General features: G+C 34.6%; 2 protein-coding genes across 2 annotated transcripts; one reads left to right on the top strand and one right to left on the bottom strand.

The window, feature by feature from the left end:
• Nucleotides 1–1291: 1291 nt before the first annotated feature.
• LOC132547869 (telomeric repeat-binding factor 2-interacting protein 1-like) lies at nt 1292–17799 on the top strand. The gene is made up of 12 exons (XM_060211676.1): nt 1292–1408; nt 3831–3877; nt 4655–4759; nt 6917–7024; nt 7680–7797; nt 8094–8220; nt 9918–10366; nt 11061–11175; nt 14228–14302; nt 14749–14864; nt 16044–16158; nt 17362–17799. The coding sequence occupies exons 1-12, from the start codon at nt 1292–1294 to the stop codon at nt 17496–17498; spliced, it is 1629 nt and encodes a 542-aa protein (XP_060067659.1). The 3' UTR covers nt 17499–17799.
• Nucleotides 17800–35601: 17802 nt separating this feature from the next.
• On the bottom strand, nt 35602–63915 carry LOC132547882 (circadian locomoter output cycles protein kaput-like). Its single transcript, XM_060211688.1, has 15 exons — nt 63836–63915; nt 54591–54635; nt 53350–53498; nt 51397–51488; nt 49888–49977; nt 48664–48775; nt 47704–47811; nt 46873–47047; nt 46201–46307; nt 45435–45582; nt 44331–44458; nt 40434–40681; nt 39332–39418; nt 37978–38185; nt 35602–35792 (listed from the first exon to the last, which is right to left on the bottom strand). The coding sequence occupies exons 1-15, from the start codon at nt 63913–63915 to the stop codon at nt 35602–35604; spliced, it is 1968 nt and encodes a 655-aa protein (XP_060067671.1).
• Between the last annotated feature and the right edge of the window lie 992 nt (nt 63916–64907).

Here is a 64907-nt window from a genome sequence, read left to right on the forward strand (position 1 = left end):
TACCAATACAAGGTATTTATTGATTGTACACTGAACAGCGTACATCGAGTTTATCCGCCTAACCAATATATAATCAAAGTACTGAAAGTACTGAAAGGCTAAACGTTTTGAAAAATGTTCACAAATAACCGCTAAGCTATATTACTTTCCCCATACTCCTACACTTTAGAATCCAAAAATTACTAAAATAAGAGAACCAGAGGCTATTTTTCTTACTCTTAAGCGATTTTATATCTTCTTAAATTCTTATTTCAAATTTGACGACAATAATGTGAACAAATCAAAATAGGTAAAAAAAAAATAACAAAATATACACAACCATATATTTATCGCCAACAAGCCAAATGATAAATAGCTCTATGATGAAGTTGACTAAATAAAACCTTTGAAATATCTAAAATGTTGCAATTACTATCCTATCAATATGAGGATTTAGACAAATCGAAAGGACTTTATACCTACTTCTCTATTTTAAATGTATTGCAAAGTAATAGTCCTTACTTATCATAATAAAAGACAAAGAATATAAGTTATAACAGAGTCAACATCATGATCAGTACAGTATTAAAAATACATTATTCATAAATCATGAGCACCAAATGTACCTTGCCTACGAAGCGCAAACTTTTTATCTTCAAAAACTTGAAAAAGTGTCATGGCGGTGGGTGTGAAAAACCTGAAAAAGTGTCATATCGGCGGGTGTGCGCGTGAGACGAACAGTCCAATTCGGTGACGTCTAATGAGGTAAAGTGATGTTATGTATTAAGACGATCTTTCCACAACGACAAGGATTAAAACAAAACTGATGTTCTGTTTGTAAGTTTTGTTTGTTTATAAGTGCTGTTAGTTGATAATTCAAACCAAGCCCCCAGACTAGCTTCTTATCAATTCAAACGTACAGTGTTCCGTAAGCTTACGTCATGTCGAGAATTCCGTAAAATAAATTGTTCTAAATTTATCAATAGTTCAACCACACTATGATTCTTGTTTGAAATATATAGTAATCGTATTGTTATTAAAAAATAAAGTAATTTTGGATGCTTTTAAAATAGCGATTTTTTAAGATTGCGGCATTATTTACACAGAAAATTGCCGCTAGATGGCTCTAACTCTTTTCGATATTTCAGCCAATGAGAAGGCCAGGTTCGGTAAATTTTGTCTGAAAGGCCGTCGCAATAGGATATGCGTACTGAGTACGTTTAGCCTAATAATCCGGAATTATTTACCGACCCCCACAGCGATATTAGAATTTATTTAAGCGCCTGAATAACGTTGATTACTCTTCAAAAACATGGCGGCAGAAAAGGAATCTTACAGCAAATTTTTGTTCACCGATGACAACGGAGAACCTCTCATATTTTACATGCGACCATGTGCTGCAAAAACAACACTAAAACCTTTGGTAGAGGTAACCATAATTCAAAAATCGTTACCTGTTCTTAATTTTACTACTTGTTACACATAATTTGATGCTGAAATTGTTATCGGCATCAGACATCATTGTAGTTTTATTTTATCTTTTGTTCATATGACTGTTGTATTATGAAAAAAGCAAAGTCTTAAAAAAAGCGGATATATACCTACTGATTTCTGTAATTACCGAAACAGAGGAATCGGGACTGAAAGAAGATATATATACGCTATAATTTAACTAGGCCTGTGTACAGTGTACTGTATCTATTAGCATTTCATTTAGATACATAAAGCCAATAAAAGTAGGAGTCATTCTGGTCTGCATTGAAAACAAAATTGATAGGGTTATTGACAGGTTGATTTTATACTGTATTTGGGTCTTCATTACTGTCTTTTAGTGTCCACGTAGTTGGATTATAACATATACAAGATTGCTCTTCAAGTTTTGGAATATTGTATTAGCATGTGCTGCTCTGGATGGATCTCTTGGCACATGGCAGGAATAGCTCAGTGGCAAGCATCAGATCACAATACATGGAATAGATATGTATGTGCTAAAATGCAGAACAAAGAAGGATGTACAATTACTTATAAAGCAAATTGTAATGAATCAAAAAAAAATGTGATTCAAATATGATTGCCAAGCTATATAAAAGTTTCACAAGATTAAAAAATACCCAAAAGGCTTATGTATGTACAAAAATAGTAAAACCTACCTCTTCACATGGGAAGATGGCTTTATTCAGGGGACACATTGAGCTAATTCTACAAACACTATCAAGATTTGACCAATTGATAAATATATCTAAGACATAAGCATTTACTTGAATTTGAAGAACACTTAACCTCACTGAAATGAAATGCCAGAGCATTTTTTTTATAAAGTAAAATGATACAAGAATTTCAAATATGCAAAAACAGCAAAAAATCTGTCAACTTGACAAAATCATTCAGAATCTACTGAATTTATGATATAACTTTTCCATATGAATAAAAGTATTTACGATCAGACAAAAAAAGACAAGGTATTAAACATAGTCTGTACTCACAAAAGATTCCAGAACTCAAAAGTTGACAGCAGAAAGAAAAAGACAGAACCACCATCATTCAAAACCAAAACAGGTGTTTAAGTTTGTGTGTGGAATGCACAAAATAGATTTCCCCTCTGACCTTTAAAACTGGTTCACATAGCATGAGCGAATTCCAATCCATACCATTTTATAACAAAACAATTGATCAGAATTCAACTAATTCAAACAAACAAAAAATAAACAAAAAAAAATATTAAAAAACAAATACACCAGAATTGGGCACTTCTTCAACATATACATGGTGAAATCCTTCAGTTTTAAACTAACATATTTTCTGCTCTTCTGAGTTTGAATGTGAACTATTCATTAAATGAACTAAAACACATAATCTTGTATCTGTGAATGATATGGTAACTTATCATATTCAAGTAATAATGGAATACAGCATGAGCTACAGCAATGTTTGTGGTACCTTCACACAAGGGAGGTAACTTGAATACCAGTCACCCAGCTGCTTGATTTCTATGAAAATATCAAGAGGTAGTTGTACAGTCTCCACGTTAAGGACCCCATGATTATCACATTTGCGAAGGGATGCAACTCTTGTTTGTACCATTTCCAAGTCATTAAGGAGCTATGTTAGGGGCACAATATGCATTGACTGGTCTAGTTTTTTTATCACAAAATGTCAGCACTTATTTAAGCTGTGGTTTCCGTTGGTGTTTGTGGGGTCTGTCTGTAGCTATGGAACTGCTAAATAATAACTCATTTACTCTGGTATGTAATAAGAGTATACGAAATGGATAGCTTTTAAATAAAGTTGGCAAATAAGAATGTCATACAGAGTTTGTTCAACCTCTGTCAAAGGTGTTAGTGCTTGCTGCATATCATGAAAACAATATACACTTTATATACAGGTAACCAGGGTTTCCTCTGAAGTCAACATTATTACTATACATTAAAGATGGACATATTTCTGATGTAGGATGTCTTTCTGTCAAAATGTCAATTGTTTGGGGAGAGAAGGGATTTGAGCAAGCAAGATAAACAGCTTTTACTTCAACATTGTGATTACATTAGTTTACATAGTATGTCAATGAAAAATCAGAAAAATGCCTTGTAATATTACAGTCAGTACATGCAATAAAGCCACATCATAACTTGGAAATAATCATAGGAGTGAAAAGAGCTTGCATTTTATATTTAAATGAAAGGAAGAGTAAAAGTGTTTCTTAATGTAGAATTTGCTTTATATTTGCTAAAACTTTCAATTTTATGATTCTTAGATTAGTAGAATATGCCCTGTACTTTGTATATTAAAGTATTATGTACATTACAGTTTAATTGATAAAAAGTAGACTTTATTTTATCTTATTGTTCTTACAGAATGGAGGCGGAGGGATGACTGTCAAAGTAACCAAAAAATGCATCAAGTAAGATCTACTTACCCTTTATTTTTCTCTATTTTGTCCTTGATTCTCATTACATGATGAAAATCTAGACATTCCAAATTAAAATGTAAGAAATCCTAAATATTTGGTTATTTTTTATATTTTACTTCTAGCAGAACTAAATTACACTCTCATTGCTGGATAAACTTTCCCCGTAGATGTTTTCAAAGTTTTGAAATTTCATATTCTTTAAAAGTTAAAAGAAAGGAAAAGTAGTTGTATGATATATTTCAATATGCCTTCAACTTCTTATGACTTGAGAAGATTAGAATTTCCTGCAAATTTTGGGAAACACCAGGCTTTGATATTTCGTGTTTTGTACAGCTGTTCTTACGTTCAGTCTGAGAAGAATTATGAAAATATAACCTTTTCAGATATTTGAAGACAAAAACAGCTTTTTTATGGAGGATTTACCTTAAGAAACTTTGAAATCTTAAATACCAAGCATATAAATTAAAAATGAAATTTAAAATTCTTTATGAACTTTAAAAAAAAGTATTTAATTTAATTTTACTGATTCAAACTATTTTTTCATTGGAAGCTTCAATCTAATGGTACATATATTATATACAATGATTTATTCAAAGTCAGTTGTGATCTCCTGTTGTGAGTTTTGAAAAGTTGTGATCTGTGAGTTTTCAATAAGATACCAGGAACATTTCTATACAACAAGAAAGCCATCCCACAAGTAGTAAATACCATATGTATACTTTTGCTATAATTTCTGTGTTCTTTTTTAATGTTTTCACTGTTTTACAGGCTTGCTGTAGAGACAGACCAGATTTCATCAGAAGATTATATATCAACGAAGTATATCCTGGATTGTGTGAAAGATAATAAACTCCTGGCTATAGATAAATACAGGTGTGTGTGTGTAGAATACCATTTATAATCCCTGTAATAAACTCCTGGCTATAGATAAATACAGGTGTGTGTGGAATACCATTTATAATCCCTGTAATAAACTCCTGGCTATAAATACAGTGTGTGTGTGTAGAATACCATTTATAATCCCTGTAATAAACTCCTGGCTATAGATAAATACAGTGTGTGTGTGTGAATACCATTTATAATCCCTGTAATAAACTCCTGGCTATAGATAAATACAGGTGTGTGTGTGTAATCCAGGTGTGTGTGTGTAGAATACCATTTATAATCCCTGTAATAAACTCCTGGCTATAGATAAATACAGGTGTGTGTGTGTAGAATACCATTTATAATCCCTGTAATAAACTCCTGGCTATAGATAAATACAGGTGTGTGTGTGTAGAATACCATTTATAATCCCTGTAATAAACTCCTGGCTATAGATAAATACAGGTGTGTGTGTGTAGAATACCATTTATAATCCCTGTAATAAACTCCTGGCTATAGATAAATACAGGTGTGTGTGTGTAGAATACCAGGTGTGTGTGTTATAATCCCTGTAATAAACTCCTGGCTATAGATAAATACAGGTGTGTGTGTGTAGAATACCATTTATAATCCCTGTAATAAACTCCTGGCTATAGATAAATACAGGTGTGTGTGTAGAATACCATTTATAATCCCTGTAATAAACTCCTGGCTATAGATAAATACAGGTGTGTGTGTAGAATACCATTTATAATCCCTGAATACCATTTATAATCCCTGTAATAAACTCCTAGCTATAGATAAATACAGGTGTGTGTGTGTGTAGAATACCATTTATAATCCCTGTAATAAACTCCTGGCTATAGATAAATACAGGTGTGTGTGTGTGTGTAGAATACCATTTATAATCCCTGTAATAAACTCCTGGCTATAGATAAATACAGGTGTGTGTGTGTAGAATACCATTTATAATCCCTGTAATAAACTCCTGGCTATAGATAAATACAGGTGTGTGTGTGTAGAATACCATTTATAATCCCTGTAATAAACTCCTGGCTATAGATAAATACAGGTGTGTCTGTAGAATACCATTGTAAACCATCATGGTTCATGGTTTTCATCAAATATCTGAGATAGCCTTTCAGAATCATGTGTTGTAAAGGGTCATCTGGAAGTCACATCTGTATTATTTAGAAGATGTCCTGTTAAGTTTGCACCTAATTTTGACCGTATTATTTCTGAAAATTGTATAGATTCCTCTTGGTCCTTAAATGTGCCTGTTTGATTTTGGGACTGATCTGGGTAGTAGAATGACTGACAGGCAGCCATCTTGGATTTCGCTGTGTAAAGTTTGTTATCCCTATTTAGTTGTGCCCATTTGATTTTAGGTCTAATCATAAAGACAAAATGGCCGACAGACGGCCATCTTTTATTTCACCAAGTAAAGTTTGTTGTTGCTATTTCTTGAGAAGTACTCGATGGATCTTTCCCAGATTTCATATGTAAGTTTCCCTTTGTCCCTACTTGTGTCCGTTTGATTTTTGGAATGATCAGAAAAACAAAATGGCTGACAGGCTGCCATCTTTCACTTTGAAACGTTGTTATCACTATTACTAGAGAATAAATGCATAGATTTTTATCCAATTTCAAGTGTAGGGGACCCTTAGTCCTTGATTGCTCCCACTTGATTTTGGGTCTGAGCAGAAAAAGAACATGGCCAACAAGTGGCCATCTTGGATTTTGATTTTGAAAGTTTGTTATTTCTGCTTCTTGAGAAATGCTTCATACTTATATCTCAGATATTATACATAGGTTCCCCTTTGTCCCTAGTTGTGCCTGTTTCAGTTTTGAACTTATCACAAAAATAAAATGGCCGACAGTATCTAGGATTTGGCAGGTAAAGATTATCATTGCTAAGGAATGTTCAAATTTCATATCATTAAGAGCGAAAACAGAGAGAAGCGAAAAGAAAGGAAAATTTCCAACTTTCAAAAAGCAGATATAGATCAAACAATGGTGGGTGCCAAGATCCTTCTGGGATCTCTTGTTAAGGAAATGTATTTTGTAAGAAAGAAATTTTGTCAAATTTTAATAAATTGTATCTAAGTTGAAAGTATAACCAAGGAAATTTTAGTTAAATTTAAAAGATTTTTTTTTTTGTTTCAGATTAAAACCAAAGAAATGCAGTGCTGACCATTCTTTAGATGAGGTAGAAATTTCAGATGACCTCAGTCCTGCTGCCAAAATCCAGAAAACAGGAACACTTCCATTAGGGTAGGAAGAGTCTGTAATTGGCAGATAAGTTAATTACTGCAGAGAAGATCACTCATATTTATTGTAGTATTGTTACCAAGAAATACTCTTCCAATGCTTAATATCACAATAGGGCCGTCAGTGGAGTGTTGGCCTACACAACCTCAGATGTAGATCTAGAGAGTGTAATTTGACCCTCCCTACCTTCGGCAGTTTGTGTTTCATAGGAAGCTGAGAAACAGACATGTCTGTGCTGAAATGGTTGTGTCCTTGGGTAAGACACTTATCCCCAGTTCTCTAGATGACATGTGACAGGCCTCTGTATGTTGTTTAGTGAGGTTGCCAAAAGCTGCTAGAAGAAGATCTGACCTCAGATTTGACCCAGACAGTTCATGGGATGATGAACGCTCAACAAACAAACAATTGTCTGGTCATAAGCCCCTTCTTTCCCCCCTCCCTCCTTCCATTACCTTGATTTAGAGCCAACAAGTTTTGCCCCCTGTAAGTTTTGCAGGATAATTGTGGTATTATTCGAAGTAGAAATCCTTCTTGGATCCAGCTCTGGGCCCTTCAATTAGAATGCAAAAAACACTAATGTCGATCTTTTCATAAAAAAATGATTACTCAAAGGTTGAAATATTTAACTCAAACAAAAACAAAAATTTATTTGTTGTAGACGTCAAAAATATACCTTGCAAGAGGACCTGTCCATTCTGAACTATTTCGAGAAGAACAGGGAATCTATCTCTATGTGGAATGGCCTGAAGGTGTGGCAAACTATGAGTTTACTTCAGGTATGTACAATATTTGCATGTATTGTAAACAAAATGGATGCTGCAATTCTTCATGATTGTTACCACAAGTGATACTTATTCTGGTCATGTACCAGGTCTGCAAAATCTAATGTTCAGAAAATGAAAATTGTTGATTGATGTAGTCAGGTCGAAAAGGCTTCCTCACATCATTCTGCATATTTAAAAAATATAAACAAAAATATTTTCAAATGATTATTAGGTTTGAAAAAATTCAGTCAGTTGGTTTGATAATTTTATAATGGCTGTATATGTACATGTATCGGTTTGAATTCCAGGTTACTGAACACTCAGCTGAGTCCATGAAGGACAGATTTAGGAAGAAAATCCTGCCAAAGTTAGATTCATACAATGTGTCCAGTAATCTCAAGTTTTTATTTACCAAGAAAACAAAATATATCACAGGTATCTACTTTTTGTCAAATTGTAGTTCTGTACCCTAATTTAAACAAAATCCAACCACAGATTTTATCAAGACAGAAAAATGGCAAGAGTATTGTCATTGATCCACCATCATAAGACACTGAGCTGTTAAATTGTTAAATCTCTGATTTTAAATAATAGTTATCTTGGAAATATTTATCATTTTAACTCGCCAGCTTGATAAATTTTGTGAGAACCAAATGATGACTGTTAGAGGATATTGTATTGTTTTACATGAGACAGTATTCTAACTTTTAACAAAGATTAAACGTGTATATTATTTGATCATGAAATATATCAGGCAAAAAGGAATCCTGGTTCTTTGGGTCCGCACTCATCTGTTTTGAAGCTGAAAAAGGCTCCTCATTATATATGTTTTTTCTAGGTTAGAAAAGAAGACTTCTACATCATTCTTTGAAGAATGATCAGCACTAACTAAACATTCTCCAGGAATATGCATTATATTTAACCATAAAACTAAAAGGCCATAAATGTGCAACACAAAGAACTATAATAGATCATTGTTTTTATTGAAGGAGTTGAAATAAAAATAGATGAAGTTTGGTAAAATGACAATTTCATGCTCTCATTTGCTTTTCAACAGTATAATATTAAAAGAAAAACCTCCTTGACATCATAATACAATTTTTCCTTTGTAAAGCCATCAGAGACACTTTGATAATTCAGGAATACGGTACAACACACTGGTGAGGTCATAATGTTGATACATATATATATTATTGAAGGATACATGCTTCTTTGTGAGAATTTATTTCAATACCCAAAAGATTTCTGCACAAGTAACAATTGCATAAATGTTTTATCAGGGGAGATAAATCTAATATATGTAATGATTAAAGTATTTGATGTACCATATACCCTTAAATATATTATTAATTACTTTTGTGGAATTTTTAACAACATTAATTTTGGACAATATTTTGGATACAACCATGTCTATTATCTGGAATATAAGAATATGTTATAACTGATAGACCATTTGTAGCAAACATACACCATAGAGGCCTGCAACAATTTAGTGTCTGGAGTGTTGGCCCTGAAGTAAAGATCTGAAGTGTATGGTTTGTTGCTCTCACTGGTTCAATGGTCCCTACCAATGGCAGTTTGTGTTTCTCAGGACCAGTCTATGTACACATGTACTTGATGCAGTTCTAAATAAGATTCATTTAATTATGGGGCTGCTGCACCTCCTGATCTAGATTTTTATTTTTCTTTCGATCACTTTGGATTTTCCTCATTCACATCTTACGCTTAAAAATTCATGCCCTTAGCATCGCTGACTTGTCGTAGAAGGACAAAACCACTGCATTGTTTGGCTCTACGTTATCTTACATTAAATCATTAAATTCTGCTTTTCATTAAATTGGTCAAAACACTTAATCCTTATCGAACTGGATGGTGTGTGATGGGCCTCCTGTTTGTTGTTCAGTGAGGTAGTTGAGGGACATATTATCTCAAAAGGATCTTGGCTGTTCAAGGGTGATAAACCCAGCAGACAAGTGATTAAACAAAAATATACATACCGATGGACTTACTGCAAAAAACATGTTAACATCAAAAAGTGGAAGATTATATGTGTTTAGTGCTTGAAAATAACTGCCTGTTACTGTTGTTTATGTAGTTGTGTACAGATGTGAAATGCTATTTTCTTTATATAGAATGTTCTCTGAAGCAAGTGGAGAGTGGACACGGAGATTCTTTTGATGAATACTTACTGGATAGTGTAACTACAGAGTCTCCAAAAAAGGGGAGTTACTCTATCCGAGTTGTGTTGAAAGATGTGCTGAAGTCAGATAAAGAAAAATCCTCACCACCAAAGAAAGCTATGTCTGAATTTTTATCACCGAAGGAAAAAAGTGCGAAGGAAAATAGTGTAGAGATAGGAAAAACTAAACAAAAATCGACTCAACTTTCTGATGATTTAAATAAGGGTATGCAGAAAATGGACGAGGAAGTAGGTCAACATGACGGTCCTTCACTGAGGAAAAGGAAAACAAACAATGTCAAACAATGTTTTGACTCATCATCCCAGTCAAGTAAGGAAGCCAGTGATTCCATTACTAGACTGAAGAAGAGACCAAAGACATCTGTTAATCAACCCAGTATGGTAAACTTTCCCTGTTTTATCACAACCAAACAAAATAATGAAAAAAAAATCACAAACTAAAGGGTCTTTTGCAGTTAATTAATGACAAACAATCAGTTTGGTTATTATGATCTATCTTTTAACTAGATAAACAATATTACAATATTTTATTTATTCAAAGTAGATCTGTGTTTAGATAAACAATACTTTATTGATTCAATACTTTATTGATTCAAAGTAGATCTGTGTTTAGATAAACAATACTTTATTGATTCAAAGTAGATCTGTGTTTAGATAAACAATACTTTATTTATTCAAAGTAGATCTGTGTTTAGATAAACAATATTTTATTTATTCAAAGTAGATCTGTGTTTAGATAAACAATACTTTATTGATTCAAAGTAGATCTGTGTTTAGATAAACAATATTTTATTTATTCAAAGTAGATCTGTGTATAGATAAACAATACTTTATTGTTCTATATTATTTTGTTGATAAATAATCTTTTGTTAGAATCAAGCTTTACAAAAGTTAGACATATCTCTGTGTAATCATGGCACCACAGAGATCAACATCCTTTTCCATATATTAAAAAAAAAGTTAGATCTAGCCATAGAATGATGAACGATTAAGTTTGGAAGTAAAGTTAACAGCCATTTGATGGCTGTATTATTAGAGAACCACTGAATTCAGTTTCTTGTGACATGTATTACAGGTTGAAAAACAGAGAGACAAAGGCACTCTAAAGCCGTCTTCAGCAAAATCACCCCTGCCTTTATCAAGGTCCAATGTGAAGAATGCTAATGGACTGCACCATACATCTGATAAAGGTACAGTTATACAGGAGGCACACTGCTACTATAAACTCATTTACATCAAGAATGAGGGGTCAGGGTTACTGTTGTGTCATCATTATTTGTGGTGTTTTTATTTTCATGGAATTTGCACATGCTAATGAAAATCAGCTTTTTGTAAATAACGAAATTTTTGCATGACGTTGATATTCTGTTTTATAGTAGGATTATAAATTTATGATCAGGCTATCCTTGGTTAACATTTTGTGGTACAAGTGTGGACATATATTGATGTGGAACCAAAACTTAAAATAAAAACCTGATCATTGGCAGATCGCATAATATTTGCTGAAAAAGGGAATTTGTCTTTCTCACCTAATTGGTCTTTGAAAAATTTCCACATGTAAGTTTTTGCATTAGAATTTGAAAACTTGATATCAGTATCACAATACTTGTATTACTTCAGGAGAAAGCTCATCAGCAGAGTCAACTTGACTATTTCAATTTTTAGTTTCTTTCCTGTCATAATAGGGAAATTGAAGCTAGACTCTGGTGTTTTTACATTTGTCTGTCCACAATAATTACAAGTAATTATGTTTAGTTTGGTTTCTTAAAAAATGTGAATACTACAGCAGCTCTGATGTTGTAAGTACATGTACTATAAACACAGTATATATTTTCACTCAAAAAAATGTTGACATTTGATTATGTGGATTAGTAATACTCACAAACTCAATAAGACAATATTCCAAACTGTTTATCATTTGGCGGACATATGTTTATTTAGAGTACCATCAAGGAAAATAAACCTACACAACAGTTACTGATTTTGACTGTGGTTTGATCAGCATTTAAAACTCAGGAGAAATGTGTCATTATTGAAGATAAAAACTTGTGTTTTAATTGATAGATTTTTATTTATATTATTCTTGTGTTTTCAGATTCTATTGGTTAAACTATGTATGTAAACAATTAAAAAATGATATCCCATATATTCCTGACTGAAGTATTTTGGGATTCGATCATTTCTGTGGTTCAAAGCAAGGAAGATGAGAAGAATATGATTCTGAGAACTTATTATCCGCCCACCATGAATTTCTGGAAGGAAACATAGGAATGCTTCCATACATATACATATGTAGGAACACAACACTTATCCTTATCTCTAGCAGCTTTTTTTTTCATCATACTTCAAACACTAAGTAATTGACCATTATATCTCAGATGACTTTGAATTTCAGGTTTCTTGGGTTAAGGTTAAGGTCACTGGTACTGTTATTTACTATTTTTAGAAAATCCTTTTCAGCACTCAAGTGGCTTCATTTCTTAAGGGATTTTTATCAAACTTTACTTGCTGACTATCATATCTTGGAAAGTTCAAATTACAGGGTTCAAGGGTCAAGGTCAAAGCCACTTATTTAAGAAAATTATTTTCAGTGTTCTTGCAGCTTCATTTTTAGCCCACCATCTAATAGATGGTGGGTTATTCAAATCGCCCTGCGTCCGTGGTCTGTCCGTCCGTCCGTAAACAATTCTTGTTACAGCTATTTCTGGAAAAGTACTGGATGGATCTTTCTCAAATTCCATATGCAGGTTCCCCTTGGTCCCTAGTTGTGCATTGTACCTTTTTTGAACTGATTCGCATTCAAGATGGCCGACAGGTGGCCATCTTGGATTTTGGAAGTAAAAGTTTGTTACCGCTATTTATGGAAAAGGACTGGATGGATCTTTCTCAAATTTCATATGCAGTTTCCCCTTGGTCCCTAGTTGTGCATTTTACCTTTTCTGGACTGATTCGAATTCAAGATGGCCGACAGGTGGCCATCTTGGATTTTGGAAGTAAAAGTTTGTAATCGCTATTTATGGAAAAGGACTGGATGGATCTTTCTCAAATTTCATATGCAGTTTCCCCTTGGTCCCTAGTTGTGCATTTTACCTTTTCTGGACTGATTCGAATTCAAGATGGCCGACAGGTGGCCATCTTGGATTTTGGAAGTAAAAGTTTGTTACCGCTATTTATGGAAAAGGACTGGATGGATCTTTCTCAAATTTCATATGCAGTTTCCCCTTGGTCCCTAGTTGTGCATTGTACCTTTTCTGGACTGATTCGAATTCAAGATGGCCGACAGGTGGCCATCTTAGGTTTTGGATGTAAAAGTTTGTTACCGCTATTTCTTGGAAAGTACTGGATGGATCTTTCTCAAATTTCATATGCAGGTTCCCCTTGGTCCCTAGTTGTGCATTGTACCTTTTTGGACTGATCCGAAATCAAGATGGCTGACAGGCAGCTATCTTGGATTTTGAGAGTGAAATCTTGTTACTGCTATATCTGAGGAAGTACTGGATGGATCCTTCTGATATTTCATAGATATTGGTTTCCCTTGGTCCCTAGTTGTGCATTGTACCTTTTTTGGACTGATTTGAAATCAAGGTGGCCCACAGGCAGCCATCTTGGATGTTGACAGTAATACAGCACAAGCATATTGTCCATTATCCACCTGTAACTGACTGCTATCTAATAATACTTTGGGATCTTTTTCAAATATTTGCTAATAGGTGCTTAATAAAAATATCTTGTGCCATCATTGAGTACATTCAATGAAGACCAGTTCATGAACATTTACAACACCTGTAACAAACAAAAAAAAATAAACAAATCTTCAAGAACTGAAAACAGATCCTCAGATGGTGGGCGCCAAGATCCCTCTGGGATCTCTTGTTTGAGGCATTTCAATCAATCATTACACACTTATAATGGACTGATATATCTCAGAGAATATGGAGATCCAGGCTTGTAAGGTCAAAGTCACATGCTATTTTTAGAAAACACTTCCCGGCACTCAATGGGCTGAATTCCCTTAGGAATCTATCGTGAAAGATCAAAAATTCATATAAAGGACCATAATATCACAGACAACTTTATTTTGCAAGGTTATAGGGTCAAAATTAAGGCCACGTCAGGTGGAACTGTAAGGGAATTTGTATCTTTCTCAATGCCATATTGTTCTCAAGATTTAAACTAACTTTATAGCTTTATGCAGGTACCTGGAAGTTGAAAAAAAAACCAAAGCTCTTCAATTTGTTTCAGCTAAACGGCTGGACTATGTTATGGAGAAATTCTTCGAATCTGAAGAAGATAAGATTTTCCAACTGAAATATTTTGGTAAGAAAAAGTTTTTCTTGTTTTTTATAGAATATAATGTTGAAATTGTACTGAAATAACCATACCTCCCACAATGAAGTTGAGAGACTGGAATCACCTTGTCTGGATTTCCACAAATCTTGTTCAGTTAACTCCTCTCTAACCTCTGGACCGCATTCAGTGAAACCACACAAGAATGTTCATGTGCATGCAAGTTTTACTTGGTAGAAATTTTGGTTGCCATGGTGGCTAGGTCAAAATACTCAAGTTTTTGTGTAATATGGCCCTAGCTCATCAGTGCTTTTATCAGTTTGCCATGACGCGGTATAACTTTACTGATTGGAACCATAATTGAGGCTGCTGATTGGTAGATATTGGGATATTGTCTGATTTTGTTTAAAGTAAGGTTGGCCCTCTGGGAGCATTACTTATTCCTCAAAAATACTAAATTGAATTCAAACTTTCAGATGAATTCGCTCCTTCAGAGAGAACCATCCACAATTTAGAAAAAGAAAGCAGCGAGGAGGAAGACCAGAAAGATGTTAAAGAGGAAGAAATAGAGGAGACCATCTACTTTGTTAAGGTATGGAAATAAAAGGACATTTTTACAGAGAACAACAGGTGTTTTACTGGATACTTGGTTATCAGATTGTTTTCTCGTGGAGGAGGAGAAGGCCATATAAAGATGATGTTCAGAGATCCATCAAATGTACATCAAAGAATATCAGGAATGTTTTTATCTGTGTTTTTCATGGTCTTTGTCATCACTCTGCCAGACAAATTTTGATCAAATTCATAAAAATGTTTATATCAGCTATACATGTCCTTGAACTTGAGGCTCAGTTATAAGTGTAATGGAAGAAATTTAATGGTGTAGTGCATAATTCATTTTAAAAAAACGTGTATATAAGTATTTTCCTTTGGTATTATTTTTAGGCTCAAAGTAACCAGTTATGGTTTCAGAATATCGTCTCAACCTTTGGAACTCGGTGTTAAATTACTATTAATCCTAGCTTTTTGATAGGTTGACCAAAGCCTATAATTTTGTCATATTACCTAGCAACGGTTGTATACTGCAAATAGTGCCACGATCTTTCAAGAGTTTCAAATAACTTTTTGTGGTCATCTGCTAAAAGAGTCATTGGTTGTTTGGCATACTATTGGTTATGTTTCACATTAAAAACGACAAATACATATATCACCAACATGTTTATCCTTTCAGTCATTTCTGTACTTTGATAATTTTATACAACTGAATCAATGTATTTTGAAATAAAAGGTTTTCATTTGGTTAAGATAATGGTTTATATGTTTGAATGTGGAGCAAGGTAAGACAGGGGACTTCCTGTAAAATCATTATTTTTTTGTTTTGGAGGGGGCGGGGTTGGGACTTACTGTTAAATCATTAGTTTGGGTGGGGTTAATGTAGAGTAAGGTCAGACAGGGGACTTACTGTTAAATCATTAGTTTGGGTGGGGTTAATGTAGAGTAAGGTCAGACAGGGGACTTACTGTTAAATCATTAGTTTGGGTGGGGTTAAGGTAGAGTAAGTTCAGACAGGGGACTTACTGTTAAATCGTTAGTTTGGTGTGGGTTTATTTTTATTGAATTCAGAGATGCTCTTAATCCAAGATATTCAGGTGTTTATGAGCCCCATGAATACGACTGACCTTACAGTAATAAGACTTTCACACTTTCTTGTTTAGAATTAAGTACAGTGATCGGACAAATAATTTCTGATGCCCATTGTTTCTTTGAACAGGACCTGATGAAAAAATATGATCTGACAGCTAAACAGGTGCTTCATGCTCTCTTCATCAACAATGGCTGCTGTGACGACACGATGAGCTGGATAGAGACTGGCCTCAACACAGCAGGTATTTATTAAAATCTACCCATAGGTATTAAACTTACATGGTGGTATGATAAAGTGCCTTGGTTTACGTGGTAGTGTGATAAAGTGCCTTGGTTTACGTGGTAGTGTGATAAAGTGCCTTGGTTTACGTGGTGGTGTGATAAAGTGCCTTGGTTTACGTGGTGGTGTGATAAAGTGCCTTGGTTTACGTGGTGGTGTGATAAAGTGCCTTGGTTTACGTGGTGGTGTGATAAAGTGCCTTGGTTTACGTGGTAGTGTGATAAAGTGCCTTGGTTTACGTGGTAGTGTGATAAAGTGCCTTGGTTTACGTGGTAGTGTGATCAAGTGCCTTGGTTACGTGGTAGTGTGATAAAGTGCCTTGGTTTACGTGGTAGTGTGATCAAGTGCCTTGGTTACATGGTAGTGTGATAAAGTGCCTTGGTTTACGTGGTAGTGTGATCAAGTGCCTTGGTTACGTGGTAGTGTGATCAAGTGCCTTGGTTTACATGGTAGTGTGATCAAGTGCCTTGGTTTACGTGGTAGTGTGATAAAGTGCCTTGGTTTACGTGGTAGTGTGATAAAGTGCCTTGGTTTTCCTGTGTTCAGTTGTGAAGCCTTTTATCTCTACCTAATGATGTTTTCTATGAGTACTTTGTGACTCCTAAATATATTACTGTCACTGTTACAAGGTTAGGTTTAGTAATACAAAGTCCAGAGATTGCTCAAAAGGACTTGATACTTGCCATTCCTCCCTGGTTTGGAGAAGACATCTGATTTTGAACCCCTTATTTTGCTATGTTCAACAAGTGAATTTGCTAAGTTATTCTTGTATTATAAGATCTGATGATTTAATTTGAATAAACAACCCAAAAGATGCTATTTACAAGTGTTCTTTCTTTAAAGGAGAGTATATGTATATATTTTATTGAAGTTTTTATTTTTGAGTATGAGTAATGAAATCTCCCCCATTATAATTTTTAAAGTTTACAAGTATGAAAGTTTTAAAACTTATATCAACATCTTAGAAAGTCATCCTGTCAGAAGCCAAGGGGCAGAAAATCGAAATTCCATTGGGAACTCATAGGATTGACTTATTGGAGGAGAATGGAATAAATTTGTGTTGGTAATTTTACCGGACAACAGTAGGTATATACTACCAAGCATTAAACCTGCCAGTATGTACCTAGATAAGATGTTGCATGTAATGGATTTGTAAATGTTTTAGGATTACCGGCCTGGGATCACCGTGACGATGAAAGACTGATGATGAGTTCTGTGGAGGAGAGCACATTAGACACACTCCGGACAAAATATGGAAGGAAGACGGTCACCAACAGACTTATGTTTCTGGAGGGATTATGACGGTCTAAAATATACCTGGTCGAATAGGTGGTCACTTACAGACTCGTTTCCAGAGAGACTGTGACAGTGGAAAATAAACAAGGCTAAGACTTATTCACATGACAACACGGTGATCATCAAATAATTATTCCTTAGGAAGTGTCGGTCACATGACAACACGGTGATCATCAATTATTTATTCCTTAGGAAGTGTGGGTCACATGACAACACGGTGATCATCAATTATTTATTCCTTAGGAAGTGTCGGTCACATGACAACACAGTTATCATCAATTATTTATTCCTTAGAAAGTGTGGGTCACATGACAATACAGTGATCATCAATTATTTATTCCTTAGGAAGTGTCGGTCACATGACAACACGGTGATCATCAATTAATTATTCCTCAGCAAGTGTAGGTCACATGACAACACGGTGATCATCAATTATTTATTCCTTAGCAAGTGTAGGTCACATGACAACACGGTGATCATCAATTAATTATTCCTTAGCAAGTGTAGGTCACATGACAACACGGTGATCATCAATTATTTATTCCTTAGGAAGTGTCAGTCACATGACAACACAGTGATCATCAATTAATTATTCCTTAGCAAGTGTAGGTCACATGACAACACGGTGATCATCAATTAATTATTCCTTAGGAAGTTTCAGTCACATGACAACACGGTGATCATCAATTATTTATTCATTAGGAAGTGTCGGTCACATGACAACACAGTTATCATCAATTAATTATTCCTTAGGAAGTGTGGGTCACATGACAACACAGTGATCATCAATTATTTATTCCTTAGGAAGTGTGGGTCACATGACAACACAGTTATCATCAATTATTTATTCCTTAGGAAGTGTGGGTCACATGACAAAACAGTTATCATCAATTATTTATTCCTTAGGAAGTGTGGGTCACATGACAACAGTTATCATAATTATTTATTCCTTAGGAAGTGTGGGTCACATGACACCACAGTTATCATCAATTATTTATTCCTTAGGAAGTGTGGGTCACATGACAACACAGTTATCATCAATTATTTTTTCCTTATAAGTGTGGGTCACATGACAACACAGTCAGTGATCATCAATTATTTATTCATTAGGAAGTTTCAGTCACATGACAACACAGTTATCATCAATTAATTATTCCTTAGGAAGTGTGGGTCACATGACAATACAGTGATCATCAATTAATTATTCCTTAGGAAGTGTGGGTCACATGACAACACAGTGATCATCAATTATTTATTCCTTAGGAAGTGTGGGTCACATGACACCACAGTTATCATCAATTATTTATTCCTTAGGAAGTGTGGGTCACATGACAACACAGTGATCATCAATTAATTATTCCTTAGGAAGTGTAGGTCACATGACAACACAGTTATCATCAATTATTTATTCCTTAGGAAGTGTGGGTCACATGACAATACAGTTATCATCAATTAATTATTCCTTAGGAAGTGTGGGTCACATGACAACACAGTTATCATCAATTAATTATTCCTTAGGAAGTGTAGGTCACATGACACCACAGTTATCATCAATTATTTATTTCTTAGGAAGTGTCAGTCACATGACACCACAGTTATCATCAATTATTTATTCCTTAGGAGTGTGGGTCACATGACAACAGTTATTATCAATTATTTATTCCTTATAAGTGTGGGTCACATGACACCACAGTTATCATCAATTATTTATTCCTTAGGAAGTGTGGGTCACATGACAACACAGTTATCATCAATTAATTATTCCTTAGGAAGTGTGGGTCACATGACAACACAGTGATCATCAATTATTTATTCCTTAGGAAGTGTGGGTCACATGACAACACCGTGATCATCAATTATTTATTCCTTAGGAAGTGTGGGTCACATGACAACACAATTATCATTGACTTGTTACTTACATGTGATAGCTGATGTGACAGAATAGTGCAATAACTCTCTGGTTGTAAGAAAAGGCAGATCAAATACATCCTATGAAATGTTTGCACATACTAGCTGGGTACATTGGTGCAGATTTTTGGCTTTGTTGCAGTGGCCATTGTCCATCTGGTGTCAACTTTTCTGTTTTAAGAACTTCTTGATACCGAAAGGCCTAGAATCATGATATTTGGCTGATTGGGGTAGCGTTTAAAACAAAATTGACCCAGACCCCTCTTCAAGGTCACAAGTGTCAAATTTGTGAAAACCTTCAAACTAGGATCATAAAGATTGGCTGGTAGGTTCTTTGGATGAATGTCGAAGATTTGAAATTATGTAATATATGTGAAAAGTATTGAATAGCAGGTGAGCAGTACAGGCCCATTGGGCCTTTTGTTGTATGATAGTGTATACTGGTAAATAAATATTTTTTAATTTGATACACTGGTAAATAAATATGTTCTAATTTAAACTTTTTCTTCTTTATCAATGTCACGTACATCTGTATGTTACCTGGGTATTGTGGTGTTGTGTGGGTCACGTGAGCGACTGTGTGAGCAGTAAGCGTAAACAGCAAGTCTCGCCTGTCCAGGTGGGCAGTATGGCCGTTGTGTTACATCACCTGTTGGCCTATTTCATGGGAAATTGGCGTCATTTTTGGCATGAAAAGGAGCCCAGATATCTGACTGGGTTTCACATGGCGGGTACAACGCTGTAAAGGATACAGAAGGATACAGAAGGTCAGCATTATTGGAGCGCCAGGTCTTCCGTATGCAGTAACTGGACCGACTGACATTAAGGTCAGCTGCAGGAGGGATTGTCTCCAGAACAGGCTGGCATGTAGCCCCTCGGGAGACCTTTTAGTGTTGATATCCCAGTCACCAGCTCCACAGAGGGGAGAGATGCGCGATACGTGTGCATCACTAGCAAGCTGTTAGGGACTTAGGAACTGAGAGTCCGACTAAGGGGTTGGTTTGTTTGAGTCTTACACACTGTGGCTGTGTATTTGTGAGACATACCTGTCAGTGAAGAGACTGTAGATATCTTTACATGTTGCTAAGGTGTATGAATGGAGTATGATTGTGAGTGCGAGTATGTTGATAGTTTTCTGTGTGTTTTCTATGTAAATAAACTGTATTATATGTTCATTGTGTTATATAGCTGTGTTGATTTCCGGATATGCTGGGCAGAGGCTCATCCCACGTTACAATCAATTTCATTGTAAAGACATGTCCCAAGCAAAAGATAATTATAGCTATAAAACAACAGAAGTACAACTTGTAATGCATCATTCTATTTGAGTTTGTCTCAGCACTGACCTTCAGCTATGACGGTTTTTAGCCCACTATCATAGTGGACTATTCAAATCACCTTTCATTATCACCATTTCTTGAAAAGCACTGGATGGATCTTTTTTTAATTTCATATATGTGTTCCCCTTCGTCCCTAGTTGTACATTGTCCCAATTTTTAACCCGGTTCATAGGTGGATATCTTGGATTTTGATATAATATTAAGTTATTGCTATTTCTTGAGAAGCAGTCAATGGTTCATTCTCCTAGTTGTGTATTGTTCCAATATTTGGACTGATCTGAAAATCAACATGGCCGATCTTGGATTTTGACAGTAATAGTTTTTTCTCACTATTTCTTAAAAGGTGATTGATCATTCTCAAATTTAATATGTTGTGATTCCCGATGGTCCCTTGTTGTGCATTATCTAACTTAGGGATTTCTTAGAAAAATGAAATTGCTGAAAGGCAACCATCTTGGATTTTGATTACAAAAGTTTGCTGTTGCTATTTCTCGAGAAGTACTGGATGGATCTTTCTCAAATTTCATATGTAGGTTCCCTTTGGTCCTCAATTGTGCCCTCTTGATTTTGGAACTGATTAGGAAAACAAAATAGTAGACAGGTGGCCATCTTGAATCTTGACAATGAAAGTTTATTATCACTATGAAGTACAAGATGGAAGTTTCATATGTAGCTTCCTCCTTGCCCTAGGGTTATGATGAGCTATAGCCATTGTGCTTCATCCGTCATCATGTGCCGTCTGTTGTATGTAAACTTTTTACATTTTAAACTTCTCAAGTTTCACCAGTGGGATTGAGCTCTAAATTGCCTGAAATAATCCCAAGTTTTTGAAGAGATATTGGCCATTGTTGTTTTCAGCTTTTCGAGCTTAATTATTTTGACTCCTCATCTCAGCACTGATTTTGTAAAATTTGACCCCTCATTTCCCAGCACTGATTTTGTACAAACTGACCCCTCATTTCCCAGCACTAATTTTGCACAAATTGGCCCCTCATTTCCCAGCACTAATTTTGTACAAATTGGCCCCTCATTTCCCAGCACTAATTTTGTACAAATTGACCCCTCATTTCCCAGCACTAATTTTGTACAAATTGACCCCTCATTTCCCAGCACTAATTTTGTGCAAAAAATGGGCATACACTGTTCTGTCCTGCAATACTCTTGCTTATAGAGTAAGCTCTAGGATAGAACCAACACTGTTATTCCAATCTGGGTCGATGTCGTTCCTTGTATCCTGGCTTGAATTGCGACAAGCTCGGGATGTGTTTACAGAGTATAAATAACTACCTGTGGCTATAGTCAACACATAAAAACTCAAGCTGGAAATAATAAGAAAACAAATAGTACAATCAACTTTTTATTACTTCTTCACTTGTACTTTAATGCACAAAAGTAACATTGATGCATATATATATATAGTTTACATAATTTGAAAATAAATTTCATTATGATAAATAATATTTCTCACAGATCAACATTCAATAAAGGAATAGATTTAACATATAATCAACAATGAATCCTAGTCCGGCATCAGCCATTCTAAATCTGAATAACTTCATTGTATAATCACCAAGATCTAACAGATGTTTCACCTCATTGCTTATATCTATCTACAATGTCTTAGAATATCTAACTTGTAAATTTTGACTTTTAAATTATTTGCCAATCATTGATCAATCAAATTTAATTATCAATTTCATTCTTCATATGTCTGGTATTAAAGACTTTTTTAATATGATACACATACAATGGCATATGAATATTGGTAAAAAAATATATCTGACAATCAGCCATGCCTGATAAACCCACCACTATTAGAAAAATCATAAACCAATTTTTATTGAAATTTAATATTCCAGTAACAAGCTTTTACAGCAAGTAGTATTCTAACATCAAGAAGTAATGTGTGGCTACTGTGGTTACCAATCATTTTTGAGATTAAGATTTTGAGTCCTCGACTCCTGCAGGACTCGCTCAAATTTTGAGACCTCATTTTATCTCTTGGTATTGGGACTCCTCAAAATTGTGGAATTGGTTATTTGGACTAAGCTGAAAAAATCCTATGAAAATTAATGGTTATTAAGAAAAAATATGGTATTACATGTAATGTCTTTTATTTCATACAACACTCCAATACAATACAATCACACTGGAATGATCTAGACAGCAATAAAATCACTGATAATAATTACTCATAACAGAAGAGGTCCACAAGGCCTGTACTGTTCACCAAGACTTAATCTTTCTGCTCTCAAAATGGATGATAGCACACTATGGCATAAGCTCACTGGGGCTTTTTTTTTTAAACACAATGAAACCTGTTGCATCTAGATGCATTTCATACTATTAAGTATTATACAATTCTCTCTTCAACATTTCTCTTACACAGTACCTTAAATACAAATCTTCTCTCAACATTTTCTCTCCATTTACATTAAGTACAACATAAAGATTTTATAAATCTGTCTTAAATTTCATGGATACAAACCATTTTTTAAACAATATTTTACATATTGACTAGATGTAGCAGAGCACTTCAGTGTATAAACATTATACAACAGAGGAACAGGAAACTGCATAGAACTAAAGAAACAGGTAGAGATGAATCTTATGTCTACCAAACAGATCAGAGGAGAAGTTTTCAAATGTTAATAGTTTCAGTCTATTTGGTACAAAATGACATCGCTGCTGACATGACTCAAATTGAATTGTCATTCTAGTGGAGAACCAGCAATGGAAGATTATCTACTGAATTAGAAACAAGAGGCCCATGGCCCTTAATGGTCATCTGACTGTAAAGACCTATATATGAAAGGGGCAAATTAGGACTAACATAAATTGCTCAACTACTTCATAGTTTACAAAGAAGATATTGTTGGTTCAAGACATTTTTTGCAAACTTCAAATCATATTCTTTATATATGCACTACACAAATGCACTTACTGTGGATGTATTGCATGTTGAAAACGCAAGCCACAGGCCCATTATTAAGACCCTTGACCTTTTGGTTATTGAGAAGACGTTGCTTAAGCATTTCAAAATGTTTGACCCCTGTTACCTTGAAAGTTGTCCAATATCAGCACCCTGGTCCTTTTCGTATTGAGAAGAAGTCATTTTAACATATTTGATACATGTTGACCTTGAAAGTGGGTCAATGTCATTCAAGTTGACAAAGTTGGTAGTCCTTCATTCCAGCATGCTACAGGCCTAATATCATCATCCTTGGCCTTTTGGTTATTGGGAAGAAATAATATAAAGATTTTAATATATCTGATCCCTATGACCTTTCAAGTGGATCAAGGTCATTCCTAGGAACTAGGGGTCAAATCAACTTTCTAAATTTAAGAAATGACTCCTCACTCCCCATGATGTTTGTGACTAAATTTGGTTGAAATCCATTCAAGTATTAAAAAGGATAAGTGTTTTGAAGCAAAATATTATCTTCTTTTCCCTTTTAAGGCCCTGCCCCTAAGTCCCTAGTGAGGGTGGCATCAAATTTCTGAATATAAGAAATAATTGCCTACTCTTATTGATGAAGTTAGCCAAAGCTTGTTGAAATCCACCCAGGCAGAAGGATTAGGGTTTTAAATCTAATTTCAGCATCTTTGGGGCCCCTTCCCCTTCACCCCTAAATTTAAGAAATGAAGTGGACAACGGACAGCGCACGGCGATGGGCAAAAAACAATGGCTTCAAAGTTTAAAGGATATACAATGCTGGCACACAAAATTCTATATGTGAAAAAGAAGCTGTCATTGTTGGAGATGATACCTCTGGGTCAAAGTTGATATTCAGTAACAAAATTTAATCCTATGTGCACACAATGTTCTTTTAAGCTTTCCAAGGTCTACAGATTGTATACCACACAAAACTTTTAAAGCTTGCAAATATGTAATTGTATGTAATTGATGTACATAGTGTTAAATTAAGATTGGTAATGATATTGATGTCAATGAGAAAGCCTATATGCCAATCATGGAAATTGGGTGATATCTAAATTTCAACCAATCAGAAGAAGATTTCACAACCCTCTTATTAATGAACACTCGCGTAAAGCTTCATCAATCCCATCCAATAGTTTTTGAGAAATGCGTCAGAAACCTCACTGGCTGAAGGAGAAGATATAAGAATAATAAAAATAACCAGTTTCAGTTGAAATGGAGACTAGTATTACTCCCCTTAACTTCCCTATTGTTGCAAATAACGCTAATTCAAATAGGAAATACACTAAGTCTGATCCACAACTAGTGCACACTAGCCAAAGCTACATGCGGACTGGGAGGGCCTTGACATTCACCAATGGCAATATAAAAATCTCTGAATTAAACATCTGTTGTGGTCATGTTTATTGAATGCACCATTGTATGCCTTACAACAGATCAATCATATGTTGTTCACGTCATCAAAATTGTACATTTAAATTTCAGTGGCTGTGACAGCCATCCTGGTTTTGGTTAAAAAGTATTACTCAAACAAATCTTGATATGGTCATCATTATTCAAAACAAGAGGTCCAATGGGCCTGCAGTGCTCTCCTGGTGTATATGTATATACATATATATATATACCAGCAAATTTGATCCCTATGACCTTGAATATAAGTGAAGGTCACTTCTTTACATACCAGCTAAATATCTTGCCTCCAGGCCTTAAAAGTTAATGAGAAGATGACTAAATGTTTGAACAAATTTGCCCCCTGTGATCTTGAATATACGTCGAGGTTATTTCTTTTCACAAACTTTGTTAGACTTTGTCCTAGGAACATACCAGCCAAATACCATGCCTCTAGGCCTTTTAGTTCATGAGAAGCTTAAGTCACAGGGCTCTCACACCCCATTTTGGGACTGGAGCCCAGGGCCCTTAGAATTGGGAAAAATAGTGGCGTTTTCCTTAGAACTTGGAAAACTTGGGGTCTAAATTGGGAAAAAAAGAGACTATTTTGCATTGGGAATGGGGCCGATATTCGGCCCCAAATCTGTCAGATCAAGAGCCCTGAGTTATCTAAATGTTTAAAGCAATCTGACGCCTGTGACCTTGAACATAAATCAAAATCGTTTCTCTTGGCACACTTCATCCTAGGAACATACCTGCCAAATATCAAAACATTTGTTTCATTGGTTTTTGAGAAGAAGTTGTTTGAAAGAAAACCGTTCACGCCTGACGACAGGCAAACTAGGTGAGCTAATAAGGTGCACTTCACTCTGACCTACATTTTGTTAGTTTTTGCCTGTTATATTTCAGCCAATCAGTGGTTCTGGAAGCCATATTTGATGCCTGATTGAAGCAAAAGAGAAGTTGAAAGCACAACTCTACACAGCCCTCTATGCTCATGCAAAGTTTTGTATGAATCTGACCTTTCAGGAAATGTGACCAATAAAACAAGTGGTGAGAATAAAACCAACAATAACTGAGTGAAAAAGTCCTCCCAATAATGATAATGATAAGAAATGAAGCATTAACAATATGTCCTCCCAACTAGGTTCAGAGGGAATCAGAATTCAAGAATTCTGTTTACAGTCAATAAATATTTAAACGTGAAATATTTTTGTAAATATAAAAATGTCTTTCCTAAAAAAAACTAACACAAATCTATAAATTGTTTTCAGCAAAATTATGAAAATTTGCATCATAAGTCAATTGATGAAAAATATTACAATAAAATATTAATTCATTAATTTGATTATTTCCTGTAATGTTTCCCTTTGGAAAAATTAATGAAATATCTCATTATGACAAAAAGCGATGTGCTCAATGTCATTCATTTACGGCTATTCAATTTTTAACATTTCTGAACTTACTGAATTTAATTCAATATTCAGAACAGGAAATTTTAAATTATACCAAAAACAATGAGAACACATCTCAAGAATTCATATAAAAAATCAGACAGATGGATAATTTGAACTAGAAAATATCTGTAAGACATGAATGACTGCTTCCTGCAAGCTTCTAAATATATAATTATGGACATGAAATCGAACACACTCAAGAAATGCACCAAAAGAATAGGGAATTGGAATTCACAACCTTTTCTCACAAATAACTTTGAAATCACAAACAAATAAAACAGATTTATTCATACATTATCGTAATTAACATTACCTTTATATACATCATACTATCTCAATTCAAAACAATGGATTGCACTTTCCCAAATAGCCTTTTGGTCTGAAGCTTGGCCATAATGTGTAAGCATGTCAGACTGTTATACTAAATAGTTGTGTTGCTGGGCTCTGGAGGACATATGACAGGCATCCTACATGATATATCAGGTAGCCGCCATCTTCTACATGGAGACCCCGCTTCAAAATGACCTGGATGTTCACTGGGTACTAAACCCAGCAAAAAACAAATAATGCATCAAAAATATAACAGCTTAATAGTCTATACCATACATTCTTTCTGGAATCAGGGGTATATATATACACCATACAAATTTTATATCACTTATATACAAACAAACGATGAACTTTTGATTATTTACATTTATCAGCATAAATTTTTGTAAAGCCCCTAAATACATCAAGAATATTAACCCTAAATTCCAGTTATATGTACATCAGCATACCTGTATACACTCCACCTGCATACCTGTATATACTTTCTATGCCAGCATACCTGTATATACTTTCTATGCCAGCATACCTGTATACACTTTATATGCCAGTTTACCTGTATATACTTTATATGCCAACATACCTGTATATACTTTATATGCCAGCATACCTGTATATACTTTATATGCCAGCATACCTGTATATATTTTATATGCCAGCATACCTGTATATACTATATATGCCAACATACCTGTATATACTATATATGCCAACATACCTGTATATACTTTATATGCCAACATACCTGTATATACTTTATATGCCAGCATACCTGTATATATTTTATATGCCAGCATACCTGTTAATACTTTATATGCCAGCGTACCTGTATATACTTTATATGCCAGTTTACCTGTATATACTTTATATGCCAACATACCTGTATATACTTTATATGCCAGCATACCTGTATATACTTTATATGCCAACATACCTGTATATACTTTATATGCCAGAATACCTGTATATACTTTATAGTCCTGCATACCTGTATACACTTTATATGCCAGTATACCTGTATATACTTTATATGCCAACATACCTGTATATACTTTATATGCCAGCTAACCTGTATATACTTTATATGCCAGTTTACCTGTATACACTTTATATGCCAGCTAACCTGTATATACTTTATATGCCAGCATACCTGTATATACTTTATATGCCAGCTAACCTGTATATACTTTATATGCCAGCATACCTGTATATACTTTATATGCCAACATACCTGTTAATACTTTATATGCCAGTATACCTGTATATACTTTATATGCCAGCATACCTGTATATACTTTATATGCCAACATACCTGTTAATACTTTATATGCCAGCATACCTGTATATACTTTATATGCCAACATACCTGTTAATACTTTATATGCCAGTTTACCTGTATACACTTTATATGCCAACATACCTGTATATACTTTATATGCCAACATACCTGTTAATACTTTATATGCCAGCATACCTGTATATACTTTATATGCCAACATACCTGTATATACTTTATATGCCAACATACCTGTTAATACTTTATATGCCAGCATACCTGTATATACTTTATATGCCAACATACCTGTATATACTTTATATGCCAACATACCTGTATATACTTTATATGCCAGCTAACCTGTATATACTTTATATACCAACATACCTGTATATACTTTAAACACCAGCATACCTGTATACACTTTATATGCCAGTTTACCTGTATATACTTTATATGCCAGCATACCTGTATACACTTTATATGCCAGCTAACCTGTATATACTTTATATGCCAGCATACCTGTATATACTTTATATGCCAACATACCTGTATATACTTTATATGCCAGAATACTTGTATATACTTTATAGTCCTGCATACTTGTATACACTTTATATGCCAGTACACCTGTATATACTTTATATGCCAGTTTACCTGTATATACTTTATATGCCAACATACCTGTTAATACTTTATATGCCAGCATACCTGTATATACTTTATATGCCAGCTAACCTGTATATACTTTATATGCCAGCTTACCTGTATATACTTTATATGCCAACATACCTGTATATACTTTATATGCCAAAATACCTGTATATACTTTAAACACCAGCATACCTGTATACACTTTATATGCCAGAATACTTGTAAACACTTTATTTGCCGACAAACCTGTATACACTTTGTATGCCAGCATACCTGTATATACTTTATATGCCAGCTAACCTGTATATACTTTATATGCCAGCATACCTGTATATACTTTATATGCCAGCATACCTGTTAATACTTTATATGCCAGCATACCTGTATACACTTCATATGCCAGATTACCTGAATACACTATATATGCCAGCATACCTGTATACAATTTATATGCCAGTATACCTGTATATACTTTATATGCCAACATACCTGTATACACTTTAAACACCAGCATACCTGTATATACTTATATGCGAGCTTACCTGTATATACATTATTCGCCAGTTTACCTGTATATACTTTATATGCCAACATACCTGTATACACTTTATATGCCAGCATACCTGTATACACTTTATATGCCAGCGTACCTGTATATACTTTATATGCCAGAATACCAGTATACACTTTATATGCCAGCATACCTGTATATACTTTATATGCCAGAATACTTGTAAACACTTTATATGCCAGAATACTTGTAAACACTTTATATGCCAGAATACTTGTAAACACTTAATATGCCGACAAACCTGTATACACTTTGTATGCCAGCATACCTGTATATACTTTATAGGCCAGCATACCTGTATATACTTTACATGCCAGAATACTTGTATGAACTTTATATGCCAGAATACTTGTATACACTTTACATGCCAGCATACCTGTATACACTATATATGCCAGCTTACCTGTAAATACATTATATGCCAGATTACCTGAATACACTATATATGCCAGCATACCTGTATACAATTTATATGCCAGTATACCTGTATATACTTTATATGCCAACATACCTGTATACACTTTAAACACCAGCATACCTGTATATACTTATATGCCAGAATACTTGTAAACACTTTATTTGCCGACAAACTTGTATACACTTTGTATGCCAGCATACCTGTATATACTTTATATGCCAGTTTACCTGTATACACTTGATATGCCAGCATACCTGTATATACTTTATATGCCAGCATACCAGTATACACTTGATATGCCAGCATACCTGTTAATACTTTATATGCCAGTTTACCTGTATACACTTTATATGCCAACATACCTGTATACACTTTATATGCCAGAATACCACTATACACTTGATATGCCAGCATACCTGTATACACTTTATATGCCAGAATACTTGTAAACACTTTATATGCCAGAATACTTGTAAACACTTAATATGCCGACAAACCTGTATACACTTTGTATGCCAGCATACCTGTATATACTTTATAGGCCAGCATACCTGTATATACTTTACATGCCAGAATACTTGTATGAACTTTATATGCCAGAATACTTGTATACACTTTACATGCCAGCATACCTGTATACACTATATACGCCAGCTTACCTGTAAATACATTATATGCCAGCATACCTGTATATACGTTATATGCCAGCATACCAGTATACATTTTATATGTCAGCATACCTGTATACATTTAACATGTATACACCATCATACCTGCATGTTTAATGTATGCCTTACAAGCACGTTAGAAAATTTGTCTATTGTAATGCGTGAAGATGCTTCATATTTTTTTTTAAATCATTACAATTTTCTTGATGAGAGACAATGCCTGGACATCAGCAAAACACATTGTGATATGTATTTTTTATCCTAGACAAAATTAGACAATATCATTCAGATCAGACAGAACAAAGACTTTAGATTTGAGTCAGTTTCACTTAATTGCTCTTTCACAAGCTAAACAAATTGACTTAATGATCTATGATTAAGATGTATACAGAGAAATTTCTGACACCACTCAAATTGTAGTCAATATGTAATCATCTGATAAGTCCCAGTACTCTGAACAAGCAAAACACTTTGAGGATACAGATCACTTCAAAATAAATAACTTAAAACTGATAATTTATCGTTGAATTAATTTGGGAAGCAATATTTAATTAGAATTTTTAGTTGCATTTGAAACTTTTGAAAGCATGCTGCAGATCCTGTATTGTGACTGGTTAGGTCTGCAGTGGTATGTAATTTTCAATTATATGCTCCTGTGGTTTGGTTACAATTGGCGGGTTCACATTAGCAAAAATAAAGAGCAAGACTTAATAGTTACTATAAATAGGTTAGACGTATACCATCAGTAACCATTGTACTCACAGTTTCACTCTCTTTCTTCTACAGTAAACAGTACATTCATCTGTAATGAACAACTTTAGGGATAATTAACACCTGACATTAAATTCTATCTGGAGCACTGGTATTGATATGTTAAAGTACAGAGAAAAACACATTTCTATCAAACGCCTCAACGGGAAATTATCCTATGTGTTCGGTGTGATAATATGTGGCTCTACCATGTGTGCTCCAGCAGCTGAGTGACAGAGACCATAATTAACACTAAACCCATACAAGCCACACCCACCACTCCTTTTACACAAATCTCAATGTTTTTCTCGAGATTTCCTAAATTTCAACCTGAGACTCCAAATGCCAAATCCATGGGATTAAAGAACAGTGAAAACACATTCCTGTTGAGTGCCCCAACAGGGAATCAAACTCGGGTTTCCGGAATGAAAATCAACCAGTTTTACTAGCTGAACCAAAGAAACATGTTCAGCCAACTGAGTTCCAGAAACGGTATTTAACACTATGTACAAGCCATACTGACCAGCTCCTTTTACATACATGATATGCAATGATTTATATCAAATGATTGATCTAAATAATTTGAGTCATCAATACCCAAGCTCAAAAGAGGACTAGCAGGTACTTAAATAAATTCTTCCAAGAAACTACAACAATAACTAAAACAGGATTACATCGGAGTTAAAAAGTTATATTAGAAAAGATATGTCAATTTGATTGGCTAATACATATAGATGTGTGTCTCTATTCATTATACATAAGGATGTTCCAGTTTGGAACAGAATGTACAGTTGGACCTTAGTTGTTGGTTTAGGTGATTGAACCTTTTATATAGTATGATATTGTATTAGGAGGACTTCAAATTCACTGGCATTTACCTCAATTGGCAAAGTTACGTTACACCAATATAAACTTCTGAATAAATATACAACTCCGATACTAAGTTCCTGATAAATCTTGTTTGATTTCAACAATATCTTTTGATTGGATACCCGTCATTCATCATTTCACGATTCATACAAAAATATAGTTACAGATACGCAAGAACAATTTGTATTACTTTAACATATAAACATACAAATCCTATATGTACAAAACACACATACATACAAAAAATCACACACACATATATGTACATATTACACACATACATTTAAAACAATCATGTGCACTTCAATCATGTGCACTTACACAAACATCCATATGTCCAGGTGTGAAACATTAAACATATCACTATTAAATTATTTATCAACAAATAAAAAACAAAACATACAGGTCCATACACACAAATATAAAAACAGACATCACAACTTTCAGTGCCACTGGTTTCCTGTCATAGACATGTATAAACCTGCTATAGTCTTGTATAAACCTGCTATAGACTTGTATAAACCTGCTATAGACTTGTATAAACCTGCTATAGACTTGTATAAACCTGCTATAGACTTGTATTAACCTGCTATAGACTTGTATTAACCTGCTATCTGCTATAGACTTGTATAAACCTGCTATAGACTTGTATAAACCTGCTATAGACTTGTATAAACCTGCTATCTGCTATAGACTTGTATAAACCTGCTATAGACTTGTATAAACCTGCTATAGACTTGTATAAACCTGCTATAGACTTGTATTAACCTGCTATAGACTTGTATTAACCTGCTATCTGCTATAGACTTGTATAAACTTGCTATAGACTTATATAAACCTGCTATAGCCTTTTATAAACCTGCTATAGACTTGTATAAACCTGCTATCTGCTATAGACTTGTATAAACCTGCTATAGACTGGTCAGACACTAGGATCAGAGAAACCTAATACCACCAGGAGCTGGTGGACCTATTTTCTGTACCTTTAAGCCACAGTCTGACACATACTTGACATGAATTATTGACAATTGGTTCAAAATTGACCAAAGAGGAAATGTAAATCAAAGAAAGTTTAAATATGGTCAACTTCATGTCAATACAGCAAACTATGTTGAACTTGAAGCAAAACAGCTAGTTGATCCTAGTCAACTATACTTAACAGTGCTGTGAAAATAATGTTAACTTCAGACATGACTTTGTTTAACTTGGCTGCAGTTCTAATCATCCAGCCATATATTACTGGTCAACTATGGTAAACACTACAGCCTATCGCAATCAACTATGGTCATCTATGTTAAAAGTGTGATCAAAGTAAGGTCTTGTCATCCAAAATTTTTTGAAGTTCAAACTACGTTTATAATAACATAGAGCTAAGGTTGAACTACATCTGAATATGATTAAGTTGAAGGTCATTTGCTTGTTTTTTTCTTACATGAACCCAAAATTAAGACACGCTTTTATTGTCCTTTTTAGTAACGTTAAACAGTCAACACAGTATTTTGCATCATCCCCAAGAAGAAAGGAACTCTAAAGCAGATACTGCTGAAAGGCACGTCACTGTTCCCACAACTTGACCATGAAAACAAATAGGTCTTAGATTTCTGACCATGAAAAAGTCTCTTACAGGCAAAGTTTTAAAGAAATACATATGCCAATAATAGGCCAATTTTATACATACACTCAAGTATTCCATATATTTAACAAGACAGACATCCCTCTACCAACCATACATATGAAAATCATCTAACATACTTGCTTACACATACACAAGTACACCAATATTATTAGGTATTAAACACACAAACATCTCTTTGTTGTTCTTTGTTGTGGTTTAAATGCATATTTAAAACCTACTGATCACAGTAGAAATTTTATTTCATGTTCGTCGTATGGACCAACGGAGCGTCCCATCAAGTATTCCATCCTTCATTAGTCCTTGTCTTGTGCTCAAAAATTCAACAAAATGGCCACTAATTCCTCTTAACAGATGTGAAGACGAGAATTTCATTTCTCAGAATGTTTCTGTTTTATCACATGACTTGGTCACATGACAAAATGACTGGTGCCATGTCAATCTGCGACTGCAGTTGGACAGAGACTCACCAGCAGCTGTTAAATGTAAATCCTCTACTGTACATACGGTTGAATATGAAGATACTTCATGTCAAATACAGCAAACTTGTTGAACTTGAAGCAAAACAGCTAGTTAAATCCTAGTTGATGACGTTACCAACAGTGCTGTGAAAATAATGTTAACTGAACAGACATGACTTTGTCCAAACTTGGCTGCACACAATCATAGCCAGCCATATATTACTGGTCAACTAAGGTAAACACTACAGCCTATCGCAATCAACTATAAGAGAGATCTATGTTAAAAGTGTGATCAAAGTAAGGTCTTGTCATCCAAAATTTTTTGAAGTTCAAACTACGTTTATAATAACATAGAGCTAAGGTTGAACTGCATCTGAATATGATTAAGTTGAAGGTCATTTGCTTGTTTTTTTCTTACATGAACCCAAAATTAAGACACGCTTTTATTGTCCTTTTTCACGTAACGTTAAACAGTCAACACAGTATTTTGCATCATCCCCAAGAAGAAAGGAACTCTAAAGCAGATACTGCTGAAAGGCACGTCACTGTTCCCACAACTTGACCATGAAAACAAATAGGTCTTAGATTTCTGACCATGAAAAAGTCTCTTACAGGCAAAGTTTTAAAGAAATACATATGCCTATAATAGGCCAATTTTATACATACACTCAAGTATTCCATATATTTAACAAGACAGACATCCCTCTACCAACCATACATATGAAAATCATCTAACATACTTGCTTACACATACACAAGTACACCAATATTATTAGGTATTAAACACACAAACATCTCTTTGTTGTTCTTTGTTGTGGTTTAAATGCATATTTAAAACCTACTGATCACAGTAGAAATTTTATTTCATGTTCGTCGTATGGACCAACGGAGCGTCCCATCAAGTATTCCATCCTTCATTAGTCCTTGTCTTGTGCTCAAATATTCAACAAAATGGCCACTAATTCCTCTTAACAGATGTGAAGACGAGAATTTCATTTCTCAGAATGTTTCTGTTTTATCTCAGTCTGACTTGGTCACATGAGGACAAAATGACTGGTGCAATGTCACATCTGCGACTGCAGTTGGACAGAGACTCACCAGAAGCTGTTAGATCTTAAATCCTCTACTGTACATACGGTTGAATCATGAAGATACCCTCTCAAGCTCAAATATCACCGCAAACTTGTTTATTAGGCAATGGCTTAAATCCTGGTTGATGACGTTGACCAACAGCCTGCATTATAGTTAACTGAACAGCAAGATGACAGTCCATCAGAATGAACCACACAACAGTTAGCCATGCCAGTTTTGCTGCAGTGACTCCTTCAAGGGAAACCGTCAGAGTTGTAAGTGCCAAGTATGACCATAAGAGAGATTTCTTGTGAAAACCAAACTTGACATTCTGACAGGAAGCATTTTTTATCCCTGTTAAGGAATGTTGTAGGGTCATGTCAGTGAGAAAACCTTACTTGATGAATCGTTAGAGAAGAGTACCTCATTGTCAGGCTGGAGAAACTGTAACGGCACATACTGCTGTTGGTCCATAGTCGACTGGACGGGGGAGTGTAAAGCTGGCTGGAAGGTGAGTGGAGCCTGGGTCGTCTGTGCAGGCATGCTTGTCATCATAATACCTGTGCCTGCAGAAAATAAATACTCTCAATCATAAATAACCCTAAAACATATCTCCTTTATCAGTACTACCATACCTATTTATCATAAATAACCCTAAAACATCTCTCCTCTATCAGTACCACCATACCTATTTATCATAATCATAAATAACCCTAAAACATCTCTCCTCTATCAGTAACTAGTGTACATATTAATTATAAATAACCCTAAAATATCTCTCCTCTATCAGTAACTAGTGTACATATTAATTATAAATAACCCTAAAATATCTCTCTTCTATCAGTAACTAGTGTACATATTAATTATAAATAACCCTAAAATATCTCTCCTCTATCAGTAACTAGTGTACATATTAATTATAAATAACCCTAAAATATCTCTCCTCTATCAGTAACTAGTGTACATATTAATTATAAATAACCCTAAAATATCTCTCTTCTATCAGTAACTAGTGTACATATTAATTATAAATAACCCTAAAACATCTCTCCTCTATCAGTAACTAGTGTACATATTAATTATAAATAACCCTAAAATATCTCTCCTCTATCAGTAACTAGTGTACATATTAATTATAAATAACCCTAAATATCTCTCCTCTATCAGTAACTAGTGTACATATTAATTATAAATAACCCTAAAATATCTCTCCTCTATCAGTAACTAGTGTACATATTAATTATAAATAACCCTAAAATATCTCTCTTCTATCAGTAACTAGTGTACATATTAATTATAAATAACCCTAAAACATCTCTCCTCTATCAGTAACTAGTGTACATATTAATTATAAATAACCGTAAAATATCTCTCCTCTATCAGTAACTAGTGTACATATTAATTATAAATAACCCTAAAATATCTTCTCTATCAGTAATTAGTGTACATATTAATTATAAATAACCCTAAAATATTTCTCCTCTATCAGTAACTAGTGTACATATTAATTATAAATAACCGTAAAATATCTCTCCTCTATCAGTAACCACCAATATATCAAACATAAGCAAGAGATCCTTGAAAGATGTTTGTGTCCACCATTGTTTGATCCTATTCTTTTAAAGTTTGATTTTTTTTCCTTAATAACCCTTCTGTCTTTGTTTTTGCTTTTATCCAATTATATGAAATTTGACAGTTCCTCACAAAGATATAGCAAATGAGTACCAAATCCAAGATGGCTGCCTGTTGGCCATTTTGGATGTTTATTTGTCCAAAAATCAAAAGGGCTCAACTAGGCACCTAGGGGAACTTACATTTGAATTTTGAAACAAGTACTCTCAAGAAATTACAGAAACAATCTACAACTGTCAAAATCCAAGATGGCCTTTTGTCAACCATAATAACACAAAAGAAGTTTGAGAAATATTCTTCCGATTCTGGAATTTTATGGACTGATGGATGAACAGTTGACATAAAGAACACTCAGTAGTGATTTCTCACAGTTTATGTTTGAAGCACCAATGCTGCAGATGTTGTACAATGTAGGTTTAAACTATTTCAAAAAGAAAATAAATAATGTTCAAAAATGTCATTTTCCTATATAAACGACAGTAAACTTCATCCCCTCCCTGGGGGAAATGCAAGACCATAAGGTCATGAAATTCACAATTTTGGTAGAGCATCCAAGCAAGGCCTTTCCATCCATGAAGAGCATTTGATTCTACTATAATTGGGATTTGGGAAGAAGATTTGTGGAAGTTTCACCCTTTCTGGCCCCGCCCCTTAGGCCCCTGGGGGTTGGGAACCATATAATTTGCAATTAAACTGCACCTTTAGCCATGAAGGTTTTTGTAAAATTTCGTTAAAAGTGTTTCAGGGGGTGTCCAGAAGAAGTCGAAAATGTTAAAACTTTGTGGCGCACAATGCACAACCAAAAGGGATTGCAATAGGTCACCCTGAGATATTCTTTACTGTATTATTAATTCATTAATATTCCAGTGGGTAATTTTTGTTAAAATTAGAATAAGTCAATTTATTAAGTAGTATTCATCAATGAAATCAAGTGTTCATAAAATTTATAATTTTACAGTATTCAATTTATGTTTTTTTCTGTTTTTTCTCATGACTTTCATCCATTCACGAATAGAGGAAAAAGAACACCGCAAAAATACCAGTATGTACAGAATGATCAAAGCCTGTTGGAATTGTGAATTGAGGAAATTAAATTTAAGGGTCAATGGTTTCACGTACCTGGCATGGCTGAGACAGATGAAAAGGAGGCTGTGACTGGGAACACAGGTACCACTGTTGGCTGGAACAGAGACAGCTGTTGGTTAATTAACTGTAGTTCTTCCTGCTGTTTTAGAATGGCCTGCTGTAGTAACTTGTGTTTCTGTAGAAGTTGACTGTGTAGCTGCCGCTGGACAGGGGTCATTTGGGCCTGTTGTGACTGGGCAGTCTAAACAGAGAGAAGAAGATCATTATAAAAAGAGGTGCATGGACCATAACAGTCATCTGACTGTAAAGACCTATAAGTGAGGGAGATACCAGTACATAACATAGTGGTGAGAGAGAGGTACCAGCACATAACTTAGTGGTTGGAGGGGGTACCAGTACATAACATAGTGATGAGAGAGAGGTACCAGCACATAACTTAGTGGTCGGAGGGGGTACCAGTACATAACATAGTGATGAGAGAGAGGTACCAGCGCATAACCTAGTGGTGAGGGGGAGGTACCAGTACATAACTTAGTGGTGAGAGAGGTACCAGTACATTTAGTGGTGAGAGGTACCAGTACATAACTTAGTACATAACTTAGTGGTCAGAGGGAGGTACCAGTACATAACTTAGTGGTGAAGGGGAGGTACCAGTACATAACTTAGTGGTGAAAGGGAGGTACTAGTACATAAGTTAGTGGTGAGGGGGAGGTACCAGTACATAACTTAGTGGTCAGAGGTACCAGTACATAACTTAGTGGTCAGAGGGAGGTACCAGTACATAACTTAGTGGTCAGAGGGAGGTACCAGTACATAACTTAGTGGTGAAGGGGAGGTACCAGTACATAACTTAGTGGTGAAAGGGAGGTACTAGTACATAAGTTAGTGGTGAGGGGGAGGTACCAGCACATAACTTAGTGGTCAGAGGTAACAGTACATAACTTAGTGGTGAGGGGGAGGTACCACTACATAACTTAGTGGTGAGGGGGAGGTACCAGTACATAACATAGTGGTCAGAGGTAACAGTACATAACTTAGTGGTGAGGGGGAGGTACCAGTCCATAACTTAGTGGTGAGAGGTACCAGTACATAACATAGTGGTGAGGGGGAGGTACCAGTACATAACTTAGTGGTGAGAGGTACCAGCACATAACATAGTGGTGAGGGGGAGGTACCAGTACATAACGTAGTGGTGAGGGGGAGGTACCAGTACATAACATAGTGGTGAGGGGGAGGTACCAGTACATAACGTAGTGGTGAGGGGGAGGTACCAGTACATAACTTAGTGGTGAGAGGTACCAGTACATAACATAGTGGTGAGGGGGAGGTACCGGTACATAACTTTGTGGTGAGAAGGGGGGGTATAAGATCAACAGGATTTACATACCGAAGAGGGTTTTGTTGGGATGACAGTTACCACAGGAAGATTACAGTGGGGTGTTGGAACTGATTGTGTCTTCACCTGTTGTGTCAGCTGTTAAAACAAAAATCATTCAACATGTATAATAACACTGGTAACAGTAATAGTAGTTGGAACAATAAGCAGTAAAACGTTTCAGAATATTTTAGCATTAGGGCCAAAAACATTCTTTAATACAGTTTTTAAGATTCCCATCAAATTTCAGACCAATGACATCAGTGGAACGAAGGAAAAAGATTGTGTTTTGCCATGGAAGCCATTTTGGATTTTCAACTAATCCCAAAAATTAACACCTGTCAATGACCATCTCAGGATCATTCCAGGTAAGATTCAGCTCAACCCCAGAGGTGAAATTTGATAGGTTTACAATTTAGAAAGGTTATACATGCTGCATGATGACAAAAAAAACATAATGGCTCAGACAACCTTAAAAGAAAGCTCCTTGTTCATATATCAAAGTCATATGCAATCAACCTGCATACTTCAAAGGTATCTATGCCTTGATGACAAACCTGATACACTATTACAAGGAGCAAGGCATCGACTCCTCTCCCTAATTTCTGGATTTATGTAAATTTACTGGACAGAATCTAAGGCAGTGTTCCCCCATTATGAGTTGAAACTGGTGGTACAGTGTTAACTTAAATAGTGTATTTTCATATTGAAAACTGAGGGTACAAGTTCTGAATTCCACCTATTTAGAGGGTTTTGTACCCTCTTTCAGGGGTAATTAGTGAATACTGCTAAGGTATAGCACTATAAGCAGGATAATACCAGATAATTTTAAACTAAGACAGCAGTAACATCGAATCTTAAAAAACGAATTACTGACTTCAATAGTTGTAAAATATAAATATAAATTTAATCTGTTCACAACAAGAGAATTAGTAGAACTGATGGCTATTCCCTGAACAAATGCTAGTTTGAAAAATAACAAACGGCAACAACTCCTTAATTATACAAAAGAGAGTTATGGCTCTTTAACACTGCTCATATCTAGACATACACCAATTTGTGTTTAATTCAACAACTTAAGATAAATTTTACCGCAGACTTGAAGAATATTTACCCCAAGGCCAGATGGAAGGTTACTAATGGTAGCTACTTTGCCAGCGAGGAGACCGGTGACCAAGCTAGGCTGAGGAAGCAATTGTATTTGTGTCGTCAACTCTTGCTGCTGTTGAATGGCCTTCTGTTGGTTGATGCGTTGCTGCAGTAACTGTTGGAGCTGTGGTGTTACAGACCCTGTAGGATCCTTGCTGCATGTTGAGTGTGGCAGCGGTGAACTATCCACACTGTCTTTGTCCGATGTTTTACCTATATAACGACAAATACATAGTTATTCAGATCGCTTACTAATGAAGCCTAGTCACTGGCCCAATACCTCCATGGCATTAGATGTTACACTGTAAAATCATTACCTTTTATGAAGAATTTGTTTTCGTTGAATTTCCGGGTACTCTTAAACCATTTATTTACAAGTCAACAAAATGATAAACAGAGGGGGTTATATATAAACCGGTAAAACAAATTGTGACGTCACTCAGTTATATACCACGACTATCGCCTGAAGATCTTATTCAGCACTACTGCAAAATATAATGTCTTCTTTTGTCAAAATCAATCGGTTTTGAAGCTGTTGCATGGAAAGGAAAGAAAACCCTAATTTTGTATTTTTGGCTATGTTTCCATGGTAACACAAAAATTTGAAATTTTAAATGTTGTCAATTGCAAAAGGTAAAACTAGGGCATTAACTTCATATATGCAGCAAGTTTTTTAGCTTAATGGAGAACAATTTTGAAGTTGGGGCCTGGAAAGGAAAGTAAACACTAATTTAGTGTTTTTTGGCTATATTTCCATGGAAACAGAAATAAGATGAAAAATGAAAATATATCATCAATAGCAAAAGGAACAACTAGGGCTCTATCTCAATATATACAGCATACTTTGTGAAGTTAAGCTTAACGGTTTTGAAGTTAAAGCTCACAAAAGACTTCAGACAGATACACCCATTCACAGAAGCAGGCACAGACGCCTTCAGACAGATACACCCATTCACAGAAGCAGGCACAGACGCAGAGAGCCAAAATTAATATCCTCTGCAAACTCGTTTCATGGGAGTAATAAAAACAGACATGAATTATAGTACTAGTGGATTTTGTGAGCATTACTTATCAATTTATCAACTTTCCATTAGATATGCTTTTTCATAAAACAATGAAATTTGAGCCCCGAAAATGCATGATTTACAGTGGTTAGTATGTAGGATGGAACAGAAGAGGTGAGTAAATACTGCTGTCATTATTCTGTATGTTTGTTCTGTTCAATATAATCTTTTAGACCGACATGACTTTTCAATTTGCCAGCGAGTTGTTAGCAGTGTGTGGGCTCACACTGAAAGTATCATTTGTGTATGTCTGATGCAGAGGAGATCAATCACAATGCACACCAATACTGATTATCTAGGTCAAGGCAATGCTTTTAAGTTTGGCTTATAAACTTCAGGAGAAATAATCACCCAGACTAGTATTGCTTTCTGAGTGCAAAACATTAAAGAACGGGAATGGACCATGCATAAATTCAGTTCAAATGGAGCTGGATCTCAGTTCAGTCAGATACATACTTCTTTTGAAGACCTTCCTCAATATCTAACATTATACATACAGGCCCACCATTTCAAAACTTGTTTGTTGTCCTCATTAGTTCATTGCAGGATAAAAGCAGTAACAGATTACTGTTATGAAGATTTCTTTCAAATTTCAAATATTAACACTTGAAATGTGACCTTTCAAAAAATCAGATAAATAGAGTTTATTTAATCAACTGCTCTGCAACTGCATTAAAGTGAATGGAATGAATTTCCATGTCAGGGGCTAAGCTTATTACCAAACTAAACAGCAATAGATAAGGGTGGGCTTATTACCAGACATGGACTTTTTACTTGATAAATACAGTAATAATTCTACTAAACAGCAAATATGGGTGGGCTTATTACCAAACATGGACTTATTACTGGATAAACACAGTAACAATTCTACTAAACAGCAGTAGATATGAGTGGGCTTATTACCAGACATGGACTTGTTACTGGATAAATACAGTAACAATTCTACTAAACAGCAGTAGATATGAGTGGGCTTATTACCAGACATGGACTTGTTACTGGATAAATACAGTAACAATTCTACTAAACAGCAGTAGATATGGGTGGGCTTATTACCAGACATGGACTTGTTACTGGATAAATACAGTAACAATTCTACTAACAACAGTAGATATGGGTGGGCTTATTACCAGACATGGACTTATTACTTGATAAATACAGTAACAATTCTACTAACAACAGTAGATATGGGTGGGCTTATTACGAGACATGGACTTATTACTTGATAAATACAGTAATAATTCTACTAAACAGCAGCAGATAAGGGTGGGCTTATTACCAAACATGGGACTTATTACAGGATAAACACAGTTGTTTATTTTAACCATCAACAACTGATGTAAGAAACACAAGTCTTGCTTATGAGTAATTATTCAAAAGACACACAAATGAATAGCATCTTTCAATACAAAACTACCCCAAGAGACCCAGAGGGCCTGTATTGCTCACCTAGATCTTTATGACCAACATTACTATATCTGTGCATATGTTCCATGTTTAACACATTTGATCCCTGTGACCTTGACTATGGGTCAAGGTCATTTCTTTTACTTTCTTGGACTTCATAAAAGGAAATACTGGCCAAATATAATGATTCCAGGCTATTTGATATTTCAGAAGAAATTGTTTAAACATTTTAACACATTTGATGACTCCTGTGACCTTGAAGATTGGTCAAGGTCATTTTTTTTTAAAAAAAAACTTTGTAGGACACCATAAGAGAAACATAGCAGCCTAATATAATGGCTCTAGGCCTTCCGGTCTATTGAAAGAAGTGGCTTAAAGTTTTTACCACATTTGACCTCTGTGACCTTGAATATGGGTTAAGTTTAACTTTTTTCAAAAACTTTGTTGGGCTTCATCAAAGGAACTATCCAGCCAAATATAATGATTCTAGGCTTCCAGTATTTTGGAAGAAGTCGTTTAAAGGTTTTGACACATTTGACCTCTGTGACCTTGAAGATTGGTCAAGGTAATTTCTTTTAACAAACTTTGCAGGACACCATAAGAGGAACATAGCAGCCTAATATAATGACTCTAGGCCTTCCGGTCTATTGAAAGAAGTCGCTTAAAGTTTTTACCACATTTGACCTCTCTGACCTTAAATATGGGTCAAGGGCATTTCTTTTTGCAAACTTTGTAGGGCTTTATCAAAGGAACCTTCCAGCCAAATATGATATCTCTACGTCTTTTGGTATTTTGGGCCAAGTGAGCTAATAATTAGCTATAGTGCAGCCGAATAATAAACAGGGGCCGTTGGAGACATATTATGCTCCCCAAGTTATGATTCTTGAGCACTGCCCTCCTTCTTGTTGAGATCTATCTACTTATGAAGTTTCATGTTAATACCTCTTATAGTTTTAGTGTAATGCTCCAGACAAAATTTAAGTACAAAAAATTAACAAAGAGCAGTAAGTCCTAAATTGTGCAAAAAAGATAGATGGTTCTTGTGCACTGCACTTCTCCCTGTTGAAATTTATCTATCTATCAAGTTTTATGTTTATAGTTTTCGTGTTATGCTCTGGACAAAAAACATGACAGACGGACAAACGGACAGACGAAAGGAAGCACTCACAGATGGAGCCCAAATTAATATCCCATCCAAACACGTTTCTCTGAGATAACAATAAAAATATATTGACACAATTTTGTTCTCAATTTGGGTGATCACATTGTAGAATATATTTTGTGAGTTCTAATCCAGAGACAAATATGGAAGTGAAAGTAACTATCTGGACTTAATGGCTCTAATGATCTTTCATGTGTTGATGGGCCGTTAAGATTGTAATAATGATACTTACTGGACTGACCAGAGAGAACAGAGGACATGGATGGGCTTTGAGGTCTCTTCCTGTGCTCAGCTGCCAGGTTTACATTTTGTGCTTCCTCGCCATTTTCCTGCCTCACATGGGCACGGACATCAGCATAGCTAGTAAACCAAGAAAGTTTGTTAAACTAGTCAGAGAGATATTTACATGACAAAGGTTTGATAAGGAAACTGGAAAAATATTCATATATATATATGTAGGGTAACACTTGCCCAGAATTATTTTAGCCTTCCCATGAAAATGCTTGTTTTTACCTACCCAGAGTTATTTTCATCCTCCCATCAAAATATTCATTTTCACCCGATGTTATTTTCATTCTTACATCAAAATATTTGTTTTCCCAATTCCCTTAGTGACTAAAGGGTGAAAGGTGCATAAATTAAACTGCATGAAAATTTCCCAGGTCTGCAGTAAATTGGTGACCACATACATTATTTGTCACATTTTAAAGTGTACTGAGTAAGTTTTTTTTATCATTTATCATACAACAAGAATTTCTAACAATTTATGTTAATGGTGATTTTTTGCACAGCTGTAAGTCATAAAATAACCCACTACTGTCCATAAATGCTACTTAATAAATTTAAGGAAGTTGTCATATGTGACTTTCAATCTTTTAACCTTGACTGATGACCACAATGATATGATCAGGTGGCAGGTGTTATGACACTATGAGGAACATATAAATCAAAGTTGTTCTCAAGATATAACATTGTTTCAGAAGATCTGGATGTGACAAGATGTAAAGTCCTGGAAAAGAGTGTATGCTCCCTCCCCCAAGTTTATTGGAGGGTTTGGATGGCACAGACATTCAATGATGCCATCCTTACAATGTTACCACATAGTACATTGATCCAATTCCAAAAATTTAAAAACAAGCAAATTCACAACACTAAATAGATATTTGTGAAAACTATATTAGAAGTTATCTCATACACAGAAAAAATTTAAAAAAAAACAATGAAAGAAGAAAAAGATTTCAGTATTAAACCATAAATACATGAATTTTAATTAATTTTGTGATCAGATCAAATATTCGCGATGTTGTCTTTTAAATGTGAAGACCTACAGTCTTACCTAACAACTGTGTTTGTACAGACAATAAACTCGGGTTTGGAGTTCCATTGGTGGTAAGTGATATAGTAACGTGACTTCAGCCAGATCCACTGTTGTCCTTTAGTTAGAAATCGGTAAAAACATGACATCCCCTTCCCAATCTGCATCACTGAAACACAAACATTCTAAAATCACATGTCTATTAACAAAAAACAAATCTGATTTACTTCACTACCTGGGATCCTGTGACAGGAAGTTAAAGTACCTTATCTCCTCAGAAACAAGTTTTAAAGGATTCAATGTAAAAACAGACCTAATAAAGCAAAAAATAGGGATAAAAAATAAGTATATATAAAACAAGTATAAACTTATCCCAGTATTTATTTTACAACAATTTCAAAACAATATTTAAGCTGATAATAATCACTTTTGTTGGCCTTACTGTAGGAGGTAACCAGTGTACCTGTGTAAAACCCACATGGTCATGCAGGTGACTCAATATCTTTTTATGTCTGTGCCAGGAATTGTACCCAGGCACCTACTGAAAGGCGAGTGTGTTACCACTACCCCGCCCCCCCCCCCCCTCCCCCCCTCCTCCGCCACCCCCCTCTGTTACTTTAACAGTTAACACCATTTAAAGTTTTCATTTACAAAAAACATTTTAATCATATATTTAACTGATTTTAATAATGAAATCTGTTACCTGGTAAATACAAGAATAATGATATGGGACACATATTACAACACACTAATACAAACTAAAAATTTACATTATGATAATACTTACATTGTTCATGACATTTAACTAAAGGTTCAAGATCATCTGGATGATAGTAATCGAACCCAGATGTGCCCAGTACTTCAAAGGGGAGATAACCAATTATTGGAGAGGCTCTGTTAAATACAGTCAAGAAAAACATACACAATACACAATATATACATATTTATTGTAGTAAGCCTTGGATGACCGACTCAGAAACTAACAGTAGAGGCTTTTTGCAGAAAATTGAACTATCACTCGTCAGCATTTTCACTTAACAGTAATAGATATGGCTGGTCTTATTACCAGACATGGACTAATTGACAAATACCTTTTCATGTTCACATTCAAAACTTAAGATTCAAAATCAAAAATTAAAATCAATGACCCACACCTGGTAATAGTATATAAAGTTAGATGAAAATAAACTTTTTGATGAGAAGTTAAAAACATGACAAAAGAAAATTTTGAAAATCAATTTTAACCCAGCACCTGTTTAATCATCTTGTGTGAAGTAAAATGGAGGCATGATAAAAATATAAAAACTATACTAACAGACTGCAATTCATATCTTGTAATGAAAACATTTATAAACATCTTTATCAAGCTTAGTTATTCTTGTAAATTGACCACATCACTGATGACAAGATCACAATTTATGATTTATTTTTTGAAAAGCCTAGAATAACTTTAACGTACCTATGATCAAGAAATAAAAATTTCCATTCCAGGCTATGTCTTGATGTGAATTCTGACTGTGACTCATCAATGATGGCCATCTCTCGTATGAACTGGGAGCTCTTTAATCGTACTGTGCAACAGAAACAGTTGGTCGGAGGCTGTAGACCAGTCTGGGAATCATCTTCAGAGACCACTACAATAATAAAACATGTGATTTTCTTCCTGAGACCAAAAAAAACCAAGAGGCCCAATGGGTCTGCACCACTCGTTTGGTTTTAGTTAATGAGAAGTCATTTGAAGATTTGAACAAACTTAACCTTCTGTTACCTTGAATCCATCAATCAAATATCATGATTCTATGCATTTTGGTTCAATAGAAGATTTTTTTCAGGTTTTAACAAGTCTGACTTCTGTTACATTTGTTGAGCTTCATCCATGGAATATTGTTCAAAATAATTATTTTTCATAAACATTAATGGGCTTTATCTCTGGAACCTATCAATCGTTATACTTTTGAAAGAAGTTGTTTAAAAGCTACAATAGGTTTGATCCCTACAATCTTGAACATGGGTCATGAAGTTCAATCCTTGGTACATACTTTGTTGAACTTCATTCCAGAAACCTTCTTTTGAAGGATTTTATATTTGGCCCACGAGACCTTAAATACTGATGAAGGTCATTTCTTTTCACATATTTTATTGGCATTTAAATCACTTAAAGAGTTTGAGAATTGAAAGTTTCTTAAATTTGTATTCATTTTAGGTGAAGTTATATGAAACTTAGAACTTGTTTCATAAAATATGATATGATAGAAAACAAATTGAAGATCCTTTATATATATTTACTCACCATTCCAATACTGGAACCCAGTGAAAGTCACAGATTCATAAACGTTACTTTCTTCAGATCTTAAGCTACCTCTCTGGAAATGACAGCTGAATGATAATTGGTTCTTTTCTGCAAACAAACAAACAAAATTTAAATCATCTGATTAGTTCATGAAATGAAAATTCACCTAGACTTTCAAAGAACAATGATCAGCCAACGCTTTAAACATTAACATAAGTTTGATGATGACCTCGTGTGAAGAGATCTAAGATGTTTGGATAGTCCTGTATTTATCTTGGTGATTTGTGTTTCTCAGGAAACTAAGATCTCAGACCATCCTATAGTAACAGTGCTCTTAGGCAAGAAACTACTCAGTCTGCTTTAAATTTGAATAGCGTATGGTGTGCCTCTCACATGGTGTTCAGTAAGATGGTCACCAGCTACCAATACCAGAACTTGACTTACAAGAGTGCCGTGGACACAATATACGCCGCCACAAAATATAAAGATCAATATAAAATGACATAAATCTCACAAAAATCAAAGGGCCGTAAAAGCCCCTTCATGCACACTTACCCATTGTAGTAGTGACATTGAGCAAGTTTTATGAAAATCTGATCATTAGTTTAGGAGGAGTTGCATTCACCAAGCTCCACTAAGAGCAAGCTACAGATACAGCTACAGATACAGCTACAGATACACCGGTGGCGTATAAAAATGACACTGACTGTTCAAAAGGCCATAAACACATCAAAAAAACAATAATATGTATCCTACACATTTCCTAAATAAATATCATCCATTGAAATATTTTAAAATTTGATTCAAGCAAGTATTGATTATCATGTTTCAAAACAAATATTATTAACCGCAATATTTTACAATTTGATGCATACAATAAATGTTTTTTAACTAAAAATATCAATGATCGATTGGCACAAAGATTCAGTATAACTGGAATATTTGAAATTAGAAGCCCACCTTTCTCCATCTCCTCGGGTGACAGCATACTAAAGTGGAACAACATGTTGTAGAGGTTCTGTTTCTCGTTCTCATGTATATAGCTGTATACATACTTGTTAACTAAATCATTCTGTAAAACAGCAAGACAAAATGTTTTATACTACTCTTTTTATTAAAAAAATAATAACAATTCTGCACTTTCTTTTTGGTTTTTCTTGGGTTTTTTTTCCTCCGATAAAAATCACAGTGATTTTAATCACAAGCTTTTCATAATGTGTTTTTTATGGTAAATTCCACTTTCTTTTTACAGTTTTATCCAGTTTTTTTTTAATATATAGGACATGTTTTTTGATAAAAGATAAGACTTTTTCTCTTATGATTTTTATTTTCATGGTATCTATCCTAGAAAAAAGACCTTGAAAATTACAACCAGTACCATATAACTCTGTCTTACTTTCATAAACAATAATTTACATCAATGTAAAAAATGTCATTAGACATGGATACCATGTACCCAGTTATCATTGGGATGGTATATTTGCTGTTTCATTGTGCAGTAACATCATATACACTTTAACTTACATTTGTTTGAAACAGATTAAATGGTATGTGATACAAATAACATGATTTAGAATACAAGCACTCAAAAGCATGAATCATTATCAATATTAAGAATCCTACATGTGTCTAATGAATTATCAATCACTATTTCTATGAAAAAGAAGTATCCTCTTATATTCAGGTCATGAAATTTTAATTTGTTAGATTTTCAATATCTTGTTTTAAAGGAAAATTGTGAAAATTTTGTCCTGTGAATATGATCAGCAATCTGGTACAATTTGTATTTGTGAATTTTTTTATTGTCCATATATGTATTTGTCTATTCATGGTCATTCCTAGATAAAATACAGAAAGACCCCAAAACCAGAAATAAATCAATAAAAACAAACAACAACAACAAATGGTTTGCGAATGTTGTTCTCCAAGATTTAAGATATCATTCTTCAATGACATTACAATGTACAAAATCAATGTCCAATTTTACTAACTACTGAAACAGGAAATAGAAGTATTCAGGTAATTTTAAGAGACGATTGGTTTTTGTAAAACAGTTATGGAGTAAAATATAAGATTATGATTTGAATCAAGAATTGGTGATTAACTTAAACAAAAATCAGAAAAAAAATTACTGTGTTAAGTTAACTTCCTGGTATTTTCTATCTAGAATATGACTGGACTTACCGGTAGATAACCTAGGAGAGATGTTATGCTTTCTGACACGTACAGAATACTTCCTTGTTGTGTAAACACAAACAAGCAGCTATCCAATGCCTGCAATAAACAAATTATTAATACACACAATCAACAAACTTTAAATATACAATCCAAGCCAACAACTTCTCAATATACAATCCAAGCCCACAACGCCTTAATATACAAACCAAGCCAACGTCTTAATATACAATCCAAGCCAACAACATCTTAATATACAAACAAAGTCAACAATGTCTTAATATACAAACGGAGCTAACAACGTCCTAATATAGAAACGGAGCTAACAACGTCTTAATATACAATCCAAGCCAACAACATCTTAATATACAAACAAAGTCAACAATGTCTTAATATACAAACGGAGCTAACAACGTCCTAATATAGAAACGGAGCTAACAACGTCTTAATATACAATCCAAGCCAACAACATCTTAATATACAATCCAAGCCCACAACGTCTTAATATACAAACAAAGTCAACAATGTCTTAATATACAAACGGAGCTAACAACGTCCTAATATAGAAACGGAGCTAACAACGTCTTAATATACAATCCAAGTCAACAATGTTTTAATATATAATCCAAGCCAACAATGTCTTAATATACAAACCAAGCCAACAACGTCTTAATATACAAATGGAGCCAACAACACCTTAATATACAAAGTCAACAATGTCTTAATATACAAACAGAACTAACAATGTCTTAATATACAATCCAAGCCAACAACGTCTTAATATACAAACAAAGTCAACAATGTCTTAATATACAAACGGAGCTCACAACGCCTTAATATACAAACGGAGCCAACAACGTCTTAATATACATACCAAGCCAACAATGCCTTAATATAAAACCAAGCCAACAACGTTTTAATATACAAACCATGCCAACGTCTTAATATACAAACCACCCCAACAACGTCTTTATATACAAAGTCAACAATGTCTTAATATACAAACGGAGCCAACAACATCTTAATATACAAACCATGCCAACGTCTTAATATACAAACCAACCCAACAACGTCTTTATATACAAAGTCAACAATGTCTTAATATACAAACGGAGCTAACAACATCTTAATATACAAACCATGCCAACGTCTTAATATACAAACCAACCCAACAACGTCTTTATATACAAAGTCAACAATGTCTTAATATACAAACGGAGCCAACGTCTTAATATACAAAGTCAACAATGTCTTAATATACAAACGGAGCCAACAACATCTTAATATACAAACCAAGACAACAACGCCTTAATATACAAACCAAGACAACTACGTCTTAATATGTTTAAGAAGTTATTTCTAGATATAAAAATGAAATTGACAGCAAATCATTAATATTTGTTTTGCCTAGTGTGATGTCTCCATCATTCCTAACCAAAGATCATACGTCTTTGTTCATACCACATAGTCTACCACCTTTGATCTTGTGGTCGTATATGATAGAGATCGTCATCTCACCTCCAACATTAGATGTGTAAACTCATTATTGGACAGGAATGATGGTTTCCAGTCCTCCTTGATCTCATGGGCCTGGGCTTGTTCTGCCGTCTCTGTAGGAAGATTACAAATATTTTAGTCTTCTGATAGCGAAACCAATTATTATTACTGCGGGGCATACAATGTTAATATTTTAAATGGAGTCATATATATTTATATGTATATATATACTAATTTATTACAATTTTACCAGTGAAATATAGAGAAACATCTCATTGTTAAAAGTGTGATTTTTCACTAGTGAAAATCATTCAGCCAGGTACAAAAAGCACAAAACATCTGAAGGAGTTGTTAACTTGTGACACGACCTTCAATTCCATGGTAAATGTTTATGTTAACGTGTCATCAACAGAGACAACTTAGGTTGCTGCTATATTTTCAGCAGCGTAGTAACTTGTCAAAGGTTAAACTCTCCTTAAATGTTTACAGCAAATTTTGTCTCTTAGCAACATAAAAGAGCGATATTTTCTATGTGAATACGAAAATAAAATTACATTGAATTTGATTTTTGTGTTTACATATTTTCCATGATTTTTTAAAAAATGGACAATATTCTGTTGCGTACTGTGAAATTATAAAGAATGAATAGTGTCTGCAAAAAGCCTTGTCAACTTCCTTCTTTGATATTTGTTCTAAACATGCCAGGTAATTTGGCTATTTTGTTGTGCAAATGTAATAAAAAGAATACCTAACAGTGGCTTCGGTAATATCAAATATCTTTCACTCATGTGTCTAATATTTAAGTAACTTTCATGAGTTTGCAGCAAGAATGAAAGATACAATAAATCGTACACACTTGTAAAATTTATCCATGACTGAAACATTATCAGATATCCTATATATTTCACACCATTGACTGCGATGACAACATGAAGAACAACTGGAGATTGAAATGGAAATTGTATGGAGATCTCCCATATAGTTATGATGTCACACAATCACTCCTGTTATGATAATGTATATGTATCTAGGCAATTTGTGTTTTCTTAGGGAACTTTGGTTTCCTCATGCAGTAAAAATCATTTTGATTCCGGACAACAACAAAAAACAAAAAGACAACCCATATCTTTTTCAATTCCATAGAGATAGTAATAAGCCAGAGATCATATGTCCTTGCAAGGACCTATTGCTTGAAACATGCATGTGGTCAGGATTGTACAAACACACAAGTAACTAGCACCTCTTAATATCAATTTTAAATCAGTTGCAGTTGAGCCAATTAATGAAATTGAACTGCATCATACAGCTGTTTCGTCCTTCTAGGACTTGTCAGTGAGGCTACATCATACAGCTGTTTTGTCCTTCTAGGACTTGTCAGTGAGGCTACATCATACAGCTGTTTTGTCCTTCTAGGACTCGTCAGTGATGATACATCATACAGCTGTTTTGTCCTTCTAGGACTCGTCAGTGAGGCTAAGAGCCCAAAGTTTAAAACCTAGAAGGCAACTCAGGAAAATCCAGAGTAATCAAAAGAAAGTCCAAACCTAGAGGGGGAGGTGTACCAGCCCCATAATGTAATAAAATTTGTAATTCTCATGTATATTTGATCATCTCTAAAGCGTGTCAAGGACAGGCATATATTCTGAACTGTGCAACTGTTTAAAGCATTTTAAATGTGGCATGCTGTTTCAGCTAATAAGCAGATATGATACTTTGTAGATCTCAAATAACTGTTTGTGAAAATACATGAACTATTTTTTTGTAATATACAATATACAAATAAAAAATAACATAACCTAGTTACTTTAATACTGAGCATATTTCTTTCCCAAAACATCTGTAGGTCTGCACCATGAAAATATCTTTGATTCCGGTAGTTGTTGACACTTTTCAATGATTCGTCACATTCAGGTAAATACATCTCGTGTTTTCATGAAAATATTTGATTATGTCACATTCTATATCTTTACATACCTTGGTAATTTTTCAGGTAAGCGATTGTGGACTTTAGGACTGTAGATTTATCCATTTTCTTGTTAGTTGTGGAAACCATGGAGCACAGCTCATTGACAAGCACATTGAACTGGTCACGTCTCTTCTTCTCACTCATGTTGCGATTAACTCTGAAAATTAATGTATCAATGTTAATTTATACATAGTTTAAGGAAAACTTAATACATATTTCACTCACTGCCAAAGATTTCATTTGTTCAAAGAAATCAGAAGACCTATTTCTAACAGGTCAGATGATTTCAGAAATAATAAGTTAATTTTACTGTAAGATATTTTAAACAAGTCTGTTATTGAGGTCATCACCATCTTGGCACAGTATAAAAGCAACAGAGATCATTTAAACAGTCATGATTTGAAATAATGTATTTAAAACATGACATTTTCTTATACTGTTAAAAACCTTTCTTTTGTGGCTACTAGCCTTTGCAATTTAGCACATGACAACATTAATATGTATAAATACAAAAAATTATCATAGAAATTGCAAAATGAGTTGCATTAAAAAAAATTGGTTTTCCTAATACACAATTCTTATCTGTCAGATAAGGGAACCATGATAAACTACACTGATATAGCACTGGAAAAGCACTATTTCTACAGCAAAATTATTACTACAAAGTATGTAACTAAAATTACACTACAATTGCAGAACAAGATCTTCCAGCTGTAATAATCACTCTTGTTTGCCCAAACGAAACCATGTGAGGGATTTTATTTTGGAAACTGGAGAACCCATGGAAAACTCCTTGGTGAAGAGCAAGTGTGTGACCACTGCACCACCTGACCACCCAAACTTTGTAACTAATAAAACCTGGAAAACAATTTACCTAAGATAATAAGATATCAAACAACTCTCACATTTGTGTAATATTGCTGTTCATTTTTCAACTAAACATCAAACTTAATTAACTTATTAAGATATATACATTTTTGTAAATCATCCTAGACAGGTCAAAGGTTAAAATCACTTTCACTCTCTGCACCCCTGAAACATGTGATGGCACAATTGAGAAGTAATTTAACTGGTTCCAGGAGGAAAAACTGACCAATTGCAGGTTGATATGCTCTTTTCAAAGATTGGTAGACAAAATTTTAAAAATAAATAATTTCAGAAAAGTAGAAAATCACACCGATTAGAAAAAAAACCCACAAAAATGTTAAATCCTAGCTATAATTATTGATTAAAAGCTCATTTTGTTTACCTTTTGTTGTTTTTGTTGTCATCGCCATAGTCACTGAAGACATCACTGAAAAAAGAAACAGTCAGTGCTTTAAATCATTGATTAATCTAACTAGGTTTCCAGGTTACCAAATCTTATCTAGTAATACTGGTAAAAAACAAGTGCAATATCTCTTCAGAAAACTTGATGAATTAAACTGCTGTCCAAGGAAAAAAACATCACATCAACGTTAAAAAACCTGTCAAGTTGGAAAGAGATCAGATAAAACCTGAGAGAGGAGATCTCCCGGCAACATTTAGATCATGGGGAAAAAATAGATAGTAAGGTCAACTCTTCTAAAAACAGTTTAATCAAAATGCTGTTCAGGAAAACACAAATTTATGAATCATGGTGATTAAATAAGTGTGCAAAGTTTGGAATGGATCGGTTACTGTTGGACGAGATCTCCAAACAAAGTTCAAAACAGAAGGACAATGCTATATGACATTTCTTCAAATTTTTTCAAGAGGGTCATGCATGGACAAAATGAAGCTATGGGCTCCTGAGCTGACTACTTATCTCAGCGTGACAGTCTTTGTGAATGCCATGAGCTTGAACTGTGGCAGAACCTGCATTCAAGCAATGTCTATACCATTTTGAAGCTTAGAAGTTGAAAAGGATCCTGCTTGTTTTCTGGTCTTCCATTTAAACAAAAGAGAATAGTCCCATTAAATCTGAGAAGGACCTATTTATAAAACACCTATTGCAATCTTTCTGTTCCATATTTTTCATTTGTTTTTTTTTTTCTTAGTCTCTTTGATTTACATGTATGTCACTATCAAAGTTGAAAATACTATAGTAACACTTCATCCAAGAATACTTCCAACCAAATTTTGGTAAAATCCAATCATACCTACAGGAAAAGTAGGATTTAAAAAAAAAAATTTGGCTCTATTTCCTTTATTGAGCCCCCCACCCCTACTCCCCCTTCCTAAGGGGGCCATGACTTCCCTTCTCAAGAGGGCCAAGACTTACCATTTATACAAAACTGATTGCCTTCACCTAAGAATGCTTCAGACCAAAATTATATAAAACCCAATCACTCCTACAAGCAAAGTCGGATATTGGAGATATTTTCTATTTCCCATATTGGACCCTGCCCCTCTTACCCCTTGGGGCCAAGACCCACCATTGATAGAAAATTAATTCCGTTTTGCCCAAGAATACTTCAGACCAAATTTGGACAAAATCCATTCATTCCTACAAGAAACCTGCACTATACTATATGGCCACCCCTTCAACAAATATTTCCAACCTGTTCTAGATACCGACATGTATTGTAATAGAAACATATCTTACGGAAGGAACCTGAATGTATATCCATCCGACCCACTCAGAAGAGAACGAGAGCTACCAGCAATGCAGATACCAGCTCCGCCATTCCTGATTAGAGAAAACGTCACACACTTCCGGACTTGTAGCCAGTATAGGAGGCAAACCGAAAGAACGTTGGAATACTTTACCTGAGCATGACATGGCTGAACTGTTTTTACCCATATTTACATTTCATCATAAACATTTATTGACACTGGCTCCCAATGACGGCTAGCCTAGCTGGTCTCAATGCATCGATTATACTTTTAAAAATACAACCAACACATGAACATTGTAACTGAACACTTCAATTTATAAACAGCATCGCTGTACAATTTTTGTATGTATATAATCTATAGTTATCTTTGTTCCTTTTACTTTGTACAGCGTAACAATCTGTATTGTTATCATCACGTGATCAAGACAATGCGTTGTTACATCACGACTGAACTGTAATTTTAACCTTAACGAGTTCAAGTTCAAGTTCAAGTTTATTGGATCCTCAGATACATGAAAATGTAAAACATGAGGTAAAACAATACTATATCAATAGATACGTGACAAAATGGATGGTAACTGAAAGTCGTAACGCTTCACTGTATTTTGTTAGGACTATTTAACACAGTACTTTCATAGATCAGACTGATAACAACTAGCACAATACAATTTACTTATATAAACCAAGCTGGTAGCATAACATCACGCTATATAAGGATATATATAAGGATACCATAGTGTTACTTCAAAATATTTTGTTAAGACATTAAAATAAACAGGATGAATTTAGTACTCTCAATTTTCATATTGATCGCAATTAGTACATTCAAATACATTTTAATATAACACCACATTATATAACGATAACACAGTATTGCTTCACAATATTTTGTTACGGCTGTTCAAGATAACCAAAGGGCATTAGGTACTTTTGTATATCAAATTGGTTTCATTAAACCACATTATTTAAGGATAATATTATATTTTGTTTAGACTTTGAAATAAAATGGGGTATTAAGTATTTATATCAAACTGATAGCAATTTGCACATTATATACACTTTGCTATTATAACACCACACTGTTTAAAATAAACAGAGGGCATCAGGTGTTTATCTAAAAGACTGATATCAATTAGTACATCTAAATACCCTTTGATATTATATAATGATAACATAGTGTTTCTTCACAATATTTGATTAAGATTGTTTTAAAGTAAATACATGGCATCTGGTAGTTTTTTTTATAAAGCTGATATACTTGGGTTTCATAAAACCACTTATATAATGAAAACATTATCTTTCTCACAATATTTTGTCAAGACTTTAAAAATAAACAAAAGGCATTTAGAACTTTTTTATAACAAACTGAGAGCAATCCGTACATTTTGAACACGTTTAGATTTCTCCAGTAATATGAAGGTAAGAATTTCTGTCTCAGTTCAATCAATCTTACATCAGTGCACTGAAATAAATAATGGAATTTGTCTCCTACTGAGGTATTACATAGAGAACATTTCCTATCCTGTCTCTGAACATTGCGCCATCTTCCAGTTTCGATGGGAAATTTCATATTACAACATCTAATTTTGCATAAAATCTGTCTGTTTTTAACAGAGAGTTGTGTAAGGTATGGCTCAAGAAGTAAAGAATTTTTAAAACTACTATAGAATAAGCCTCTAGATGAATTTTCCGTTTCGTTTCTCCATTTTTGTATAAATTGATCTATTAAAGTTTTTTTAATACAGGTTTTTATATAGTATTTACTAATTGGGCCCTGATTCTGGAAAACAGCACTCTGTCCTACATCATCAAAGCAAGATTTAATAAAATCTACCCATTTAAACTTACACAAATTGTTGACATGAAGTTTGTATATCAGTCTGTACATAAGACTACTTAACTTTGACTCATGCATTATTAACGAGTTGTAAAAATTAACCATTCTGAGTTTAATATCTATTTCCAGAGGGTAACGACCAAGTTCGCCATATACCATAAAATTTGGTGTCGTGTTTCTTACCCCTAAAATTCTTTTACAAAATTGCAAGTGGACTTGCTCGACAATTTTAATATTTTCAAAGCCCCATATTTCTGATCCATAAAGTAAGATAGGCTAAACTAAGGTGTCAAATAATTTGAGCTGTAAATCAATTGGAAGATGTTGATTTTTAATACTCCTATACACAGAGAAAGAGCCTTTTGTGATTGTTCATGCAACTTTTGTTTGCACTTATAAAAGTTACCATTAAAATTAAATGTCACACTAAAGTAATTAAAGCTATCTACTTCTTCAATTATAAGGCCATTAATCTTAAAACCTTCACTATTTTTTAACCTTTTCTTACAAAATATCATGACCTTGGTTTTCTTGACATTAACATTAAGTTTCCACTTGGTACAATACAAATGAAAGCTATCCAGCACCTTCTGTAAACCTTCAACAGAGTCTGAGAGAATAATAGTATCATTAGCATAAAGCAAGACAAAAAGGTCCAGAAATATGTTAAGTTCATTTTAAAAGTTCTCCTTTAAATGTCTCAAAGGAACACTACTGTTTTTACGAAAGAAATCTTCAATATCACTCAAAAAGATCGCAAATTAAAACGGGGACAGGTTTTTGCCTTGTCGCACACCTATTAAACAGTCAAATAGTTCAGAACGGGTATTTTTCAACTCCACACATGATTCAATATTATCATACATAACTTAAATTCTCAGTACTCCTTGAACTCAGCCAATATAACAGATATTAAGATTGGTGATTATCTGTTTGGTAGTTAGTAAGGATATGTATTTCCAAATACAATGCTTCTGAATGAATTTGTTTAGTTGAAATAAGGAAAAATTAATATTAAACATCCCATGAAGCTGTTGTTTTATTAAAATAGAAAGAGACAAAAAAATATAAATATATAAATGAAATAAATTCTTTCATAAAATTCAAAATGTTTAAATCTAGATCTAATAGTCCAAGATATTAAAATTTTTGTATTTACTGTGAAATATACATTTAGGAAATAACTATTCCCATTTTGCAAAAGTGTAGCTACTTCCTATTTAATTATTATCAAGTTTTTGTGCAGAACCAAACATGCTTGAACTTTCGATCTGATTTTTTTACTCATGATGCCAACTTGGTCGTTTTTTAAGGACTGATGTGTTTAAATTATTGGTATTGATTGAGGAATGCTTTCACATTGTTATATCATAAAGATCGTTTTTTTTAAACAATTTCTTGTTGAATTTGTTATTGACTGAATAGGTTGTATACACCTGGAAATAACCACTTAATTATCTGTAAAATGACCTCATATAACCAAGCATTCCCCGAGTCCTGACCAATGTTCTACCATTAACCAGGTAGGGAACAATCCGCTGTGTACAGGTGTAATTGGGTGACACTAATTAGATAATTGGGCAGCATACTCACCTTGCTAGGCCTTGATTTTGTAGCCAGGTGGTCAGCCTTACTAATTTGACGAACAGAACAAGATTACTTATGACCTACCTACCTGAAATCAGGAGATTACCCCAATTTTGATGAATACGATCGGGCGGCAGGGATACGGGGTGAAAATCAAGAAACTCACAACTGAATCGAGAAAGTTGGCAGGATGATAACTCCTAAATCATGCAAAAAAGATTGATGGTTCTTGTGCACTGCACTTCTCCTTGTTATGATTTATCTATGAAATTTAATTTTGTGTTATGCTCTGGACAAAATTATGACAGACAGACAAAAGGGTGAAGCGGCAACTACATGCTCTCCCTTTCAGGGAGTATCAAAATCTGTTCAGTGTGTCATGATAAGTAGCTATTTTTAGTAAACAGTTGATGGACAACAGACAGACAACTGACACCATACTATGACATAATATAAGCTCACTGGTTCTTCAGATCAGGTGAGATAATAAAATCTTAAAGATACTAGATAGCTAAAGAAAAAAACATTGCATTGTCAGGTATATGAACTTCACATAAATTCCTAAATTTAAAAAAACTTGCAACAACAGAAATTTTCCATGCATACTATATAATAAATGATGCTGAATGCATGAGTCCTGATCTCAGAATATACTTTTAAGGGAATAAGAACAGCAGTGATTTAACTATGAAAGGGAAGAAATTAATCACAAAATTGTACCTGTATTTTTCATACATATATATAAGAATTTAAGATAAAAATTACAAAACTGACTTCAATACTTCTTAACAATATACTTGTACTTGGTACTTGCACATAAACATATATAACGTTTATGGGATTTGTATGTTTTAATGATATATGAAGAAAATGGAATAAAGTTAGATATTTCCTGTATGAAATATTAGATTAGAGTTTTGCTTTTCCTGGTCACAATTTTATCCAAATTGTGTAAAACAAATTTGATTATTTAAACTGCGAACAAGGAGTCAAGAAGCATGGCATTATCCTCCACACTCAGATGTTGGTGTAAAACTAAAATATGATACATTTACCAGTATAACAATTTGTGACGTTATGTAACACTACTATCACCGGAAGACTTAATACTGTGAATGTGCAAAACGTAACATCTTCTTTTGTCAATTATCGATTAAATTTTCTTGCATCTCCTCAATTTCAACATTTTCTATAAATATATATATATATATGTCTTATATATCAACTTATAGAAGAGTTTATATCTTGATGAAGATCCTGTGTGTTTGACTGATGACTATGTCATCAGACAAAGAATTTCAAGGTGAACATTTGACAAAGTTTGACCCGGTATCTATTGACGAACTTCGCAAGATTATCATCAGTGCGCCTTCCAAATCCTGTGAACTTGACCCTATTCCTACATACCTTTTGAAACAGTGTGTGGAACACCTGCTCCCGCTGATTTCTGCTATCATTAACAAGTCTCTGGTTGAGCAAAAGGTAACGATTTGTTTTAAAACAGCCATCATTCGGCCATTGCTAAAAAAAACATGGTTTGGACAAGGAGGTGATGAAAAACTACCGGCCGGTATCAAACCTGCCATTCCTGTCTAAAATTCTGGAGAAGGTAGTGGCAAAGCGTCTAGAAGCACATCTCGATGTAAACCATTTTAACGACAGCCATCAGTCAGCTTACCGTCCATTCCATTCAACAGAGACTGCTCTTTTGAGGGTACACCATGACATAGTAAATGCGTTGGACTGCAATTGTTCAGCTGTTCTTGTACTGTTGGACTTATCCACCGCATTTGATGTTATTGATCACGGTATACTGTTTAAGCGGTTGGAACATACATACTTACGGTGTGTCCAATGATGCACTCTCCTGGATACAGTCTTACTTAACTGATAGGAGGCAAAGTGTGGCTATAGGCAGTACTACTTCCAAGGATAGAACACTGTCTTTTGGTGTACCCCAAGGATCAGTACTTGGGCCAAGAAAGTACTGTCTTTACTCCAAACCGATCGGAGATGTTTGTCGCCGTCACAACCTGTCCTATCATTGCTATGCGGATGATACCCAATTGTATATGGTTATAAGACCCACTGACAATTTGATTGACCTATCTGCACAGATGGAAGCATGTCTATCAGACATTAGTTCATGGACAGTTTCGAATATGTTAAAACTGAATCAAGACAAAACGGACGTCATTGTGTTCACTCCAAAACACAAAATAAAAAACATTCCAGCATTCCAGGTTCAAGTTGGCAAAAACTCTATCAGGGCTGTCCCATTTGTAAAGAACCTTGGAGTTTTCATGGATAGCTCCCTGAGTATGGAAAAACAAGTGACTCCTGTAACAAAGTCATGCCACTTTCAAATAAGGAATATCGGGTGTATTCGGCAATTTCTGTCCACTGATGCCTGCAAGACTCTAGTGCATTCACTCGTAACATCCAGACTGGACTATGGGAACGCTTTCTTATATGGCATTCCAGGTACATTGGCTAAGCGTCTCCAGAGAGTGCAAAATACTGCGGCGCGACTCATTACAAGAACTAAAAAAGGGACCATATAACACCTGTGCTGGAGTCCTTACACTGGCTTCCGTTTGAATATCGCTGTCAGTATAAGCTGCTCATGACTGTGTTTAAGACTCTCCATGGGAACTCACCAGAGTACCTCAAGGAACTTGTACATCCCTATAAACCAACTCAGACACTGAGGTCACAGTCTGGTGCATTGCTTATTTCCCCCAAAGCAAGGGCTGCCACATATGGACACCGCTGCTTTGATACAGCAGCAGCACACTTGTGGAATAATCTTCCATTTTCTATGAGGAACATAGAATCTCTGTCTGCTTTTAAATCCGCACTGAAAACACATCTTTTTAAAACAGCGTTTAAATTGTGATAGGATTTCTATTGATAGTGTATGACATAATTTTAATGTTTTAGGTTTCTTGTGATGGACATTTTACATTGATGGATAATGAACGATATACTTTTATGCTTAATTTTTTATGTTATTTTATGTAAAGCGCTTTAGTGTAATCCTAACGAATTAGATAAGGCGCTATACAAATTTAGTATATTATCATTATTATTATTATTATGATATCTGAATAGAGCTGGGTTTGTCCATGAACAAGTTTATGCAACACTCTATAAGCTCTGGAGCAATACAAGAAATCACAAGAAATGGAAAATTTGATGGTAAGAGAAAAAAGATCAATACCAAAATGTCCTCAATAAGAAAAAGCACAACTAGGGTAACAACCTAATATATACAGAAAGTTTTGTTGAGTTGAGTGGAATAGTTTTGAAGTCGTAGCCTAGAAAAGAAAGTAAACACTAATTTTGTGTTGTTTGTATATGTTACCATGGTCACCAAAATTATAAAAATTGAAATATTGTCAATACCACAAGGTTTTGAAGTTATAGCCCGGAAAAACCCTTGAATAGAGAGATGCATGGAGCCTAAATCAATATCCCCCACAACGCATTTCACTGGGGGTAAAAAAGGAAAGGGAAAAACCATTTTTGAATTTGGGTTAAGAACCATGGCTGCATAAGAACTGTAAAAATCAACTTTTCTTGTAAGTGTTATTGTATTTCTTAATTAAATTGCAGTTGTATTTATTACATAGGCATTTATCTATGTAAAAAACACACATTAGTTTAAAGGGAACACACCTCACTCTTATTTTTCATTTCATTTAAGATTCTTTATCCTGTCAAGTGCCCTGACCAGGAATCAAACCCAGGTCTCTGGCATGATAATCGAATGGCTCTACCAACTGAGCCAAAGAAGCATACTAAATCAGCTGATTAACAGAGACTTTAACACTATACAAGCCACACCAACCTGATCCTATTACAACATCAATAAATAGACTACAAGCTTACTTTCAATAGCACTTTATAAAATCATTGTAAATTTTTTTTGTCACCAAACAAAATTGCCAAACTCCATATTCATTCATCAATTTCAATGTGTTATCACAATACACAACATTGGCAACCACTTGCGTGAATCCATATATCTATAGACTATATGTAAAGGTCTTCTAGTTTAAGTATTGACTTTACTTATGGGTCAATATCTATAGACTATATATATACGTCTTTATCTAGACTCTATGTTTATATTTCTATTTTATTCCATATAGTCACCTAACACAATTAAAAGAAACATATAAACGTCCTTCTCTAAAATATCACAAATGTCATGAACATAATCATAAAGCCCTGCCTAATCAAACAATCCTATCTAATGTAACTTTGTAAAGTAGTACCGATTTATGTAGTAGGCTGAGCACAACATTTCATATATTACCCATATGCACTACCTGGTGATTAAGATCAGTGTAATTAGTGATTACCTGTAGCGATGAGTTGACTGTACAATAACTATATATGTATTTATGTATCATGGCTACCAAGCTATGGTGGAAATGCCAAATCGTTACATCAATCAAACGACAAAATTTAGTCATTACAAACCTTTCCATGCTGCTCTGTGACACTGTGCCTGTCACTCTGGATATTGGTCTTGACATTTTCTTCATCTTTCCAAAATTCATATCTATGAGGGAATACTTTAAGAAATACAGAAATATTCAAGTAAGAACAGTGCTGTAGGCCATTAGAGACCTTTCCTCACGTGACGGCAATGTAAACCCATTCTAAACCGACTACGTTTGGTAAACAAGCCCGAAGGTAATAGTGGCCGCCATGTTGAATTTGGAATGTAATAGGTAAATCGCAGCTGCTGCTACGTCAGCATTAGTTTCGTATTTTTGTCTGGAAGCCGTTGATAAAACATTACGTTTGTCCACAGTCAATAGGCGGACTTTTTACTGAATGGACTCTGACGTTTAACAAGATCCACCACTCTTAGGAGCCTAAATTTTTCATCTGTTCATGTATTAATAGCCTATTATATTTGAAAGGGAACAGTCCCGAGACCAAATTTTATTCAACGAATCTGAAGTGTCCCGAATGTCAAAAACGCGAATTAATTTATTAATAAATTATTGTTTTATCGGGTTTTTTTTAGCTCACCTGAGCGAAGGACCAAGTGAGCTTACTGGATCGTCCTTCTGTCCAGCATCAACGTCTTCTTCTCAGTAACCAGAAGGCCTAGAATCATCATATAAACTGGAAAGTTCCTTGGATAAATTCCGAAAAACTTCACGAAAAATACCGTTACATGTATTCCAGACCATTGGGGTCCTTTCCTTAGGCTCGTCAGAGGCCCACCTTCCACTTCGCAGCTACAGAACAGCATTAGAGTCGGATAAGGCCAGCAAAGCCCAGTGGACGGTTCAGCCTCAATGATGATGTAAGGGAAATTTGTGCACCGACCTGGAATCGAACCCGGGTCTCCGGCAATCGACCGGCTTTACCAGCTGAAGCAAATAAACATGTTCCATCACCTGAGTGACAATGACCACCGCCTCGCTCCTTCGACACCCGTAAAAGTAATACGTGTATTTTCAGAGTGTATTCAGACGACTTTTGAATGTATTTAATTTTTCAGCTGGGACTATATTTCCTGATAATATATTCCACT

Source organism: Ylistrum balloti, unplaced genomic scaffold (genome assembly GCF_031769215.1).
Source record: "Ylistrum balloti isolate Yb309-2 unplaced genomic scaffold, AGI_CSIRO_Ybal_v1 Utg369986, whole genome shotgun sequence".
Taxonomy (NCBI): domain Eukaryota; kingdom Metazoa; phylum Mollusca; class Bivalvia; order Pectinida; family Pectinidae; genus Ylistrum; species Ylistrum balloti.

Coding starts and splice junctions, on each gene's coding strand:
- LOC132547869 (XM_060211676.1), top strand. CDS start 1,292: ATGGCGGCAGAAAAGGAATCTTACAGCAAATTTTTGTTCACCGATGAC. Junction 1,409..3,830: donor CACTAAAACCTTTGGTAGAG/GTAACCATAATT, acceptor TTGTTCTTACAG/AATGGAGGCGGAGGGATGAC. Junction 7,025..7,679: donor ACAGGAACACTTCCATTAGG/GTAGGAAGAGTC, acceptor TATTTGTTGTAG/ACGTCAAAAATATACCTTGC.
- LOC132547882 (XM_060211688.1), bottom strand. CDS start 63,915: ATGAATTTTGGAAAGATGAAGAAAATGTCAAGACCAATATCCAGAGTG. Junction 54,636..63,835: donor TCACAGAGCAGCATGGAAAG/GTTTGTAATGAC, acceptor TTCTTTTTTCAG/TGATGTCTTCAGTGACTATG. Junction 45,583..46,200: donor AGTTAAATGTCATGAACAAT/GTAAGTATTATC, acceptor TTTGTGTTTCAG/TGATGCAGATTGGGAAGGGG.